Here is a 72,089-nt window from a genome sequence, read left to right on the forward strand (position 1 = left end):
GTGTTCGTCTTGATGGGTTTAAGCTGCTTGCTGGCTGTCAACAAGAGTCATCCACTCTAGCTAGAAGTGAAGTCTGACCACACAAACTGGCTCCCCATCACTCACTGCCAGTACCTCCAACAGTGAGTGATCAGGGGGTCATAGGAGGAGGGGGCTTATTGAGCATACCACCCCAGCTGACCCACACACTGAGGGTGGATGCCCATGTTCAGAAGGAGCCTTGTTCACTCTTGCCTTTCCCAGGTAATGACCAAGCTTGGAATCTTTGACAGCACTAGATGCCTGCTCACCTCTTGCCTTAGACCACAGCCCAGGAACACAGAGATGTGAGTTTCAATGTCTTTTTACGTTCTGACAACTGTAGTGCACACATGAGTGTGTGTTTGTGTGTGTGTGTGTGTGTGTGTGTGTGTGTGTATGTGTGTGTGTTTGTACATTTGTGCGTGCACACACCCACGTGTGCATATTAACATACATACAGATTAGCACATGTGTAGTGCTCAGTAATTGTTATAATCGAATTTCTCCTTGCTACTCTAATTGGGCATTAATACAATTTCTATCCTTTGATCTGGACTCCTGGTGTGACTGACTCCTGTGGCACCATGTGCTGTAAAACCCCCATGACTATAAGGGCACAGACTCTATCCATCTCTCCAAAGAAAATTACTGAGTGCTTATTTACTGTCATCCAAACAGGCCCATGCACTTCCATCCTCAGGACGTGCCCCAGGAAAGAAGATGAGTCCCCAGCAGGCCTGCCATCCATCACTCCCAGCTTCCCACCCCAGATCCAGCTGGTGAGCAAGCAGGCGTGGGCTGATGGGAGCTGCCGCAGGTCCCTTGCTAATGACCTAGTTAGCGGCTTAATGGAGAAATGGGGGGCTTGAATTAGGAGGAGGAGCCCTTGCCTGGTACATTTAGATGTTCCCTGGATTTATGGGCCTAAAGTTACTAACCTTTGTAAAATACTCATTGTTCTTATTACAGAAAACAGTCTATTTTTAAAAGCTGCAGCATCCTCCTTGAATACAAAACAGCTCTTGCCTTTTTCTCTTGACTGATTTGTTTTTAAGGGAATGTGTCTTTTTCTTGTTTCCAGTTGTTTGGGTGGGAACTAAAAAGCTTCTGGGGCACTCCTGTGGAGCACTGTATAGTTCATGAAGTTAAACTTTGGATATAACCAGTATTTAGCATTGATTGCAAATTGCCAAGATGTATTATTTGAGTGAGGGGCAGCTTTGAGCACCATGTGGAATGTTGACGATGACAGCCACCCCCAGCCTAGAAGACTGATGATTTCTCCTTGTACCCCTGTACACCCTGTGGTTAGCATTTTACCCCACCAGTGCATTAGTGTAATCTGGTGATCCTGGATCAATGGCTTTTGCAGGTCACTACTCACTGGCTGGCATTGCCAAGCCCTGTCTTACCATCTCGTTATTGATTCTGAACATCACTACTGAACAGCCTCCCTGCCTAGTCACCAGTTGAAGCTGTGGTGATCCATCCTGGTGATAGAACTTCACAGACCCAGAGTGGTAGCCAGAGTCAATTAATGTAAGACTAGTATGTCTAAAGCTGTAGAGGAAATCCAAATGGTTTAGGGAGCATAACCAAGAGAGATGGAAGATAGTTCTCTGATTCTTTAACCCAGGTTGTGTTTGTCAGATCTATGCTTTGAATAGAATGGCCAGGGCCCAGACCTGAGTAGCTGCCAGTAACTTGAGCCCCGTAGAGAGCATGGGTCCTAGCATCTCTCAAAGAGCACACACTAGCTCAGTATTTAACCTAGGGGCCAACCCAACCCCTGCCTTGTTCTTAGACCCAAAGCGGGTGGTAGAGCCTGCTCATCCTGTGCACCCAAGGTGTGATTGCTGTCTCTTGGCTTCTCTTGGTCATCAGGATGTTGGTTGTCAGGCCAGCTTGATTATTAGTAATGTCCAACTTTAAGGTTTTATTTTCAGTCTAGGAGGGGCAGCCTAGCAGAGTTTACTAGCTAGGCAGGCTGAAGTCAGTAAGCGTGGTTCTGTGCTCAAACACATTTTTAAAAGCACAAGTAATGGAGACTGAACTAAGGTGCTGTACTCCTACCAAAAATAAAATAAAATAAAATAAAATAAAATAAAATGTAAAAGAGTAGCAATAATGAGTGTTGAATGGGATGTGGAACAATTAGAACCATCACACCATGGGCGAGGAATGTGGTTTTGTTGGTAGAGGGCTTGCTTAGAATGTGTAAGGCCCTGGGTTTGGCCTCTAGCACCGCAGGAACCATGCATATCTCTAATATGAGCATTTTTGAGGTAGAGAAAATTCAAGTTCAAGGACAGTCTAGTTTGGAATACTGCCTCAAAAAAAAAAAAAACCCAAAACAACAAACCCAATATACATACATCATTGCTAAGAACACAGAGGAAAACTTTTCTGGTTTTTCTTAATGTGTACACACACACACACACACACACACACACACACACACACACACACACACACCAGCTAACCTACCAGTTCTACTTCTAAGTGTTCATGAACTAAAATATAATGACCTGTTTTCAAGACAAATGCACCTTGAGTTAATTAGGCCCAGTTCCATATTAATTGGAAAGACTACTCTGCTGCTGGCATCCTGACCACCTAGTAAACTCTCCTGAGCTTCCCCTCCCTCCTCCTACACTGAAAATAAAATCTTAGAGTTGAAAATTACCAATAGCTGGCTTGATGACCTGCAGATGTGTCAAAGGTTGTGCGTTTGAAATAAACAGGATAGGAAACAGTAAACTCGCACGTAGTTCTCACAGAGAAATAGGCAAATGTTAAGTGGCAGAGGGAATGATAAGGCCCAGATGGCCTGTTAGATTGTACCCTCCTGATTACTTAGCCAGCAAGAAAAGGGAGGAAGGGACCTTTGTTTAGCTTATAAAAACTTCTCTGTGCACCATGGGAGCACCAGCCGCTCTGGGCTGACTGAACTTTAAGGTTGGTAGTTGCTGCTACTTTCAATGAGTTCATCCTTTCCTAAGCCTGGGAATACCCTGCTGGTCTTCATGACTCCACTATGCAGCTGAGTCTTGGAAGGGGTAGGGAAATAGAGAATCCAGCCAGAAACTGTCTGCCTAGTCTTTGATTAAGAAGCCAATAAAGCTATAATTTTTTCATCGGCCTTTGTGTATAGTTATTTTTAAATTTCACTTATAATTTTGGCAATCGTTTGTCAACATTGAAATAGAATGCAAACTTTCTCAATTAAAATGAACTTGGAGCTCTTAAATCAGCATTAATTTATAAGACCCAGACTTAAGCATCAATGTGCCTTTGGAGTCTTTAGATGAGGTTCTTTGTGGTTAAAGGGAGGACTTTCTAGAAAGAAGCTGTTTGTGACCACAGAGGTCTCCTTATTTTAGAAACCCCACAGATTGGAGCATCAGGAAGTCACTTTGACTTGTGACCAGAGTCATGACAGTGGGATAGCCTCACATACAAACTTCTTAGTTAATCAGGGCTGAAGATATCCCACACACAAAACCTACTTCATCTCCAGTACCATTCCGTCTTGTGGTCGGTAGGTGTGAGAAAGCACCTAGGATGTGCTCTGCTCTTAGCACACACCCCCTATTTCACAGGGCACATTCCTGAGACCGTTTAGTGTTAAAAGGGTTGAAGGCAATGTGAGGCTGTAAAACATATTCTTTTTCTCTAAAATGGTACCTGGCAGCTTCACCCTCACAGGGGTGATTTAACTGGCTTCCTGGCTCTAGCTTGTTTCGACACCACTGAGTTGTTAAATACACTGTAATTGTGTGTTGGGTGACGCATTCTAGGATGTAATTTTCTTATCACAGGCTCAAGGCTGGCCTTCTAGGTGCTCATTAGCCTAGAAAGCTTCTTTTGTGTGGAGTGTGACAGTCTCTGGGAGGTGCTTGTGCTGGGCATGAACTGAGGACAGTGTGTGCACACATACCGTGTGACTGGGGGCAGCAATCACAGATGCTACTTTCTGCACCTGCCTCAGCCTCTAGGCATGGGTGCACCCTAGCTGACCTGAAGCTGGAAGCTTTAGCAGCACACATCATGTGCAAGGAACAGATGCAGCCAGGAGGATGGCTCATCCTTTTCATCCTCTGCCCCATGGTGACATTCCAGCCAAGGGACAAATACCTTCAAAAGGAGGCACATGCTATATCTCAGAGGCCAGAGCTTCTCTCATTTAGAGAAAACCTCAGATGGCTATTAGTGCTCTGAGGGAGTGTGACAAATCCTCTTCAGAGAGACTTCAGTTTCCAACACAGGATGTTCTGTTTATCACACCTTTGGTGTTGGCAGGGCAAGGTTATCAAAGGTTGGTGTTATCAAGGGCTCTGATCCAAACATCCCGAACATGGATGTATTCCTAACAACATGTCTGCTTACTGCTTTCTGCGAGTCCTGGCTGAGGGCCTAGCCAGGTTATAGACCTACATGGATAGCTGAATCACTTAGGAGACCCTCTTTGAAATCATCAGGTGGCTTGGTACCCACTGAAAAGGCTCAGGAATGAGGTGAACTGTAAGAGTATCAAAAGCCTCATATGCATCAAGGGGTGTGGCTCCCAAGGTACTTGTCAATGGCTATGCCTTCAGACATTTCTGTTGCTTATCAAGGCCTCTTCATTTCTATTCAGATCAAGGAAGCACAGTTAAACCAAGAAAAGGATGTGTCTTCAAATGGTGTCTCAAAAAGAGCCTAGAGGGAGATGCTTATCTCCAGTGGTGGTCCCAGGCAAGAGGACCAAATTAAATATGTGTTTTGGTGTACTTAGAGAGCAGGAGCCATTTAACTTCTCTGTGCAGTGGTGGTAAAAAAAAAACCAACAAATATGGGGCACCCCCTCCCTGGGGTTCTGTCTGGCAGTGTGAATAAATTCAATGTTGTGGTGCTTTCAATTCCTGATAGGGTTTATAACTAGGATAAAATTCTGACACAAAATAAATTTTGATCCAAGTTTGGTTTTATTTGGAAGTTGTAAAGGAGAGTACCTCAAAATGCTGGAATTATGGCACAACATATTCTGTAGGTTTCCCTGCTTTATAGTTGACTGCCTCACTGCCCAAGTAGTAAGTGGAGAGCACCTGAGTGTTTGGCCTTTTCCAGGAGACACTGTGTGGCTTCACTGTGTTGAGGCTCTGGACGGTGGTGACACTTGGTAGGATGCACATAATTTTTCACAGATTTGCTTATGACTTCATTGTCACAACTAGTTGACAGGTTTCAAGAACCCTACCATTATGTTTGGCTTGGGAGCCATTGGGGGTGGGATGCAGCCTGAACCATCTCCTAATGACAGAAGGTGAGCAACCTATTTGTTGCTACAAGAAATGCTTGAAGGTTCTATTCATTAAGTTTTGTCAACTTGACACAACCTAGAGTCACTTGAGGGGAGTGACCTCAACTGAAGAATTGCCTAGATAGGAGTGAACTACGGCCATGTCTGTGAGAGGTTGACTTGAGTGATTATTGATGTGTGGTGGCATCCCTAGCCAGGTAAGCCTGGGCTATAGCAGAAAGATAGCTAAGCACAAACCAGTGATCAAGCCAGTAGATAGCAATTTCTCCTTGGTCACTACTTCAGTCTCTGCTTTCAAGTTCCTACCCAGAATCTTGCCCTGACTTCCTTCAGTGATTGACTGAAAGCTGCAAGGTGGAAGAAGCCCTTTCTTCCTGTAAGTTGCTTTTTGTTATGGTGTTTGCCACAACAAGAACAAACTAACTAGAAGAAGGGTCAAAGTCAAATTCAACAGCATCACAGAATGTCTTGGATTTGTGGCTCTGAGATCATTACTCTACCAGGAATAAGCTGTATTCCCCCACCTTAAAAACCCAGTGATTGTGGTCCAGATTTTAAATAGCCCTTAAAGATTCGTATGCCAAGAATGTGTTAAAAGCATGGTCCTGAAACTGTGGCACTGTTTGAGGAGATGAAACCTAGTGGAAAGAGGTTTGGATGCCAGAGCATGGCTCTGAAGAGGACGCCAGGCCCTGGCTCCCCACCCCTTCCCTCTTTGCTCCTTGGCTACCTGGGGACAGCCACCTCCTCCTCCACATGCTTCTGCCATGATGTTCTTCCTCACCAAAGGCCTAAAGTGGCCTAGTCCTGTGATCATGCACTAAAGCTTGTGGCTGTAGCCAACATAAGCTTAATAATTTTGTTACAGGGCTAGAAGCCCAACTCACACAGTCGTAAACTCAAATAAACTCACAGTCAAAACTCAGAAACATGCCGAAAATGAGTGTTCCTTATCCAAAAAGTTTGACACCCAAACTATTCTTATTCCTGATTCATTTTGAGATTCTGCATATAATTTATGTAATGAGACTTTTTGAGGTCAACATAGCACTCACTTGGTTTTTATCTACCATTTATACACATGGTGGGAGTAATTCTATACCACATTTTTTTGTATATTTATATTTTGAGTGTGACCTGTCTCATAAGATTTGATGTGGCTTTTTCCATCATGGCATTATAGCAACGCTAAAGTACTTTTAAATTTTGGAACATTTTGAAGTTTGCATTTTTCATGATAGGGATGGTCAACCTGTGAGGAAACACTTCCCTTTCTTTTTACTTCAACTAAAATACCCTGAAAAGGGCCACTCAAGGGAAAGGGGGTTATTCGGGCTCACAATTCCAGGAGGATAGAATCCATCATGCAGGGAAGATGTGCAGCAGGCAGAGAAGGCATGGTGACAGGAGTATTCTTGCTGGCTGGTCATGTCACATTCATATCCAGGAAGCAGAGGAAAGAAAGAAGAATGGGACAAGAAAACCTCAAATCCTATCCCCACTGACACACTTTTTTCCAGCAAGGCTCCACCTCCTAAGGCCTCCACAACCTTCCTGCCAACTGGAAGCCAAGAGTCTAAGTATGTGATCCTGTGGGGGAAGGGACATTTTACTTCCAAAGTACAGCACGTAGACATTTGTGAAGGCCCTTAAAATAGAAGTATATCATTTCTCTTTTACTGAAAATATTCTAAGTGTTCACATGACACTTGGATGCACATGTGCATAATAAAGTGGGTGCTACAGATAAGCAAGTAAATACAGCAACTCTTACAGCCTGTGTGTGTGTGTGTATGTGTGTGTGACTGTGTATGTGTGTGTGTGTGTTAAAGTGTTGCATATGTACAAATGCACACTGGGTGACATGGGATCACAGTTATATCATGATCTCTTTATCTGCTGCCTGTCAAAAACAACCAAGCTCTTTCTGAATCTCAGCTACTGTGAATAATGCATCAGGGAGTGTACGGGAGGGCAACTGTCTCCATGAGGGGCTCAAAACATATCGAGGATCTCACTTATATATGATTTACATGTATAAACCAGAGGAGCCGAATGCAGAATGGTGGAAAGTGGGTAGGAAAGAGATGAAGGTCATAGGTCAGGGTTACAGCTGTGCCAGATGCAGGTGTGCCAGAGGAGAGGCTGAAGTATGAGAAGCGGTTACCAGGAAACCTGCCCCAAGAGTGATCTCTCCTTCTCCCCCCCCCCTCTCTCTCTCTCTCTCTCTCACACACACACACACACACACACACACACACACTTTATATATTTGTTTATTTGTAAAACAAGGCATTTCTTCCACCTGCGGCCAAACCGAAGAACAAGGAAGAATAAGGAAGGCGAGGCTGACTTGAGCCTCTCACTGTCCAGTGCAGAGACAGCTCTGAGATTCTCATCAGCTGTCCATCAGGAATGGTGCAGATGGTGCATTCATGGTGATTCCAGACTGGGTAAGGCTTTATTCACTGAAGACAATGAGATGTCACTTTCAATATTTCATCAGAAAGATACTGTGGAGTGTGAAACCAAGAGTCAGCACTGGTAAAGTTGGCTAGGCTACAGTCAGGCCCTACCAGGCCACTTTAGTCTCCTCGTGTTTTGCTAATTCTCTGTTTGTGGCTTGTGAAATTTTGCACAGATTTATCATTAATTCCTACTCATCTCAAATGTCATCAAGGAAGCTTGCTTCTAGGTTGGTTGAGCCATGCTCTTACGAAATAGGCAATTCCTTGCAGGCAATTCTGACAGGTAGGTGGCCTTCCCGCCTATGTTTGGCCTCCTGGGGTGGTAGACAAGTCCTTTAGTGACAGAAACAGTTCTGGGGATTACTAGAAAATTCTTCCTTAAATTTAGAGGACATTCTCTTCCCTGTCATTTCCACTGGAAGTCACAGGCTCTGAAGGGTAAGGCCTCCACTCCCCTCTGAGCTGTGTGGGACTGAGAAACAGGGTTAGAGCTTCCTTGGCTATCTTTCTGGAGCTCCTTATCCTGAGGCCTTCAGTGGTTCCTCCCTGGCCATTGGGCGGATTGTGCCTATCTGGGAAGGCCTGGGGATAGACTTGCATGTGGACACTCTGGACCAGGATTTTAATGGCTGTTTCCCCAATAATAACAAACTGCATCAGGTTTGGCTCATAATTGGTGGACTAAAGCCTTTTCTATGATGAAGAAGTTCTATTAAGCAATTAACTTCAGACTCTCTGACAGCTCAGAAGTTGCTAGGACTCTCTGATCAGCAAAGTCTAAAATGTTCAGTGTGAGTAATAATACTACACACGGAGTGCTCTAGTCCAGTGTTCAGGCTGGGCCCCTCCCCAAGATAGACATATCCTCAGATCTAATTTATAGTTTCCCTGCTTCTTGACTTCTCACAGCTACAGGGGGACAAGAAAGAGTGTGGATTTTCATACAAGACCACAGGGTTCCAAATCTCTGCTCCAATACCCTAGAGTGTAGCCCAGGCCTGTCACTCCTTAAAGACATAGTAAGGTGACCTTGGTGGTACATGGTGGGCCTTGAAGGAACCAGCTGGGAAATGAGTCCCAGCCAGATGGGACAGTGACTGATGGTGCTGACTGACCAGACAGTGTGGCTTCATTCTTTCGAGGGACAACTGTTGGAGCTAGGCTTGCAGACCATTCAGTATGTCTCAGCCTCACTACTACATTAGCTCTTTATCTCCCCTCCTGAACTCTGTATGTCTCCCTGAATTCATCCCAGACATGGTTGTTCCCTAAAGCTTTATGCAATGTCTTGAGTGTAGCTGATGCATGTGTGTCTGCCCAGCAGTCTGGGATCGGCTCCTTAGAGCACCGAATAGTATCATGCCCAAATCAGGGCATCCTTGTTCAGTACCCATCAGAACGGTAACATAGAAAGAGGAAAAGGTTGAAGATTTGAGGGAGGAGAGAGAGATGTGGATTTAAGACACAGGCAGATTTCACTTTCTTCCTGCAAAGACAGAACTTGGTGAGGCCAAGGCCAGAGGCTGAAAGCCAGATCCTCTTCCCTGGTCATTCTCTGTATGAGTGTAGAAACAAATTCTTCCTATTCCTGGTTCTGTGAGGTATAGGTGTGAGTCACCATTATTTACGATTTACCAGTAACACAAATGGGTTGCAGCACCAGCTTATGTCAATTCTTCCCCCTTGCACATAAAGGAAGATGAAGTTATTTTTTAAGAGAACTGTGTACAAACAAAGTCCTTCCTCCCTCACCGTGGAGGAGTTTATCTTGTCTCTGGTGTTTTTCTGTAAGTAAAACAGTTTGCATAAATACAACAGTGTAACCAGTTGTGATGTTTCTCAGAAGCCTGCCTGGGCTGAAGGCAGTTCATTAAAGCACTTTTGATTGAAAAGCATCTGTTCAAACACCAAGGCAAAGCCAAAGTGTCAGCAGAGAAATTCCAAGATCAGCTTCCCCATACCTGAGGCGTCTATCTGTGCAGGCTTCCCATCCGGGCATGGGCTCTGTCTTCTGTTTATATCAGTGCCTGGACTGTGAGGGACCTGCTTCCTCCATTCTTGCCCACAGCATCATACTACCATCCCACCCAGGGATGGCCCAAGGTCCTATGATAAATCCAACTGTTGTCTCCTGGACTTTGACATAAGGCTTGGGATGTTCCCTTATGGTTAGCTCTGCTCTGTACTAAGGCCTGAGGTCAAGCACTGGATGCATCAACTGCTGCTTTTCACTGTGGTTGCTGTTGTTTTAACTAACTAACCAACCAACTAACTAACTAACTAACTAACTAACTAACTAACTAACTAACTAACTAATTAACTAGAGACAAAATGTTGCCCTCTAAATCAGGTTGGCACCTAGTCTACACTGGTCTTTAGTTCACAGCAATCCTTCTGCCTCTACCTCCAGAGATCTCTGCTTTTTGGCTCATTTATTGGTCTCTCCTAAAGTAGCATCTTTTCAGCCAAGTGTAGTGGCCGATATCTGCAATCCCAGCACATGAATGGCTAAGGCAGGAAGGCCATTGTGAATTTGAATGTGTGTGACAGGAGCCTTGAGCATGGTGGGTGGAGCCACAACTCAAGGAAGAGAAGCACAAAATCAATACAATTTTAGGATGACAGAAAGCAACTGAAAGCAAAATTGGAAGGTCTGACAGGAGAGGTAGATAGAAGCATAAGATCTTTCCTTGATGACAAACATGGCACCTAGGGGCGTCTAAGCCCCTGAGGCAGGTGTGTGAGAGGTGGACACAGAGATGCAGAAAGGTAGAAAGGCTAGGAAGAACTGGAAGGACAAGTCTAGGAAGTACCCTGGAGCAGATCCTTCTGACTGCACATGGTCCCCGGATGATTACCATGCATCCCCCTCTTGCCACCATCTGGTCTCCCATTTCTGGTAGATAGCATGTGATTTATTTCTCAGGTTCTGCTCAGAATGTTTCAAACTGACAATGAGGCATCCCCGCTTAGAGTTTGCAGGGAAATACCCAGACATGGCTTCTGTAGATCCAGTCCTGGAACAAACAAGAAGACCTTCTGCTATCCTGAATTCCAGTGCAGTGGGTAATCTGATACAGAGCTCAGGCTATCTCGATAAGCGGAATGGTAACTTCAAACAGCAGTGCGCTTGACCATCCTAATGGGAACAGAGGAGCCTAGTGGATGGTGGATGGAGCACTGTAAGTGTGGGCCCGGACCCTGGGGAGACTTTCTAGGAGCTTGGCTGTTAACTTTTCCTCAAAGGTCTGGCAGAGTTTGGCACTGAGTCTGGTTCCAGGGTTTTCTTTGTTGAGAGACTATTTTTTATTGATGCTCCATTTTTGTTTCCTGTTACAGATCTATGTGCATTGTTTATATCCCTTGATTTAAGATGGTTTGTTCATATCTAAAAATGTGTCCATTTCTTCTGAAATTTCCAGAGTTTTACAATTCATTTTTTCCAAGTATCAGCTGAAAAAAAAACACCCAATAATGATGTGGATTTCATTGATATTTGTTGTATTCTTTTTCATCTCTAATTTACTGAGTCTTCTCTCTCTTTCTCAGCTCTGTCTCATTGATTCTTCATATCATCCTTTTGTAATCTCTGGGACACTATTTTCTACCCAAGTACTTACTGCCTCATTCTCTCAGCTTCACTGGGTTTGGGCTAAGACTTGCTTTGTATGAGGGCAACCCTTAGCGAAGTGATTTATTTGAGAGTTCTCTGAGTCAAGGATGTAAGCTGCCATTGCTATAGAGTGTCTAGCATGCATTTGCCATATTCCAAAGGGGCTGATAAGTTCTCTTGTTATTTCAATTAGTTTTACTCCATGGTAACCATATAAGGCACAGTAAATTATTCACATTATTTGATAACTTGCTTAGATTTGTCTTACAACCTAAAATTTTTAGAAATAGTTGTATGAGCTGCTGGGAAGAATATGTATTCTACAGCCATAACATGTAATATTCTGTAAATATCTCTAAGTTCATTCGATTTATGGTGCAGATTAACTCTGAAATTTCCTCACTGATCTTTTAATCTTGACAACCAACCTCTAGTGACATGGAATGTTGAAATTACCATTATTGTATCAGGGCCCATCTGACCCTTCATATCTCTCTCTCTCTCTCTCTCTCTCTCTCTCTCTCTCTCTCTCTCTCTCTCTCTCTCTCTCTCTCTGTCTGTGTGTGTGTGTATGTGTGTGTTGCTCATGTTTGAAGTCATATTACTCCCTTTATTAATATGTAGTGGCCTTCTTTATCCATCCAGACTATTGTTGGTTTGAATTCTCCTGACCAGTTATCAGAATAGCTATGTGAGTTGTTTTAGGATTGTTGGGAGAATTGGCCTCTGTATTTTTACTCAGTCTGTATCTTTGACAGTAAGGTGTGTTTCCTAGAGATGGCAGACACTGTTTTTTAGTTCAGTCAGCAACTTTGCATTTTTAATGGAAGCCTTAAGGCTACTTTCACTTAAGGCTATTGTTGGTAAGAACTTTTCTAATTGCTCTATCCTAACTTGAACTGAGCATCTCTCTGAAGACTTCAAGTGGAACCTGAAGTCCTATGGATGGCTTCTGAGCTCAAGACTTGACTCTAGGAATTATAAAACAGAAAATTTAAACTGACCCATTGCTCTTGCTCCAAAGCTGCTGTGAGGTCTGAAGAGTTCCAGAAGCCCAGAGTGGGGAAAACACATTTAGAGAACAAAGCCCCAGTCCTTTTTACTGCAGGGCTGTAGTCTAGACGGTTTAGACACAGTCTTCTATACCAACTGGCTGATTACTGGTGAGCTGCATTTGACTTGTGTCCTCTGACATCAGAATGCCCAAAGCATTTCTGTGAGCCTGCCATCACTACTTCCCTCAGGGGCTCTACATGCTCCAGTGACCAGAAACACAGAAAGAGTGCTGTACACCAAAAACCTGAAGATCATGTTCTTATTAGAGTGGGTTAATTGCTTCTCTGGTAGAAAGATAATATTCAGTTGTTACCGAGCAAGTAGCTATAATTGCAGTGCCTCTTTCTATGATCCCAGGAAATCCAAGAAAATATTAAAGAGCAATTTATCAAAGAACCTTCTCTCACTCTGTGCATACGTTAGTTGCATTTATCCCATGAATGTCTCAAAAATACTGTAACTTTTTTTTAAAAATGGAGCAATAGAAGATGGAGAAATGGCTCAGTGTTGCAAGCACCTATTGCTTCTCAGCACCCATCTACACCCAGAGGTTCACCACTATCTATAATTCTAGTCTTAGGGGAAGCTTGTGCCTCTTCTGCCCTCTGAGGGCATCTCCAGTAGATGTGGTACATACATCTTCACAACAAATAAATAAATAATAAACAAACAAATAAGCAAGACAGACAGACAGACATAAAATAGAGAGACACACAGACTCACAGTTAGAGAGACTAGTCCTTCATCCAAGCCTAGAATCTGTACTTGATGATCTCTCCTAGAGTATAGCAGTTATAAACATGAAGTTTGTGGAGAACTATCTTCTTCTGTATGGGATGGCACTGTGTGGTTACACAAATAAGGAGCTGAGCTGCGCAGTTCATACCTCTTGGGGTAATGCCAGAGCTGCTGCTTAGAGTCAGCCATGCCTCAAAGCATCTATACTTCTGAGGCTGCAGAAAAGCCATGGAACAGGGAATTATGTACAAACAACTACTAAGTCTACAGAAAAACTTGAGAAAAGTATATAATAATACACAGTTCACACATATTTTCTAGTCTTAATATTTGATTATTTTACTAGATGAGACCTGCATTCTCTTCTCCTGTTTTTGTCCCATCAACCTAATCCATAACAAGCAAGGAATCTACACTGGGCTTTATAGCCAGTCTTCTTTTGAGTTTTAGAGGAACAGTCTTCCTAAGGAATTTAGAATGGCATCAAGATCATTCTGTGACCTGGAGAGGCATCAAACTAGAAATTCTCATGCCTCAGCCTCCCAAGTAGCTGAGAATACAGGACTGTACCACCAGGCTAGCCTACATTTCTTCTCTCTTTATCCATGTACACACACACACACACACACACACACACACACACACACACACACACACATTTTTGTTGAATATAGTTTATATTTGGCATTTTCTAAATAATTTTAAAGTAACATTTTGATATACTGCACCACTTTAGCTTTTGAGAACATAGTTTTATCTTAAGAAAAAGGTCATCCTCATCCCAACCTCAGTGCCCTTTACCACACTCCATGCAGAAGTGTGTGGGGCTGTCAGCTGGGATCCATCCACAGGAATGTAGCAGGATATAGTGGCCTAGAAGCTGGATGGTGGCCAGGAGCTGAGGTGCATGATCTCATGAGATCTAAGTATATTTTTGAAAAGCAAGCATTGAACTTGTTTGTAGTTCAAAGGCCTGTGCTTCATTCTTAATTGTATCCTGCGGTAGACAATGTGCTTTAGTCTAACTTGTTCATTTCTCTCTTGCCGCATTGCTTTTTAAAAATTCGAACCCCTGTTTCAGATCAGAGTTTAACTGCCATGTGTTGTGTGATTTCCTTTGGAACATCTCAAACCCTAGAGTATTCCCATGATGTTCCATGGTTCACCTTGGTGGAGGTGGTGGCACTGGGTTTTGAAGATCTCTCTACATTGGTCATCCTGGAGACTTCTCAGTAACCTAGGTTGTCTGATCTTTTTCTCAGAAGTAGATTGAGGGTACACAAGTGTATGGGGTGGTGATGTTATGTTGTTCCTGGAAATAACAGGCTGGTGATGTCACGTTTTCCTGGAAATAACATCACCATTCATTTTGCACCACTGTTGGCCTTGTGTGTTCTATCACTGGATTTGGGGGAGGGTTTTCTTCATAACTGAAAATTTTTCAGTAACCTGGGAGCGGCCCCTGCTGCAGCTGTATGCACCGATCTTACTCTCCATTCGGACTCTTGTCCTTGTCAATCATCACCCTGAGTCTTTCTAACTCGTTCTCTCCAATAGCAGTGCTGTCTACTATGTGGCCACTTCCCTTCCTCCTTTGCTGCTGGGGTGTAACCAGTTGCCCGTTGGTTTATTCATGTCTAACTAGATGTAGTCAGGATTACCTCATTGATGCTCCAATTGTCCCTGTCACTGGCCAGTTCTCAGCGCTTCCTCTTCAGTCCTACATGTGGAGCTCCCCTCCTTCTAGGACACGCTCCGCTTCTTCTGTGAAGAGAGTCACCAAGATGACATTAGCCACTGGCAGGATGGGAACCTTCCCATGTGCTCCTGTGACCAGAAGGGAAGGCAAGCACTCTTCCTGTGTCTGAGGACCAATTGCAACTGTGCCCTCTCCCTATGCTTCCATGCAGATTTTTTATCAGATGTTTTCGTTTTCTTCAAGTACCAAGAGTTCTATGGAAGACTAACCATTCATCTCTAACAAACAAACTTTAAATAAAAAAGAAACTGATGACTAGATTGCTGAGAAATGCCTTCCTCCAGCCAAGATTTATGGACATTTTTTTCTGTAGCTTTTTACTATTACACTGTCATGTCCTTTGGGTTTTACTGTATCCGAATTTGAAGGTTATGCTAGCAAGCCTCTAGGCTTCATGTAGTATTTGATAACATTTCTTATGCACACTTAAGGGTGTTACGTGTGTGTGTGTGTGCGCGCGTGTGCACAATTTTTCAGCTTATCCAATGGCTCTTCCACTGATCTATAGCATCTGCAAAATACCCTTTCTTTCCCTGTGAACAGAGCTATTGGGGGTCACAGACAACGATACAGTGTGTCACAGCAGTACCTCTAGTCCCCCAGCCCAGCTCCTCTCCTGGGTTTCACTGTGCCCCACTCAGCTGCCATTAAGGCAATCCTCATCATTTTGAGAAAATTTATTTTTATATTATGCAAGTCTATATGCATGTCTCTGAATGTATGCCACGTTTGCTCAGGTGCCTTCAGAGGCCAGAGGAGGACACTGAGTCCCCCCGGGGCAGGAGTTACAGGTAGGTGGGAGCCACCAGATATAGGTGCTCTGTACCAAACATCTGAATCCTATACAAACCTGCAAATGTAGTGTACCCGAGTACCTGTCTGAGCCATCTCCCCAGCCTCCCCACCCCCAGTCTGTTCTAACCAGAGTCACAGATGGCTGCTCTAGCTGTTAATTTTTAGGCTTTCCTTGCTATGATAACATGTTCAACTTTTCTGTGTAAACTTTCAAAATGGGCACTGGAGGATAAACAAATAAAAATAACTAAAGGCGGTATCCCCGTCCACATACACACCAGCATGTGGCTTCAGTTGCACGGGCCCACTCTGTGACCCTAAGTGTGACTATCAACATCTTCCCCCAGGCAAAACATAGGATCATTCTTTCTGTTGTCTTTCATTATTGTGCTGTCACTGTCCACCCATCTCCCATTGCAGATTCTTAGCAGCAATCTCGAGAATCTCACCTGTTTTTCTCCATGTGGGTGGTAGAGGCTTCCGTTGTTTACTTCATAGTATCTTTCTGAATGAAGGGTCTTAGTCTAGGTATCCCCTGGGCCCTGCTATGGGAGTGAACTAAGACCCTGGATTTGTCTCCTTGGGTCTTCTTTTCCCCAGGTCTCCTAGTGAGGTTTTTGTTCTTTTTTTAAAACTTACAGTTAAGGCTGTTCCCTTTGTAAGGGAATTGCTTTGTGTCTGGCACACCACAATATATAGTCTAGGAGTCCTTGATGGTTTCTTGTCCTTGAGGATGAGCCCTTGGTGCCCTTGGGTTCACCCCAGTTCTCAAGGATTGATCCAGTGAGTGCCCTTCACTGAGGACAACACCAGGACTGAGGAAGCTGTAGTTAGTCAAAAGCTATCACAGACCTGGGAAGAAATCTAGATACTTTTCTCTCTGGTTCCATATGAAGAACTTGTTAGTACATTTCCTGAGTTTGACCCCCTCACTGTGTGGTTGGAATAAATTCCCCATAGCTAAAATAGGTTTTGAATAGGACTTTTGAGTGTGTCAGTGATTTTCATGTTGACTTCCACGATCTCGCTCTCCTGTTTTATGTCTTGTTCTGTTTTTACCAAGTGTGACTGACTGCTCCAGGGCATGTTTCTCAAGTGAACATGATTTAGAAGATTTTCTTTCTCTGTTTTAGTTTTTCTTTTAAAGCTTTACTCTCTGAAGGGTTTAGAGAAGTTTTACAGGTTACTGTGACTTGGGCCTGGCAACTTTCACTGTGTTTGAAAGAATGAGTCTGCTTAATTCTTTTTCCTTTTGCTCTGAAGTTGGTTTTTGGTAAATTACAATTTTCCAAAAATTTCCCTTCTTCATTTAAAAACTTCAAATGTTTTCATACCAAGTTGTGCCAACATGCTTATCTAGTTGGTTTGCTGGTTTATTTTATTTATTTAGGATTTTACTTATTAATTTTATTTCACTCCTTTGTTTTCTTCCTCATTGATTTCTGTTTTGTTTTATCTCTATTTCCTTCTTATGGCAAATTTTACGCTCTTCTTTCTAGCCTCTTGAGCTGGCAATTTATATTTTATTTTTATTCATATCAGAGAAGGTGAATTTGCTTTTATCACAGGCTTCAGTGCATCAAACTAATTTTTATTTCTGTATATTTCAATATACCATTACAGGGAGCCCACTAGAGATGACCACTCAGACACAGTTGAAAGTCTTTATTCCAGCCAGTCGGGACTGTACTCAGGAACTGAGAACCTAAACGCAATCCCAAGCATTTAGAGCAAGTGATAGCTGGGTAATTCTCCGTGAGATTTTTCCATCCAGGAGATTAACTTTTAGTTAAATCTAAAATACCATCAGAAAGAATACAAGCTGGAGGAAACTCTGTTCTATGTTGCATGGTCACGATATCATACTTCAATCCCTACTTTTCAGAATTTCTGCAATTTTTGGACTATGCTCCCCGTCCATGAAGAGCTGTTTTGTAGACATACTTTAGCATCTGGAAGAAAGCATTTGCCCATCAGGTGGATCATAAACTACTACTTTGATTGCTCTGTGGTCAGTAAATGTTCATGTTATTTAACCTCTAAATAAATATTTGCTACTTCCTTTGGAACCTAACACAGGACTGATTACTTTAGTTAATGTGGATGTGTGGGACTTTTTGCACACGTGTGCACTTACCTGAGAGGCCAGAAGAGGGTATCTGATTACTTGGGGCTGGAATTATGGGCAGTTTTGAGCCAGCCAACATGGGTGCTGGGAACTGCACTAACTTGGGTTCCCCAGAGCAGGAGGTGCTCTTAACTTCTGAACCATCTCTCCAGCCCCACATGACTGGTTTTAATGATGGTCCTAACTGCTACTAAGGTGAAGCTTGTGTTGAGTGTTATGAACTCTTCCTTATGAGTTTTTTTTTAAGTTTTACTTGTTCTTTATCCATCTGATTTGTCAGAGTAAGAATGATATATTGAAATTTCCTAGGATGATTAGTTTATTCTCGCCTATCTGTCCCCTGTGCTTGTTACTCTGTGGTGGGCACATCCCTACTCAGTCTTAATTTTTCGTTTCTTTTTAATATAAATTTCAATCAGTATGTATTTATCGTACATAGTTTCGGGATTCATAAAAGTGTTTGTATTGTATAACAGTCTTTCCTTCCTTCCTTCCTTCCTTCCTTCCTTCCTTCCTTCCTTCCTTTCTTCCTTCCTTCCTTTCTCTCTTTCTTTCTCTCTTTTCACAGAAACTTCACTCTATCACCTAGGCTGTCATGGAACCCAGCATCCCCCTGCCTCTGTCTCCCAAGTTCTGAGATTACGTGTACCAATCCAGGCAGTGACTTCCAGGGTCTTGTCCTTTGGGGTCACTTCTTACCCTCTACTTTGTTTGAGGCAAAGGCTCTTTGCTCTTCTCCACTGTGTGGAGACAGGGTGTTGGGGTTAGAGAGGTTCACTGCTATACTCGGTTTCATTGGCTTTCAGGCCCTAGAACTTGCTGAGCCAGCATTTTATCAACTGTGCTATTGCCCCAGCCCTTACCTCTGTTATTTCTAATTCTTGTCAGAACATGTAACATTTGCATATTATTGCTCTTGCTGCACAGTGTTTTGAGGCTGTAGATATCTGCTCTCTGTGCCCACTTCCTGTTTTCATGTTTGAGTGGAGTTGGTCCTGCAACTGCCGAGTCTTCTGAAGGCAAGAGTCCTCTGCTGTCTTCCTATTGATGTGTCTACTGTTGCTGAGTTATTTTTACTTGTAAGACTCCTGTCATGTTTGAAGACTCTCTCTAGTATCCTGTCTCCACCATGACTTGATAATTCTTTTATAGAATCTCATGTATTAACTGATGCACCCCAGAGCTCCACAGCCCAGGTTAGTATTTTGGGACACAGCAGCCCCCCTTCCCCGCAGACTTTTTTCTGATCTGAAAAGCATTTTTCAAATCATACCTTTATTTTTAATTTAAATTTTAATGTAAATTGACATGCTTTTCCCACCAATCTTCTGAAGGAGGCTTTTACACACAGGGTTTTACTTTCTAAAAGATTTGGAAGAAACTTGGACCAGAGGTCGGAGAATGGGCATGGAGGGCAGGTATTTTAAATTTCATACATGAGCAGTAAGTTTATATAATCCCCATCATCTCCTTCCCAATCATACTTCTCCAGAGCCCCCTCCCTGACTCTCAGATCCATGATGTTTTCTCTAATGATAATGGTTACATGCACGTGTGTGTGTGTGTGTGTGTGTGTGTGTGTGTGTGTCAGGAGTCCTGGAGGACACTGGATGGTCCTCTCTCATCTTCCATCTATTACTGTAGCTCAGGGAACATCACTAAAGTTGAGACTGAAAGGTTGTAAGAGCCAGAGGACCAGGACATGTGCTGTAAGGTAGTGTTTACCATACACCACAGAGAATTTGCATCCATACAACCTCAACAGTATGGCTGCCTAGATAAGACCAGCACAAGGACAGCAGCTGTTGACATGTCAACTCCAGGACTCCTGACAGGTATCCAGTATCAAGTTGTGAGCCCTGAACACATATGCATATGAACAACACTAAATAGACTCCTCAGATCATTTTTACACACACATGCCTCACAAGCCCCTACCCTTAGAAGAGGACTGTATCTTTAACTATTACTTCTGGGATAGAGGGGTGGCTCAGCTGGTAGAGTGCTGAACTAGAAGGTGTGAAACTCTGGGTTTGACCTTAGACCAGATATTGTGCATGGTACACATCTGCACTCCCAACATTTAGGAGAGGGAGGCAGAGGAATCATATGTTCAAGACAATTTTTAATTACATCATGAATCTCAGGCCAGCCTAGGTATATGATACTCTGTGTCAAAATGAAGATATGTATATATTAGTGAATCTCTCTCGTTCTCTCTCTATATATAATTTATATATGTATAGTTATATATACTGTATTTTAATATTAGTATATTATATTATATTATATAATTATGTATTATATTATGTTTTATCATGTTATATATTATGTTTTACTTCCATCATACTTTAAGTTATCTTCTTTGTTATTTATTTCTTCCCTGTTTTCAAGACTCAGCCCCTTTCATTAGCTTCTCATCCCAAACTTAGCAGTAGAGTCTCTAACTCTGGAAGACTTCATTACCCATTTCATCCCTGTGTCTAATGGCTCTCCTTTGTTTGCTTAATTTTGCTGTAAGCTTTTGAAGTTATGACTCACTAAGTTTTTTCTCACCATGAAGCGGTTAAGATAAATCTATTGTACTGGCTAACGTGTGACCTTTGAGCTCTGGTTTAGGACAAAGGATCTATAGTTCAGTCATGACACTGACACTGAGTATGTGGTACAAGTGCCAGTTCAGGTGTGTTTGTGGCAGGCACTAGTTTATCTCAGCTTTCCTCTATCAACTTAATTCCATCCTCATCCAGGGACTGCAGGTCCAAACCAGGAGTAAGCAGAACCAGGTGGCCTTGCACAGCCTCCTGCTTGTGTGTACAATTGAGATCTCTAAGGTTCACTATGATAGGCCAACACTATCAGTTCTCTTCTATGCCCCCTCCAACTGCTGCAACTGCTCACAGAAACAGTGGGCTCCGTGGATATCCCTGATGAACTGGAGGAAAGTGTGTTTGAAAGGGCCTTGGGAGTGTGGGAAAGAATGAGGAGCCAGGCTCTCAATCTGGGCTTTCTTTTTTTCTTAGGGACTATGACCTCAAGGCCAGACACTTTGTCACCTCAGAGTCCACACCAGGTCCAGTGCTACTTGGAGCCAAACTTAAAGCAGCTGCTTCCTTAACATGGGATCTTCTGAGAAACCTCAGCTCTTCACGCTCTGTTCAACCTCCTCTTCTCCCTCTAAGTTACCCCAAGGCCCATCGGATGCTCTTCCCTGCTTTGAGATAAATGAGACACTGTCTACAGTAACCCAAGGGTTCTTGCAGTGTAATGGTGCCCTTGGCATGCCCCAGGCCAATGCAAGAAGGAACAGCAGACGGCAGAGCAGGTCATTCATCCTGTGTAGTAATGAAAAAGCAAATCATCCATTACATAGTTTTTTAAAGTGTCATTCCTACTTGCAAATTTTCTGTGGACATATGTCAACCAAGTGTGCCTCTGGCACAAAGAATGCAAGTGACTAGAAACATTTTAATTCAAGCTACTGTATGCATCCTGGTTGACATTTTTATGATGGGTCTTGGAGCCTCCATATGCTGCAGGTAAGGGCTGTGTGGTTTCCTTTCATTCCAAGCAATGGAAGAAGAGGGGAAGCAAAGGTGTTAAGAGGTATTCTAGTTAGGGTTAGTATTGTTGTAACAAAATATCATCTTCAAAAGCAACTTGGAGAGGAAGGAGTTTATGTTGTTCACATTTTCCTATAATAGTTCATCATAAGAAGTGGAGGGGGGAATTTAAGCAGGACTAGAACCAGGAAGCAGATGCTGATGCAGAGGACAGGAAAGAGTGCTACATATTGGCTTGCTCTCTCTGACTTATTCAGCCTGCTTTCTTATAGAACCCAGGATGATCATTTTAGCGTTCTAGTGATGGTATACCCACAATGAGCTTGGCTTTTCTCCATCAATTAATAATTAAGAAAATGTCCCACTGGCTTTCCTATAGCCTGATCTTACAGAAGAATTCATCTTTTCTGCTTTTGCCACATATTATTTTTTGATTATTTGGGAATTACGCATCATGTACCCTAATCACACTTCCTAGACCTACCAAGTCTGCTCCCCAACCCTGTGACCCAAAGGACAAAGAAGAAAGAAGGGAGGAAAAAAATCTATTTTGTGCTGTCCATATACTTACTGGAGCATGGCCAACCCCCCAGTGCAGTCCCCTAAAGAAGCCGAGTCCCTCTCTACCTGCACCCACACCCAGAAGCCATTAACTGTGGAGAGCTCCACTTCAGTATCCTTATCAAAAATTTTAAGAGTTCTTTTGATGGCTTGCTTTTTACGCTGTTACTTTTTTGGGAGGTTGGAGGTAGGGGTTGTCACAGAAACCTTCTAGGTTTGTCTCTCTCAACTGTGAACCTGCAGTCATCAATACCTCTGCAAGAATAGCTTCCTTGCCCTTTACAATCAGCAGGAACATACATCCTGAGCTTATACATGGTTCCTGGCAACAGCACAGACCACAAATAACTACATGACCTAAGGCATTAGCATATGCCAAGGACCTCCACTTAGTCTATGGTGACAGTACAGCCATTGACCTCAACATGGTCCTCTTTCAAAACACAGGCCATGGATCAGTATGGCATCCAAGAGAGAAGTATGGACCATGGAAGTCTTTCAAAGAGGTCCAATCCACTATATGGACCGTTCTTAATCTCAACATCCTGTTGCTATTCAGAGCCAGGGTCATTTTGTGGCTGGAAACTTGTTCAGGGGCTACGTCCATGCAAGCTCCAGCTACCGCACATCATCCTGCTGACCCTACTGGGTAACAACCGGTTCCTCCATTAACCACAGCCTTCTCTCACACTGGTCACAGCTATTATGTCTCCAGTTCCATTGCATTACTCTGCTCCTCCATCTCTTCTACCTCTCCATCACATATCAGTTCCTTGTAATGGCACTGGAAGCAGCAGTGTGTTATATAGTACATCCTTCTGTACAAATCTGCAAATGTTCACCTCAATGAGACATTTGTCTAGTTCAAGGCCTCTGGCTCCTGCCACATTATTAACACTGGACACTTGTCCATGATAAGACTTCATTCAGATATTCTGCTGTTGCCCAGAGTCATGGAGATCCTTCAGTTCTATTTCTACAGGATTGGCCCCTTCATGCACTCCAGCAATGTATAGATAGACTAGATCTTGGAGTAGACCAATCCAAAGTGCTGGACGTGGGTGGTAGCTGAGTTGATCAGTATAAGCCACAACCAGAGCTGTTAGTGTTACCAGTAGGCAAGCCAGCCTCTACCCACACCCTGAGACACCTTCTTAATTGAGGCTTCCTCCTCAAATGACTTCTGCGTGTTTCAAGTTGACATAGAACTATGTAGCACAGGGAGCATATATTAAGTACCTACTATTTCCTTGGTCGGTGAGCTAAGCAATTTTTATTTCATCATGTCAAGTATTCCCAAGGAGCAAGGGGGGCAGCTTATTTCAGTTTTCCATACCCACAAAGAAGTAACTCCTCATCTCTGCATGACTCTTGATTTACAGAGCCAGGACTATTTGAAGAACCCGTCAAAGCCATGGCTGATTTTACCTATGCACAGAAATGGTACATTTACTGTTCTCCAATGGTAGACAAGATAGGAATACAGAAATACAACTGGCCATGCCCCTGGCCCATCTAACCTCAAAAGACTGGGAGAGGGCAGAAACTAGAAAACTGTGTCCTGAGGCCTCTTATGATCTTCTGGGACAGGAGAGCTGACAGGATACTTTTCTTCTTGTAAGCCAAGGGAGCAGGCTTCTGTGTTCTCTGGGAGGCCAAGAACAGAATGAAGGAGGGATGGGTAGATGGCTTTGATGGGTATATGGCTTTGATAAGATAGGGCAGACTGGAGCTGTATGGTTTAGAGCAGGTCATCAGGTTGCAGATAAGGCACAGTGGTTGAGACTTTCCTTGTAATCTTAGACAAGTTATGATTGCCCTGGAAGTCATCCTTCTGACCTGGAAAGGGGACTATCCTAAAAACAAGGGTGTTGATAGAAGTGGACAGATAGGTTCTTAGAACAACAACAATGCAGAATGAAAAATAACTCTCTACTCTTAGTGCCACAAATTCCCAGAGCAAACTGCAGCATCCCTGAGCCTTCAGATATATCTGTTTGGCCAAGCAACTAAAGGTCCTCTTCTGGACCATCTATCAATCTGAAGACTTCTGCCCATATTTACTGCCAGGCTCCATGACAGAGCCCTCATGATCCAAGCTCAGTGAATACTTCCGGGGAATATTGCCGCTAAAATGTAGGACTATTTTTATTTCTTACCTCAGTGTGGGTAGGTAGCTCTCAATATATGTTCTATTACTAGGAGTAGACAGAAACTCATCACATTCATCAGATTTTAAAAAGCAAAGACACAATGTTTTAGATGACCTATAAGACGTGTCCTAACAGCATAATTGCACTCATAAACTCACAGGGTGTTCTCAGATGCAAACAAACCAATACATCAAAGAAGACTTATTTATGGGGCTAAATAGGCCATCATGCTAGATACAAATATGAAGAAGAATATAACAAATGAGCTGTGTGTGTTGGTCTAATTACTCTAGGACTGTACACCTCTTAAACTGGCTCTGTGGGGTTTGGTCAAGTTGTCAAAAAACGATGTGACTCAAAGTCAGGGTTTCTTAAGGAGAGATGTCTGGAGCTTCAGCAATTCAAGCCTGGGCTGCTATGACTCCCCCATGTCCTCCCAAAAATTAGATTTATGGACTCAACTAGACCTGAGGGTTCAGACCCTTCAGATCTAAGCAGCAAGCTATGATGGAGCTGAAAGCTTGGTCTAGTATAAAAATCACTGCCCCAGGAGAGCATCTGGGATGGATTACAGGACAGTTCCAGGTGTCATACCCAGAAAGGTAGGCTGGGAAGGAGGATCCTCCACGGTGCTTCAATACTTAGCTGAGTTATCACACACTAAATGACCTCTTTATACTCCTGAAATGTTTAAAACCCATCTGCTTGTTTGGCCTGTGGAAGGATTTTGTTGTTTATAGTTAATATCAATATACAGAAGCAATGTAGTCAGGGAAAATGATTTCCATATTTCAATCACATAACAAATGAGATGCTGCAACAGGAAGCTGTGTTCCCGGAGGTGCAGCTCTGTGCATAGCAAACAGTAATCTATTTTGCTAGTAAGCATTTGTCAAGGCTTTGGAAGGCCTTGCTGTTAAAAGTCATGGCTGTTTTTTTTTACTAAAAGACACTCTGTAGTCATCCTAAGCCTGAGGGAATGCTACAGTACAGCCAGAACCTCTGCCTTGGACTCATCATGGTATCACCTTCCCCATCCAACTTATAGAAGAACTCAAAGCTCTTCCTGTGGCTTCATTGTGTGGTCCTGTTCTTGGACCACTGTTGTGCTACATGTGGCTTTTCTCCCAAGGCTCATGGGTTGGGATTTTGGTTTCCATTAAAACAATGTAAGAGGTTGTAAGACCTTTAAGATGTGGGACTTAGAGGAGTTAATGAGGTATCATGTGTCACTGTGTGCATGTGGAAGGATCATTTCTATCATCATAGCAAGTGGATTAGTTCTTGCAGGAATGAAGTAATCACTGGAAGCATCAGGGAACAGAAGCTCATCAGATGGGGCAATTCATCTTGAACTTTCAGCCCCCAGAACTGTAATGAAGTCAGACTTGTTTTTTTTTTCTGTTGATGAAATATCTAGCCCCAGGTGTTTTGTTATAGTACCACTAAATACACTAAGACATGTGTAGTAGTGTAGTTTGTGCAAGAATCCTATCTAGGACAGTTTAGCAAGAATTTCCCTACTATGAAAGCTCCCTCTTTGTTACTTCACATCCACTCTGCATGGCCTTGATCTTTGCTATAAATTTTGTTATTTTGTTATATTTAATTTAGATTTAACATTTAAAATAAATTTGGCTAAAGTCTGTCTCCTTTATTAGTACATTGCTAAATCAAACATGATTTTTACAACCTTTACCAGTGGTCTATCCCAACTCCTATCTAACATTCGGCACTGCCTATATCTATCACATTTGTCAAGCTGAGAACAGTAGCCTTTATTGGCATCATAGATGATGGAGGCCTCAGCATTATTCCCTATGCAGACAACTTTCTAGCAAAATTTTAATGCCAGGAGAATTAATGAAAGAAAATTGTTCTTTTTTCCACCTGTATCTCTATTTCTGGGTGCAGTCATGAATTCACATATCATCACATAAGTCAGTGTGGTGATAAGCACACCCCAAACCCTAGATGCTTGATACCCCATTTTTTCTTATCTAACAAACAACACTGGGGGAGTCCATCAGCCTTGTGTTATGGTTTGGAAGTAAAGAGTTCTTCAGGCACATGTGTTTTAACACCACAGAATGGTGCTGCTGAGTGAGGAACTGAGGAGCCATTAGGAGTTTGGGCACATCTGAACAAAGTAGGTCACTGGAGAAATGGGACTTAAGGAGTGTATCCAGCCTTATTTCTAGGCCCACATCCTCTCAATTTCCTTTTCCAGTGACACGTGAAATGAAGAGTCCTGAACACACACTCTTGTGACCAATAAGCAGTATACCACTATGAGTGACAACATCACCAGAAACCATGATCTGAAATTCACCCTGGTCTCCTTAAGTTACTTATTGTTTGGCACTCTGTCACAGTGGTGAGCAAAGTAACTATTATGCCGTGTCACCCTCTTCCTACAGCCTCTGCTATCTCCTTGTAGACTGCATCCATCTGTAGGTGAATAGAGAGTGTCACACAGGATCCCTTCCTGTGTATGCCAATGCTGCTGACACACTCACTCTTTCACCAAGCTCTAATGTACAGGAAAGTCCCAAGGGCCAGCACCCAGCCCTGAGCTCAGGAATAGCAGGGGCATTGCCACTGTGGGGTGCTTTCGTTTTGCTGAAGCTCACAGGACACACTGTGGAATAGAGCAAATGACCTGTCTGTGTTAGCCCCATGAACAAAGGCTCAGGACACAAAGCAGCTTGATTATACCACATCAGCTTTAAAAGGTCAGCAACTTCTGGGAACAGAAGCAATTACTGCCCAAGTTGCACACACATGGTCTTCACGAGCCCTCACATGTACATTTAGATGGTAACTCTCTGGGTTTCATGCATTCCTTGGAATACGCTTATATCTTGAATACTAGTCCTCCAGAGCTAGTGTTTAAGATCTTTCTTCAGGACCTGTATATGTTCTCAGGAAAACTAATATTCTGTTTTGTTTTCCAGTCCAGGACTTCTTAACCTCACTAATTCTTTTGGCATGCCTGGTGGTTATAAGGAATCAATTCCAGAACTTTCTCTGGTCATCGCTCGAGCATTATTCATGGAAACTTGCTTTCTTTTTAAAAAAGATTTATTTATTTATTTATTTTATGCATGTGAGTATATTGTTGTTGTCTTCAGACACACCAAAAGAGGGCATCAGATCTCATTACATATGATTATAAGCCACCATGTGGTTGCTGGGAATAGAACTCAGGACCTCTGGAAGACCAGCCAGTGCTCTTAACCATTGAGTCATCTCTCCAGCCCCTAGAAAATGACCTTTTATATGTTTATGTTTCTAGACCCAACCACCCCATATTACTGGCTTCCACTCTCTCACAGCCTCTTAACCTGATGTGCTCTTGTCCAGTGTCCTTGCCCAGAGCATGTGGCTTGGATCACTGGACTTTCTTGACATCTACACACTGAATGAACACTGTTTTCTAGTAAAGAAGCTGACAATTACCTTGTACAGTGCTTTGCATCTGTGTATGTGAAGAAGTTTCACATACAGAGCTATTAAAAAAACTCAAGTATAAATAGATCAAGGCAAACTGTGAAGATGCCTGGGAAATACAGATGCCCATTGAGAAGCATACTTGAGTGTTAGCATAAGTATCGTCTTTGTGTCTTGAAAACCTGAGTTACAGATTAACTACAGAAAATGCAATGGTTTTATAGGTTGAGTCAATGTTAGCACATTCATCATCTATCTACACATTATGGACCAGCCTCCTTGAGGAAGCCACCTTCAGTGACACACCTCCTCCATCAGTGTTTATGATGTCTCTTAGGAAGACATCCCACCCCTTCTAAGTTGCTCGATACTGCGGAGTCGTGCCTTACTGCCTCTACATCAGGTTTCATGAGAATCATTTACATTTTGAAATCTCTTCCCTGAAGTTGTGAATGGTTATTAGACTCAGAAGACAGAAGCCTGTCCTGTCATATCTATGAGCTACCTGAAGGCAGTCATGTCAGGAGCTTCTGTCTTCTGTTTGATGCAGGGTTGGCTTTTCTGTCCCCACTTAAGAGGCTTTGGGGGAAGGCCAAAGCTGCACATTGTGTTGCAGACACTAAGATAATAACCTACAATAGCATACAAGTTCCTTTGTGCTTGTCTGTATCTATTCTGCCTCTGGCCTCTTCCCCACCCCAGCCTTGGCTCTCCTTAGTCCTCAGATTTTATGTTTTTGATAGGGAATGTCCCCTCTACAAATTCTCATTTGATAAAGGCTTGATCTCTAAAGCTGATTGGATTATGAACAAGCAGACCTCATCAGTGAGTTAGTTCACTGATGAGTTCATAGCTGGATAGTCTACTAGGAGAGAAGGCCTGCATGAAGAAAGTAGATCACTTGTCTAAACATCTTTTCTATTGCTGTGATATTAAGATATCATGACCATAAGAATTTAACTAAGCTTTAAATTCTAGAGTATTTAGAGACCATGATGATGGAGCAAAGGCATGCTTGAACAAAAACTGATAGTTCACACCTTTATCTCCAAGAAGGAAACCGAGAGTCCTAACTGTGAATAGTGTGGAACATTGAAACCTCAAAGCCTTCCTGCCGTGATACGCTTCCTCCAACAATGCCACATCTCCTAATTCTTCCTAAATAGGTCCACCATCTGGAGACCCACGCATTCAAATATCTTTGCTCCACCTTGCTATTCTTTGCTAAAGACATGCATGTATTGGTTCAGCTTATATAACGTTGTTGATCTCAAGCTGTGATAACTGGCATTGAGATAAACTTGTCCAAGTACTGCTCATGAGGTTCCTGCGGCAGCTTGCTGTTTCGGTGGCCTCACCTCAGGCCAGTTGTCGAGCCTGGCAGTTTCTTCAGGATTGAACTACAGCTGCCTGGTGTCTGCCTGCTGAAAGGACTAGAATGTAGTACCAGGGAATCAGACATCAGCCTCTCTCGAAAACAACAACCAGACAAGCCTCAAATCCACTTTTAAGAAAGAGCTGCCCCTAGGGAGTGCAGCCAGGGGGAGATATTCCCTGTACTGAGCCCCAGTCCAAGCCAGGAAACTGGGTGGAACTGTCTGTGGTCCTGAACTTCAGCCATGCCAACAAAGCTGCAGGTGGGTATCTGTAGATGATTCTCAGCACAAATCAGCCCAAATCCTTCTGTTCATGGTGATGTCCATGTTCCTGAACTTCTATAGACTGGCTTTTGGGCGACAGGGAGCTGTCTGTGGTGCTGAACTGTCTACTGTGCTGAACTCTGACAATACTGTGAGCTGAAGGTGAACTCAATGTGGTGCTGGCATCAACTGCTGATTCTTGGTCAAATGTAGTTTTTCAGGGAGTTCACAGAACAGCCCCTTTACAAAGAGTCTAAATAGCATGAACACAACCCCAGTGTGATTTCTGTCTTATAATAAAGAGAGGAGAAATCAAGAAAGGAGAATCTTCATTAAAACTGACTGGAATTAAAGGATCCTGTGACTTTTCTACAGTTTGGAATTGGGGAGGCCAGAGGTACCATGTCTGAGAAGTAGGGTGATTCTGAAGATGACACTGAGTAAAGGACCTTTTGATTTCATGACTGCATTTTTCATGAAGATTCTAATGCCTTCCCTCAACATAAGTAAAATCTGAGGCACACTGCAGGAATCTCAGTGTCCCCCAGATTTTTGGAAAGACCACATTGCTACTAATGTGCTTGAAAGCTGAAGATACAGGATCTTCTGGGAACCCGGGCAGACTTAGACTTCATAACTTTTGACACCAACCACTGCCCTGCCCGGGACTAACCAAACTAGCCAAACCTGTTGGAAGTGTAGGAATAAAGCCAATGCATGCCAGCCCATAAATGGATGAAGGAAACTTCCCTCCTTCTGTGAAAGGTGTCCATATAGAATATTGCAGGTATGCTGATGTCAAGGCAGCATATGTGAAGTGAGTGGGCTGAGCCTCGTTTACTCTGTGGCTCATAATCTGAAAGAGTTCAGACTAGAATTGCTGGAAACTTGAAGAGTATGCTTATGCCAGAAGTTGTCTAACATCATCAAGTTTGATTATTTTCCTGGGATCTTTTACTGAACTTTTATGCCTGATGCTTTACCAGTCTGAGAGTATTGGTGAGTACTGTAGCCTCTGATGTCACAGTGTATGATTCTTGCTGTGTCCCTTGCTATCCAAATGGCCAAAGTCCTTAGTACCTCATTATGCTAATGTGCAAGGAACATTAAAAAAAAACCTTTCTGACTTTACTTGTTGTCCTCCTTCCATAAATCCTATATTTAGTTTCATATATGTTTATAGTGTTGAAGCCTCATAGACTCAAGTGATGGGAGTACTCTCTAGACCAAGGACAGAATGCTTTTTCTACTGTAGGCATGCATTTGTAGCAGGAGTCCCCCTGACACTAATGAGAACTAACTGTTAAGTAGTTGGGCATCTTCACTCTAGAGTAACTTTTCTTTAACTCTAAAGTAACCTCTCATCACACTTTGGGCTAAAAGGAAGACAGTGGATATTGTCCCTGGCCAAATTAGATGATAAGAGATATATCTCACCACCTGGGCCTAAAGGGCAACATAAAAAAAAGATCCACAAATGAAGTGGCATTTTCTTCTTCTTCATGAAAAGGTTTGTCCTCCCTGGGGGACAAGAAATGTCACAGCTTCTTGGAAAATGTAATGGTTGAATAGTTCAGAAAAAGTTTACATAAAATATGTATATTGATATCCACAATTTCATGTGAATTTTCAAGGGAAACCCTTTGTCTTAAATTCAGTTCTTCTATCCGGAGACTAGGAGAGGGATTCATAGTAAACTGCTTGCCATTCATGCATGGAAGCTTGAGTTCAACCCCCAGCACATGTAACAAAGCCGGGTATTATGGTACATACTTGTCATCCCAGTGCTTGGAAGGCAGAGATGAGTTAGTTAATCCTTCAAATTTGCTGTTCGAGTTGGTGAGTTCCAGGCCAATAAAAGATCTTGTCGTAAAAGAAATGGTTATGTTTGTGTACATTGTTAAGGGGGTGAATCACTTGCACAAGTGTAAGGACTGGACTTTGGATTCCCAGCACCTACATAAAAGCCAGAGGGGCATGGTGTTCTCCCTGTAATCCTAAAAATAAATAGACAGAGAAAGTGAATTCCTGGATCCAACTAGCTTGCTAGGTTCATTGAATCAGCAAGCTCCTGGTTTGGCAAGAGATCTTGCTTTAGTAAATAAAATAGAGAATGTTTGAGAAAGACATTGATAGTAAATTCAGGTGCACACATGAAAACACACACATTTTGTGGAGTGGGTGATAGGTAGATAATGCATAGAAAATGCAGCTAGAATAGTCTCATGCCACTTACTTGTGTATAACTAGTATGCCTTCCAGTCTGCACTATAATACTTATACCTTGCAAATGATATACGTACATTGTAAGCCGGATTATTTAGAGACAAGGTCATAGTTTACAGAAGTGGCTGTGATGTACTGGGTTCTCTTTCCATGTGACATCACTGCTGCTTTCTCCAAAGAGCTCCCACGGCCTTGAATAATGCAGCTGCTAGCTGTCTTTACTTCCAGCTCTTCTGTCCACAGTGCCGAGTCAACAGCCATCTAACGAGCAATGTTTGTGTGGGTGTTCAAGATGCGTCAAATGGAAAGACAGCTTTGTCAAAGCAGTCTTGGGCACAGCACGAGCAGCTGGAAGGTTATGAGCAAGAGTGTGAATTGAATTTCCTTTACTACCTCAGCGCCTAGAAGTTTCTGGAAGGCTTCAGAGAGCAGGGTGAGTTCAAATTCTCTGCCAAGTGCTATGCTGCCCTAAGAACATGGAAATGAGTATAAAAAAAAAAAGAACTTCCACAGCTATCATGAAGTAGGTCATGTAACAACAGCCCTGCATTGTCTAGTCATTCTTGTTAGTAATACACACAGACCCATTTTGGAAGAACATACAGCGTTCTAAGAAAGAAACCACCAGAGAATACTGAGTCAGGAATTTCTGGTTTTATATGCAAAATGTACCAGGCAGATTGTAGCATAGGTCCGTGTGAGACATGCCTGAAATTGTTGGAAATAAATTGTTGGTGACTGCCAAAGCCAGGAAGAGCCTGAGAGATGCAGGGGTTAAGTAGAATATGGAAATAGAAATGCCATTTTAATACAGAGAAAGGACATGGAATAAAGGCTCCAACTATATAAAAAATGTGGTATTGATAACATCTTAATTCCATTTCATGTTTCTGTGATCAAATAACCTGGATAAAGGCAACTTGGGGGATATAGGCTTAATTTTAGCTCACAGTTCCAGAACACAGATTGTTATTGAAAGGAATTCAAAGCAGGCTAGTTACCTGACATTCACATTCAAGAGCAGAGAGACAAATGAACTCACACTTAGGCCTCAGCTAAATTTGTCTATTCTCATGCAGTACAAGACCCCCAAATTGTAAATGTGCTGTCCTCTTTCAGACTGGGTCTTTCCACATGAATTAAAACAAATCAAGACACACACACATACACACGTGCATGCAGGCATGCGCATTCTCGAGCACCTACATGACAAACCCATCTACAAAGTCCCTCACCGAGACTCTGTTCCCAGGTGATTTTAGGTTGAAAATTAACCTAGCCATCACAGTTAATAGTTCCTTACAGCCTTTCCTAATCTAAAACTAAGGTATCCTATGACACAAAATGCTCATAATGGTGGAAACCTAACATTTATAACATGGGTACTGGGCTGGAGAGTTGGCGCAGCTGTTTAGAGCACTGCCTGCTATTCTAGAGGTCCTGAGTTCAATTCTCAGCAACCACATGGTGGCTCATAACCATCTGCAATGGGATCTGATGCCCTACTCTGGTGTGTCTGAAGACAGCTACAGTGTACTTCTATATATAAAATAAATAAATCTTTTAAAAAGTGTTTACTTAAAGAGAAAGAACATGGGTACTCTGTAATACTTTCAAATTTTTCTTTAAACATAAAATTATTCTTTAAATCAATTCAGAACAGAAATAAGAAAGGAGCGGGGTCTCCTGAGATCATGGCTTCTATGCATCATGTTTTCACATCATCTCAAGAAGGACAGGGAATAGATGGCTGGCTGTTGTGAGATATTCTTTAGTAGAGTCAAGATAGATTCACCTATCTTGTTTCTGCTTGATCAAGCTGTGGTTTGGATTTATTTGGCCCTACCCAGTTCCTCACATGATAGTGGTAAGAAGAGAGGAAACTGTAAAAAGGCATTTTGAGTCATGAAGAGCCTCCCTCATAAAGAGTTGAGGCAGATCCTAACATTCTGGCTGCTTCCACACATGGCTGCTTCTGTTTTCACATCCCTTCCATGATAACACAGTCCATGGTTCTCACCAACAACACAGTCTGTCTTCAAATTGCAAGCTGCCATGTACTTCTTTCTTTTTGTGATGTATCTATCCTTCACACAGAACAGAGACACTGCCCACTGTCATCTTGGGTGTCTTGCAGAAAAAGGAATTCCTACCTGACATGAATTGGCATGTTGCTGGAAGAGAAGCCATTGAGAAATCACTGAGAAAGCTTACCAGTTCCCTGTTCTGAACACATCTGACAGCTGTCCTGGATGTGGGGAAAGTGAGAGGGAAAACTTATCACTGGGTAGCTTCATCTTCACATCAGATCCCGAGGAAGGATTAGCGAACCCCTCATCTCAAATTGACAAGCCTTCATCACTTTCAGGTGTTGAGAATTGAGCTGTGCACTCCAAAGTCACCTGTTAGGCTTCTAGCAGGCATTACAGAGCAGACTGGAGTTGACTTGTCAACACAGGTCTGATATAAATCAGCTTTCTGAGCTATTCACCCATACTCATGTTGTGACTTCCCCTCCCTGAATCTCCATTCACAGGAATCTCCCTGCCACAACACCTTGCAAGGGAGTTGCAATATGGGTGGACAGAGGTTGTCTGTGGTGCAGTCCTCAAAGATGGGTGCCCTGCACTTGGCTTGGGACAGCTGTAGAAACCCTGCGTTGTTAATTATTTTAAGCCTCATTTCATTTATCTCATTTGTAAAATATCGCTTTATGGCATCTGTATGAGAATTAATTTAAGTAAAGAACTCAGCACAGATGTGGGCTTATATTATGGGTTCAATCCATCTTCGATGGCTTTGTATTAAAAAGAAAATGAAGCATGGTAGAGTCTTCCAGGGAGGGAAGTCACTGGAAATACAATGTTTTCCTTGGCACTTAGCAGCGACCAGCTGTCTGCATGGTTTTGAGCACAATAATACATGTGTCCAGTGTCTGCCCCAAGGGCACACAAGCTGCCCACTGCCTCATGGAGCAGAATGGGTGGGTGGAAGTTAAATTCTGGATGAACTGCTGACCTCTGTGTTATTCAGTGTGAAGACCTAAGAACTCCCAGAAGATGATGGTGTCTTTGTGCATGTGCATGTGGATGAGCTGGTGAACTGAAGGTTCATTTAAACATTCATTTTTAAAAGTTTTTACTTTATGTGCCATGCTAGAGTTTGAACCCAGATCCTCATGCCTCCTAGACAAGTAGTCCAGCACCAACCTGGGTCCCATCCAAACTTTTCCTTCCACTGGAATGGCATTTGGTCATGTTCAGAAGCTTCCCTCCAGCCAGCAGCATCACAAGGGATCGTTGTTCCTAGTGAGGGCTCTGCAGCCTTTCCCCAAGGGTTGTTAGCAAAACATTTTGTTTTCTCTATATCTTTCCCTCAGGGACCCCAGCCTGTCGGCATCACATACTGGAGTGTCCTACTTAGGCTCTCCTCTATGCAGTCTCTTCTGTCCTGGTCTACAGTCCTGTCTCCGCCTGTGCATTAGGTTGCTGACTTCTCTTTCTGTCAGTCATTGGTACTGCTATGTCCAGGACTAAGAGGAACAGGATTGACCAGCCATACAGATGTATCCGTATCTTGCAGGGTAGCAGGGTCTAATGGAGGACACAGAGGAGACAGCCATCCACCCTTGGGTTGAGTGAAGTGGGCATGGCATACCGTTGGAGCAGCAAGTCTGTAGAGGGTTAATTTTAGAAGAGGGACCAAAGACAGTGATCTGGCTCCATACCTATCCCTTGAGCTAAGGCAGCTGCCATCTCCACAATGGGATGGGTAAAAAATGATGTCGAATAGGGAGAAAAATCAGTAAGGCAGAGACAGGGCTGCCACAGGTGGGAAATGCAATAACTCTGACGTTTTGATGAACCGTCTTGGTGCACAAGAGATACAGTATTTTTATGGTGCTGCGGGTACATTGTAATTGATCAAAAAAGCCCTTTCTACATGGAAAGCACTCGGGTCCATCGCCGATCCAGCCCATAAATCACATTGATCGTGTTTCTCAGTTCACGTGTCTGGCTCCGGAAAGCAATGAAAAAGTTTTTGATGGATTTGCTGAGTTTTCCTTAGTCTCTAAAGGAAGTGTTACATTGAAGTCTAGGGCAGAATGCACACCTCTTTCCCTGGGAGGTTTGAGGCCAGTGCCTAAGGGGCCTTTTCAGAACACTTAAGTGTGCATGCAAAGCACAACTCTCACCTCACAGGGAACACCTGAATTCATTTTGAGCCAAATAAGACTAACCATGGCTGGGAGTGTCAATGCAGGTGGCCTTGACTAAGCCCTGGGGTAAGAGTCTGTTAGCTTTAGAACAAACACGGCTGTGCATCAATGCATCTACCAAACACAGTGAATGGGACAGCAAAGCAGGGACATTTCTTCTATAGGTCCCAGATGCTACTTGACAATACGCTTAGCATTGGGTTAAAGGTGATAGTTCCCTAAAAATATATTCCAACGCTTTTACCCAACAGTGAAAGATAGTCGATCCGACTCGAGCTTGGTCCATGAGTGGTTAAGCATACTAAAGAAAGCTAGAGATAATTTGGCTCTAAGTCTCATAACATTTTAACTCCACACAGGCATGGAACTCTAATCAATCATTCAGCCTTCTAGACTCTTTTAAAAACAGGTGAGAATATTTTCTCTCTGGGAATTTCCCTTTATACAGGCTCAAAGGCAGGACTGTGAGAAACCCCAAGCTGGGGGACTCTGAGCTGCACAGGCTTTGACTGCACTGGTGACCATAATGACCTCTGGATCAGTGGCGATCTTATGTTCCCCCTAGCCTGCTGACCTACAGACAGTGCAGCACCCACAAATCCTCCTCATGATCTAGTCTCACATTTTTTCCTAGCTTCTGGTCTAGCAGCTGCACTTCCTGAAACTGGGAACACAGTGTTCCACAGAGCTACCCATGGACAAAGCACACGAGTATCTCTGTGGCTTCAAGCTTTGTCACCTCTTCTGGCCTAGATCTGGACACCCCCAAAATCTAGACTGACATTTAATTTCTAGTGTAACACTACCAAAACATGGGGCTTTAGGGGATGATTGGGTTGGAAAGAATGCCCTCATGGGGACAAGGCAACGAGATATCATCTTCAAAGTAGGAAGCAAGTGTGTCAAATATTAACTCTGCACCTGCCTTGGTTTGAGATTTCACAGCCTCCAGAAGACAAAGCCACATGTTTTTGTTATTTTTAAATTACTTCCTCTGGAGTGTGTGTTGCTGCAGCAGCAGAATGGGCTGAGACAGCAACGTAGTGAGGGTCTCATGGGCTGAAGGTCTCCATCCATCCCATCTCACAAAGAAGTGAGAAGGAAGGACACTACCCCACACATCAGTGTCTCTTCCTAGCTCCAATTCCACAGGTCACTGAGCAAGTGCACCTTTGGGCAGCTTGTATCACTGGGCATTTCAGAAGGACCTTCTTAGCATCTGTATCACTAATGAGGCTTACGTTTTACATCTTCTCACCCATTCTCAGCATGTAACTTCAAGTCCCTTTGTCAACCCTCTGCCTCCCAAGCTCTAACTCCCAGTTGCTGTGACCATGCCACTTGCAGCAAAATGTCTTCATAGCCATGCTGCTGTACACACTGCTAAGCTTCAGCTGCTCCTCTGAACTGGGGCGCAGAGGGCATCAGAGCAAGTTTGCATCAACCATACCCTTCTGATGGGGGAGGGGAGCTACTTTGTGAAAGCAGGAAGCAAATGTGAAGAATTCATCCCACAAACAGAGTGAGTGTACAGCCTTAGTGTCTGAAATAATTTGTAGGGAGCACTGACCAGGAAGGGGGAAGAGTGAGACAGCTAAACCATGGATAAGGGTGAAAAAAGAACAAACTAAATTTCTAAGCCTTTATCGACACTGGAGCCTGAAATGCAATTGTTTAGCATCCAGCAAAAAATGAAAGCTTTACTAGGGTGCTGAAAAACAGATGGAATCCAGGGTAAATCCCTCCACTTCTGTTTCATTCCACATGATCTGGAAATCTGGGACAAAAGGAAGCTGTGCAAGGATGGTTACATTTCTCTGTGGGACATGGGCAGTGAGAGTTGGGGACCTAGACAAAGTCAAAGCCCACAGGTGCTCTGCCATGATATCTGAAAACAGTGGAGTTTTGTCTTCTGAGTCAAAACTTGGTGCCCATAACATGCTGAGTAGCCCCTTGACAGTGCCTGCATCCTGCTTTCATACACAAGAAAAGGGAGCAACTAAAAGAGGGATACCATGGAAGGAAGGGGAAACATAACTCAGAGGCAGCCAATTATGCACCACATTTCCATGATTTTACACTGTGAAATCCTAGGTGAGAAATTTAATCACACATCACTAGTGGAAAGATGACCACACTGACGCACCAGAGAATGGTGCAGCTCACAGTCTAGACCTAAGCTGAGCTCCGTAGCCACCAGTCCATGGGGTGACTAAACACAGAAGAACAAGGGGATAGATATTGTGATATTTTGCTCTGCTGGGCTCTGGTACCTGTGAGGCTCAAGTGTAACAAGGAGGATGATGTCTATGTCCCATACCAGCAGTTGCTAAGGAAACAAGAAAAATGAACCATTTCCTTGGGGAAGTTGCATTCTGGTGGAAAGAAGAGGTGGGATAGATACATGGATTTAGGGAGACTACCCAGGACTGCAATGCAGTTAACTCTTAACCTTTAACCCTTAACTCAGTCCAGCAGTGTTTTGGTCCTGCTGGGCTGCCTGGACAGCAAGGTCAGATTCAATAGTATAAAGCAGGATATGAGGTGCTGCTCACAGGCCAAGAACCACTGCACTCATATGCAAAATGGTGTTTTCTTGCCACAAGTTGGGACAGATCCCAAGCTATGCATGAGGAAGACCAAACAAACAAACAAACAAACAAAGCGTAACGTAGTAAAGGCAGGTCAGGGTTCATGAGCCCCAGGGACCTGGAAGCAAGAAGATTTAATACAGCCTGCAAAGAGGTCAAATCCTTTATATTTATATTCACAAAATCCTTGTTCATTCATAATAGCTCCATGAATAGTCCTCCATGGATAGAAAGAATACAAATGTTCCCCAGCAGGCGAGAAAGTAGAGACTGAGGCTCACCCTTACAATGGTTGCAAGGGGCAACCATTCACCCACTGCATGAGTGCATTGCAAACATGAATTTCTACCCGAAAAAAACCTCAAGCACAAAAGGTTACACAGGCAAGAGTTCCATTTACAGGCCATTTAACAGAGGGACTAGAGCAAGAGAAGGCAAGCTTCCAGAGACACAGAATAAGTGCACTAAGCAACAACTTTGCTTGTAAAATACCAGGCAACAGTGTGATTTCATTAAATGCCACTAAATGATGTTATGGTGGTTTGACTGTGCTTGGCCCAGGCAGTGGCACGATTGGAGGTATGGCCTTGTTAGAGTAGGTGTGGCCTTGTTGGAGGAAGTGTGTCACTGTGGGAACAGACTTCAAGACCCTTGTCCTAGCTGCCTGGAAGATGAAGATGTAGAACTCTCAGCTCCTCCTGCACCATGCCTGCCTGGATGCTGCCATGTTCCTGCCTTGATGATACTGGACTGAACCTCTGAACCTGTAAGCCAGCCCTGATTAAATGTCGTACTTATAAGAGTTGCCTTGGTCATGGTTCCTGTCTGTTCACAGCAGCAAAACTCTAAATAAGACATGATATTCATGAAAATGTGGATGTCATAATATGAAGACTTCAGAAACTCTGATAAACAAAACCAAGTACAAGAAATACACCATAAAACTCCCTTTAAAATACCATCCTTTTCATCTGTCAAACAGGCAAAAGAAAAACCGCGGCTCATAGAAGGGAGTTAAGGTGGAGGTATGAGGAAGCTGGCCTTGTGTCTTAGGGTCAGACTTTTTGAAAAATTCATTTCCTGAACTGCTGTGGGTGCCCTGCCCAATCAGGTGAACCAAGGGGAAATCCCTGGGCTCTGAGTCTGATTGATGGAGGTGCAGGCTGACCCAAAAGGGTCTGATTAGAAAGGCAAATTGGTGGACTTCACAAGAAGACCCTGGGGCATCTGTGTCCTGAAATAAAAGGCACAGATCTTGAAGCCTCATTGGAATGCACAGGGTACACTCTCTTCCACGAATTGCCATAGGCCAGAGTGGGCCTCAGATGTGCCTGCAGGCTGGGTCTTTTGAGCACCAGCTTCCCAAAACCACTGCATTTGAAGGACAGAGATGGAATTCACTCTGTTCAGCACTTACTCGGGACACCAAGCTACTAGGTCTAGGGATCTCATCTCAACCATTATTCAGGAAACTGAAGGACCTGAGATACAAGTGGGCTCATTTTAACAGGTGAGAAAACTCATTCAGGGACCTGAGGTAACCTGCTCCATGGTATGAATCAAATAGGAAAGGCTTATGCTTGGTTGGTCTGTCTCTCCCTAAATTTTGATGCTTTCTGCACCAAAGAATGTGAGAGAAAGGAATTCTAGGACCATCCTATAGGTGGTTCAGCTTTGGGATTCATCTTATTTAAACCACACAGGACAAGCCTATAATCCTCTACTGTAAGGTGTAGAGAGTATCTGGCATAAGGTGTTCATACTCCTTGGCATCTTCACAACCACTAAAGGTCTTGGCTGCAGCCAGGTTTTACAGACCACCTGAAAGGATAAAATATATAGTTTAACCCCTCCAAGGATGCCAAGCTAAAGGAGCCTTAACCCCATGCCTAAGAACCCCTAAATAACTCAAATTTCAGCCCTGTTCTCTGCCAGTAAGCAGATATAAGGTCATACTCCTTGCTGTTCCGGAGCCTGCTTTCTGTATGAAACTGGGTAAAAGGGTGTAGGGCAGGCCCTTGGATACTCGAGCCAGGCCTAGTAAGTTAACAGGAGATAAGCTGACTTAACCGCTTATCTTGCTTCTGCAAATTGCACCATAGAAAGCCCCTGCCCTAGTGACTCCTGACTGCCATTGTCACCCCCACCCAGGAGGCCTCGAAAATACAGACCTCTGAGACTATAGGGAACTGATTGGTCTACGGAGCGCGGGTTTAGATGGTCTACAATGATTGGCCTAGAAAGCACAAGTTTAGATAATTTAAAATAATTGGTTGTGATTTGCAGGCTTGCCATGATTGGTTTAGAATTTGTGGGCCTTGTGAACCCTATAAAAGCTGTCCTTATCCTGAACTGGGGGTTCCACAGTCCTCTACCCCTGCGTGGTGTATGACTCTGGGCCCCAGCAAGCTTGGAATAAAAATCCTCTTGCAGTTTGAATCAAGACCGCTTCTTGTGAGTGATTTGGGGTGTCGCCTTTCCTAAGACGATGGAGCGTGAGAGTCCTCATTTTAAGGATCTAACACACCTTAGATGGTACCAGGTCAGGGAAGACAGAAAACATCTGACAGCATGTACTTACATGCCTTTCCTAATTCATGGAGCTGTTGTCAAAAAGTAGCAGGGGCAGATGTAGGTATTTAGTAAAGGTGACCCAGAAAAGTATCACTGATTCTGCAAAAGAGTCAACAGCATAGAAAACTCTTCATCCCCCATCTGCTCACTCACTCATTCACAAAGCCAATCTACGGAGAACCTGCCACAAATAGGACAGGTGTCCAAGAAACCTGTGTAGAATCAAGGGCCAAGACCAAGGAGCAGGGTATCTTGACCACTCACCATGAAGCAGGGATGTAGGTCAGCATAAGTTCTTCCAGAGATGGATGACTCTGGGATAACTCATGAGTTTAGTGGTCAAGACACTTTGCATGTATGTAAAGGGACATGCATAACCGTGTGATGATGGAAAGAATCACAGTGAAGGCCAAGTCTGGAAGGAAGTGAGAGGAGAGAATGAAGTAAATTTATTGCTGGCTCTGGACTGTGTTCCTTCAGGTCATTTCTCTCTTCCCATTTGCTGTGGTGCCGTTGTGGCAGGCATCAGAGTTTTAGGATACCTGCTGTGGCCATAGGTTTCTAATGTTAGGGTGCCCTGATTCAGATCTGAGCTGAGGGTGTTGTGGCTGCTTAGGTGCAGGGTGAGGTGTTGTCATTGTTAGCTTCAGCTGTCAACCGATGCAAATCTAGAGTCACTGAGAAGAAACCTCAACTAAAGAAGTGGCTCATTTGGATATGGCCTCTGGCTGTGTTTCGAATGCAGTTTCTCAACTGGCAGTTGATGTAGAAGGGCCTAGCTCACTGTGGGTGGTGCCACCCTGAGACAAGTAAGCCTGGGCTGTGTAAGAAAGCTGGCCAAACAAGTCAGAGGAAGTAAGTCAGTAACTAGTGTTCCACCATGGTCTCCGCTTCAGTTTCTGTCTTGAGTTCTTGCCTTGGCTTCCCTTGATGATAGAATATAACATGTAAACTGAATAGCGCACCCCACCCCTTCATTTGTTTTTGGTCAGTGTTTTGCCAGATCAACATGAACCAAACTACGCAGGAATCTACTTGAATCATCTGCAGATAGCTGTGGGTTTTTAGAGAAATATAAGGAGGAGAGACCCTCACATGCCCATTGATTCAGTAGTCATGGATATAGTTATAGTTTTAAGCTAAGAAAAAAGAGAAAACCTTACAAATACCTACTTTCTAATGACTGTGATCCTCTAATGACTAGAACTACAGTGCTACACCAATTACCTTGTCACAGGCCACATAGACACATGGAATATTGGATCATAGAAACTACCAGGCTTTGTAAACTAGCTAGCCCCATGAATCATGAGGACCAATAGCTACATGGTCATATAAGCCCTTTGGCCTACCAAGTCACCTGACCACAAGACTCCAAGGCAACCTGGACTACCTGATTACATAAATATGGTGGTTTGAATAGGTATAGTTCCCATAGACTCATGTGTGTAAATGCTTGACCCATAGGTAGTGGCGATATTAGGAGGTATGGCCTTATTAGAGAAAGTGTGTCACTGTAGGGTGGACTATGGAATCTATTATGATCAGGCTATGCCCAGTGTGGCACATTGTCTCTTTTTGCTTTCTGCAGAACAAGATGTAGAGCTCTCAGCTCCTCCAGCATCACATCTGCCTGCACACTACCATGCTTCCCACTGTGGTGATAATGGACTAAACCTCTGAAACTTTAGGCCAGACCTGATTAAATGCTTTTCCTTTATAAGAGTTGTTGTGGTCATGATGTCTCTTTCCAGAAATTGAACTCCAAGACAACAAGCTACTTGGTCATTTGAGCCACATAGCTACACTTGACTACATAAGCCACTCACCTATATGGGTCACCCAACCCATACTATCTTCATTGCCAAAGGTCCCTGACCCCTAAGATCCCTAGGCCATATGAACCTCCTAAGCTACCTGACTGCATGATTCACATGTTCATACAAGCCATCTGACTACATAAGCCACCTAACCATTTGGATCATTTGGCTGTGTCAGCTACCTCACCACCTGGCCTCTGATGTATAGAATATGTATGTATACTCTGATATATAGTGTGTAGTGACTGGGTTGCATTGGAGGCTGGAGTACTTCATCTTGATCAGTTCTCTTCCAGGAACCAGCACTCTGGCTGTCCCTTGTATGTATCATACCCTTAGTTCTTCCTGCCTGTACCGAGAGCCAGGTGCCCTTGTGAAGGGCTGTGGACCGAGCAGATGAGCCATGGTGACAAGTATAAGATACTATCAGTCTGTATGTGTTGGGAGCCAAACTTGTCCTGGACTTTTCCATAGGCCACAATATACGGAGAAGAAGCTTCATTCCTTGTCTACAATCAGAAGCATGCTGGTCAATGTAATGGCCCAGGGCTAGGGCCTTTCAGAAAATTTCAGATCCTGCTAATTCAAAGCTCCTTTTTTCTGCCTAGAAGGGCTGTGATTACCAGGCTCAGACCACTGAGAGTTAGCTCTGTGATACACTTGAGATATCCTCTTTCCTTTGTGCTACATTGCTTGATTAGCTTTGGGCCAACTCTGCCCTGTTTGTCCCCTGCTAATAGTGTGTAAGATGCTGTACTTCTTCATAAGCTTGCTTGGCATCGGGCATCAGCTCATGCAACTTCTGATTCCAACTTTCCTATCTTTATTTTCTTATCTCTAGTCCTTCTGCTCATGAGCCTGTCACTGAACAATAGTCTTCTGGGCCAAGTCATGTCAGCACATCCTTTTGGCAGGGCCAGAAGACAGAAGCATGCTTCAGTTGTGTGGAGAAAAAGTGGGAGCCAGTGAGAGAGGCACCCAAACTAGGATGCAGAGAATTCTATTGGAAGAATAAGGGGCATTCTTATTTGTGGATCACCTGCTATCATGCCCCTTTGCTGACCCCATCTATGCAGCTTTCTCTACATAAACTATCTACTATAAACTCCTAAGACCAGTGAGTGGGGACTTGGGAAACATTACTTGGGTCCAAATAAAAGTAGGTTGGAATTACTTGCCACAGAGTTTGCTGTTACAAGGAATCTCTGGCCCAAGGCTGGACACCACTATCCCTACTCTGGCATGGAGGAATGACCAGCTTTGGAGGTGCACAGCACTTCTGCACTCCTATCTCCTGTATTAATAGCCTTTTTATTCTGAGGCTTTGAAGAAGCAGAATAAAGTTCCCTGAGCTTTAGGCTGAAATGCTTGAAGTCTTCCTGGGGGACTGAACAACATCAGAGCAAAGAATAAAAGCTCAAAGTTGAGCTTCAAAGGATGAGAGGAGCAAGACCCTGGTGCTGACCCAAATACTGCTGTGTGGCACCTCTGAGGCTGACTCCAGCTGACAATTATACTTGTCACAAGGCCCTTATACTGAGCACCAGGGTTTAGGGAGGAGACCTCTTTGCTTGGGTTCCTACAAAGTTTTGGTTCTTTTATAAGTCTCTAGTCTTCTACAATGGGCATGGGCATGTTTCCTGGGTTATAGGGTCTGAAGGGTTAAACACCCTTAGCTCAGGTGTAGAAAAACTGGGCTCCCCAAAACATGCTCTCAGCTCCAGTGTCTCAAGAGGTCTTGGCTTCTGCCCAGCCACCACGACAGGATAGAGAATAATCAGGATTATTTCCTACCTTCAGATATAGAGAGCTACTGTGTAACGTGAAATCTCACTTTAAAAGCTTGCTCAGTAGACAAATGTTCTTCCATTTTAGTTGACTAAAGGATTAAAAGAAACTATTACAGGTTCATTTTATCCACCTGTGCCTGGAAACTGAAGTACAACCCAGACCCTGACACAAACTCAAACAAGCAGCTAGTTAGACTGTAAAGCCAGAATACTTTCCAATAGGTAGATAGCTCTATACCTTGGAGCTCATGGGTAAACAGCTGTTTTATGACTCACAAATCCTACTTTAAATCAATTTTGGAGAACTCTTGGGGGCCCTGTGGGTGCTCAGGATGAGGGCATACATGTTCCTGACTCATGGAGAGTTGAGAAAGTGCTAGCTAGAAACACTCGCCAAATTCCAGATCCTAAATGTGAATCAAAGCCCAGGGCTAGGGAAGTAGATAACAAGGGGGACATGGACTGTGGTCACTAGGGAATGCTTACAATGCTTCCGTCTGCCAGAGGAGAGGCTGTTAGCATTTTTTCATTTAGAAGGTATAGCTGGTAAAGCCAGGTGTCACATACCTGTCACTTATGGTAGAAACAGTTTAGTCTATCCCACTGCATTCCTTATATTACTAAATCATTGTTCTCCGTGTTCTTTACAAAACACATTTTTTTTTTTTTTTTTTTTTTTGCCAATTCAGAGAAACTGCACAAACACAGAAAAGCATCTGTGGATGACTCGTTTGCAACTCCTGGCTCACACAGTTCCAGTTGCCTAGAGGACTCAGGATTTTACCCAGTGAGCTGCCTCAGCTCGACAGAAGCTTCCAAACAGTGAGAACTTGGTGTTAGCAGGCAGCCTTAAGTCCTTGGATGTGTTCTGCCAGAGATGATCGCTGACTTCCAGGCTCTGGTGCCCTGGAACTTCTAGCTGTGATTATCAGCCTGGACTCTAAAAGTGTGGGTTCCTTTCCCAAGAAAGCAGTAGCCTCTGCCTCGTCTCTTGAAGGATTTCTGAGGCTGAGGGAAAACATGGTGGTAAATAATGCATCACTTGCTGTGTCCTGTGTCCTTGTGACTGGCCAGGCTGGAAAGCCTTAGGCAGTGCCCAAAGTGAACTGCTGTAGACTCCTCTGTAATCTGCAGCTACTCAGGTGGAAGTCCTGCAGGAGACTTGTAAACACTTCTGGCTGTAACAAACACATAGAGACTTCAAGAGGGGTCTGAAATGCCTAAGAAGAGGAAAGTGAGCCTTCCTCCAGCAGCTGGCCCCAGAGAGGCTACCAAGGCTCTTTGTGCTTTCTGGATCTCCTGAGAATTGAAATGTCATCTGTGTGCTTGAGATCCATAACTCTGCATCACAGTGGAAGTTAGAGATTCACTTTCCTAACTTCCAGAGACAAGAGAGTAACTTCACTCAGATACTATAAATCATAGGTGAGAGCAGTTGGACCAGAGCCACTCCTGAATTGCTTTGACAGCCTTTCGAGATCAATGACAGGGGAACATGGAGGAAGCTACCCACTGACAGATCTGTAGGGAAGCCATTAACTACCAGAATCTGGGGTGATTCCAGCTTTTGAGAACAAAGGAGAAGGAGGCATCTACCCACCAATGCAATATAACCAGTATATTTTATATTCTGCAGTACTTGGGCTTAATAAGAGACCTCTTAACTGAGTAAGTTCATTTGGGCTCACAGTTAATAGAATATATTTGCAAGAAAACAAAACATCTGATTTTCTCCCACCTTTCTTTGTTCTAAATAGTTTGTTCAAAATGCCCCTCCAGGAAGCTTGAGTAGCTCTATAAGGGATTAATGGAGGGGTCCTCTTATCTGGATCTTAAAACATTGAGCAGGATCTTCCCATGGTCCAGGCTTGGCCGAGTATCTAAATGAGTCTGTCCACAGTAAATCTCAACTTAGGGTCAAGGATGGCATAGCATACTTCATTCTGGATTTCTGAGGAAGTAGCTGGGTTCTGTGTGGGCAGCATGTGGGGTGAGCATCACCCAGTGTGGAACCCAGGGATTATGGGTGACATGTAAGCCTACTAAGTAAGCCACAGGGTGAGGGAAGCTCACAAAGATGATGGTGGGTAGACAGAATCAGTACTAAAATATGAGATCTTTGAACTGAGTTTTGAGACAGAAACATGAACTCATAGCTTATAAGTTAAAAAAAAATGGAAGAAATGTAATTGGCCTGTTCTGGTCCCAGGTGTGACCATTCTTAAGCCAATGGTTCATTACACCACACAATAAAAGCGTGCTGGCTGGCCACATTCTGTGGGATCCATGCCATAGACTGGAAGCCCAGACATCATCCATAAACTATGATTCAGTCTCTGGACTTGGACCTTTTATAAGGATGAGAGTACTTTTGGTATTATGATGACTTCCAGGACAGCTGTAACAATGCCTCAGAGAAGATGCTCAGTGATACTTTTCCTAGTGATTCAGCCACATAAAGCCCAATTGTTCAACTGCATTGTGCAAAACTATAGCCTAAGCCATGACAGCACAAGGAATGAGTATCCATGATAGAGACCTGGGCCAGCATCTCTCCCAGGTCAGGGAATTATCTGTTTGCAGCTAGTCAAATTTCTCATGAACCCCAGCCAATGAATGGTCGAAATCTCGAGGTTCCCTCCTTCTTTCTCCCATACCTTTTCTCTTCAGTGAAAGCAATGGCCAGTCTCCACATTTGTCTTGTTTACAGTTGACATCCAGCAGTCTCCTCTTCCTAACCTGACCAAACGAGAAGTCGCTTCTGGCTGAAGTGTGTCTTCATTGTCTTAGAACACTTTTTACATGCCTTATTGTTCTAGGCCAGTCTCTAGGGGCTTGTAACATCCCAACTCCCAAGGAGCCCTAATTTTTACACCTCACCTGCCCCCAGCTTCAAGAGTACAAACTGTGCATGGGAGCCATACATCTGTCTTCCTGCTCTGCCTGACTTCCCCTGGGGTTCTGTCCTTGAGCCAGATACTAAAGCCCAACTATACTGGAAATAAATAGAGTGCTTTAGAAACTTGCCCATATCCTGGCCTCCCATTAGGAGCTGACTTATTTGACTCGGAGCAGGGCTTGGCTCAGGCTTCTTGGTATGTCTTCATAGCCTCATAGGTACTTGATGTGAAGACAGGGCTGAAACCCCTTCTTAAGTCAGGCCTGTAGGCTTTCTCCTCTCTTTTAGAGTAAGCTTCTGTGCCCCAGGGCTCCTGGGCTTGCCTTTTGATAAACCTGAAGCTGTCTGGAGCCTGAAAGTCTTCAGAGGGGCCTTACTCAGGATGATATAGCGCCAAAGAGGGTTTTTTTTTTGTTGTTGTTGTTGTTTTGTCTTTCTTTCTTTTTTTTTTATCTAGCAGTCACTCAAAGAGCTCCCTTTGCTTTCCCTGTTTCACCTTTAAACATGGACACTTTCCACTACTGTGGATGGATCCCCAGGAATTATTATTGTAGAAAATTGAAACCCATCATCTCCTCATGACTGCCATAGAGTTTTTCCAGAGGCAGGCCATACCTCTCGATGCTGGGGATTAGCTTGGCCTGAGCTCCCCAACAGAGGCAGTGTTCTTGGGTGAAGACACAAGTAGATAAGACAGGATATTGAGAAGTCTAAGGGAAGACCCATTTAGAGAGTCATCTGATCTCTACATGTACCTAGGTTACCTGACTTCAAATTTCAGTGCCTTGGAATGGAATATCCAAAGAGTAGTCACCAAACCCAGAATCTGGCTGTAGAGCTTATAGGACCCACCCCCCACATCAACTTACCCCATGCCCAACAGCACATGCAGTCCTAAAGACTTTTCCTATTATATCTTCTTCAAGGGGCTCAATTTTACCTATTAATCAGGTTGAACACTTAATGTCCACGGCAGATACCTGGGGTGGCAATTCTCTGAAGTGTGCCCAGAGATGGCTGATACAAAATTTCCTATCAAATAAGTACAGTGGAATCTTGGGGAAAGTTAGATAACTCCAAGAAATAAAATGGCAAAATTTCTTCGAGATGTGCCTATCACATATACCTTGATATCCAAGACTCCAGTCTTCAAAGGCTCTGCACTAACCGTGCCTGGAACACAAAAAAACACACCACCAGATCTGCCATCAACAGAAATGCTGAGAATGACATCTTGCTTGAGGTTGACCAGGGCATTAAGTAGTCTATTTTAGCCCCTTTAAACCCCAGGGCAAGGACATATGGCAAGCACAATTTCTCTATTGGGTCTTCTGTGACTCCCAGTGAGTCCACTCTATATGAAAGTTGTCCACATAGTGACTCCGTCTCTCCTGCCATGGGTCACTTCGGTCTCTCCTGCCATTGGCTCTAACTATGTCTGAAAAGCATTCACCATGGTCTATGGTCAGAGCCCAACACAGCTGTCTTCTATAGAAGGTGGCAAAGTAGACAGAACAGGAGTAAGAACTGGGAGGTGTCTGTGGGGATAATCAGAGCAAGGGCGATGGGCAGGTGACTGTGCATTTCAGTAATGGCCCTCACTAATCTCTCTACAGAGGTAGAAAGAGTCTCAGAATATCTGCAACTTATTTGTAAGCTACCAATTGTCTTTCGGCCCTAAATTTATGATGGGTCCCTTGCACCACTGAGGAAAGAATGAGGATAAGAAAACAGAACACAAGAGCATAGGGGCCTTTCTTGATGCTCTCCATGATCTCTAGGTGACGGCCTGTCCGTGCCCCATTCTCAAATACCTTGTCTTTAGGAAGGCCATAGAACCCAGCATAGATTCCAATCCAGCCATCCAGCCTGATCACTGTGTCTTCCAGCCATGCTTTCTCTGATTAATGAACTGGGTTTTCTGGAAAGCCTCCTTTTCAGAAACACATTCCAAGCTTCACCACCAGGGATTGAGATTCAGGGTGTGCTGGCCTTGCCTCCAAACCTGAGATCACAGCCCCATGATGTTTCTTAAACCGTCAGTGTAGCAAGGTCTCTTGGGGACTCACATCTTACCTGCTGTTGAGCTGTAAGGGTTTTGATGCCTTTCAAATCTGTGTGTGTGTGTGTGTGTGTGTGTGTGTGTGTGTGTGTGTGTGTGTGTGTGTGTTTGTTTGTGTGTGTGTGTGATTTTGTGTCAAGTTGAAAGCTGTAAGTCAAATAAGTAATTTTGAGAACATGCAGAAACTTTGGTTTATGTTTGTACAGAATAAAGGCTCCTCACTGAGAGTTGAGCTGTAGGCTGGTTCTACATAATCCAATAATTTTTTCCCTAGCAAATTGGTTCTTGATGTTAAACTACTGAAAGCATAGTATCAATCACCCTCCCTCTTGCTGTTTCTCTGCTGCCTGATCCTTTTGCTCCTCCAATAGCTGCAATTAATTTTCCATGCTTCAGTCCTTGCCAGCGGAGCCCGAGCTTCCCCCTCAAGGGGGCAGAGAAGCTCACGGCCTGACGTTCAAGAGTCAAGCCAGAGGTCTGTGGCAGGGTTCTCACTGCATCCAGGAGCACGTCAATCTCCCAAAGACCTTGAGTCCTTTCAAGTCAGCTGCATTTTCTATGCTCCCTTTCTGTGTGTTGTACAGTCTTTGTCTTGGGCTGACTTTGAAAAAAAAAATGGTCTTACTGGGAAACATAAGGAAATCGTGTTGCTTATGTGAAGCTGTGTAGGAACAAAGAAAACTCTCCCAGCACTCTATGGAAGCTTTGCCTGATGTGCAGCAGATACATTGGGAGGAGCCGTTGGGTCTAGGAACCGAAAGCACCTGCTCTTTGTGTTGTGAGTACTCACTAGGGCCTGGAAAGCCACCCATAATCACACACGTTCATATGGCTACTGAGAAATAGCCAGCCAAAGAAAGATGAATGAAGCTTTTGAACAGCTCCACATGAGATGGAAGCATGTTTGCTGCCAAAAGAATTTTGAGCCATAATGAAGAAAAATTAAAGTGCTGCTTCTTTTGATTTGGGGATTGCGGATAGGAGACTTTAGTGCTCTATTCTTTCCTTCTGGTTTTCTTTGTTTGCTTGCTTGTTTGTTTAGTTTTGAGGGTTTTTTTTTTTTTTTTTTTTTTTTGGCTTTTATTTGTGGGTTTGTTTTTAGGTGCCACTAGAGACCCAGAAGAGACCTGCCACCATTGGCTTCTGGTGTTGCTAGGTAGAAAAATTATCTTCTCTAGGGTGTGAACTCAACATCACCCAGACATAGAGATGCAATATGGAGTCCAGAATAGAGACTAGCAGCCTCAACAAATAAAGATCAGGATTGGTGTTCAGGATGGTGCCCCCTTCAGGGGTTCTAGCATAATAGGTAAGGAGAAAGAGATACCTCTGCTCAAGCTGAAGGAGAAACAGGTACCTGTTACTTCCCAACTCACAATTCTACCACTACATCCCTTGAGCCCCTTGAATTCCATCAATCTCCAACCAGGTACTGACCAGTGTTCATGGCATCATCTGCATATTTGATAAGTCCTATATGCAAGTGGGCTCCTTTTCTTCTTCCTCTCCTAGGCTTGTAGACAGACAGAAATGAGGTTCTGGATACATTTAAAAATGACTGACTTCCTTCTTCCCATGCTTCCTTCCTTCCCTCCCTCCTTCCCCCTTCTTCCTCCTTTATTATTTTTTCTCCTCTTTTTCTTTCCCCTGCCTCCCCTTCTCATTCCCCTACCCTCTCTCCTTCCTTATTCCTCTCCCCCGCCCCTTCTCTAAGCCACTTTTTGAGACAGAGTCTTGGTGGACTGTAGAAGGGAACAGTTCAGCAGCAATTTCAAACCTCCCAGGAGAGTGTTGCCCTGGCCTGGAATTCTGGAACATCTAACTTCTTACAATAACCTAAACAACCAATGCCTTCAAAGAAAGGAAACTCATCTCATTTTCAAACATAAAAAGAAAAAAGAGTCTCCAGCCTTCTGAGCACACAGGAACACCATCTTTGGGTTAACTCCCCACTCTTGGAGTCATGCCCCCACATGAGTGTGTGTATGTGTGTGTCTGTCCCTGTGTTTGTGTGTGTGTGTGTACTTACACATATGTATTGCTTTTCTTGCCTTTTTAGTATTTAAATCAATGGGAATAAATAATCTTTTTCTAAAACCTTGGACAACATCATCCTGCTAATATCATCCATCTGCCTGACTCAGTGGACTGAGTGTCAACTTTCCTTGTAGTGAGCAAAAGGCCAACTTTGAGAGGGCTGTCCATCTTGTATGGATACATAAGGGTGCAGAAATTTCTCCCAGTGTCTACAATGACATAAAGCCTTTATACCTGGACTTCTGACCCTCTGTGTGAGAAAGGAGGATGGAAAGGAGGCTCCACTTCCTCTTCTCTTGGCAAAAAAAGGCAGATACAGAGAAGAAAGAACATCTTTGTGGGTGCAAGATAAAGTTTTTAATTTGGTCCAGGTTCTCTCTGCAGAAACCAAAACAGGCAAATGTTTACTTGGCTCCAGTGCTATCAGACATCCATGGTTTAAGAACCATGCAACAAAAATGTCACTTTCTGTGAATACAGCCATTCCTCAGCTACAAAGCAGCTTTTGAGAAGACTCTGAAATGCTAAGAATGCTTTACTTAATCAGCATCAGGGATGGGAAGTAATAATCTTGGGCCAGGATCCTCATAAGTAAAAACTAGGTTTAGATGGAGCTACAATGCTGTTTACTGCCTGTAGTCTCTCCCTTGGTTTTCACACAGGTTATCATGACGTAGCTGAAATTGGTTTAGGGCTATTTTAAGTCAACCTAATCTGTATGCTGACTTCCACAGCATGTTGCCAACTGTGTCAGCAAGATAATCTTTCCCTACATTTTTCAGGTGAGGGTGCTAAATGTAGTTCATTTCCTAGAGGGTCTTGACCTTCAATACCTTCAGCAATATGAGTCTCTGGTGCCTTGAGTTCATTTATTGCAGTCCCAAGAACACTTGGGTTTTCTGTGCCTTGGGTGTTGGTCTACAAGCATGCCAACCAACCTGTCACCAGGAGATCCAAGACAAGTTTTTTGTCTCTGTCTGTGTCTTTTTCTGTCTCTCTGTCTGTCTCTGTCTCTGTCTCTGTCTCTGTCTCTGTCTCTCTCTCTCTCTCTCTCTCTCTCTCTCTCTCTGTGTGTGTGTGTGTGTGTGTGTGCACACGAGCGCTCTCGAGCTCGCTTGCACATATGTATGTACTCAGTCACAAGGAAGTAACCAGTGGCCCAGCAAGAACAGCAAGTAATGTAGATATGGTGGATTCCCATAAATGCCATTAGGCACTGAAGGTGTGTGTCTAATGTAGCACACAGAGACCAGATAGTCTAGTTGACACAAAGTCTGATTGACACAAAGACACTACTCACAGAGTATAAGAGGTAATTTTATTCTGGAGCAAAAGTAGTGAAGGACCACAGCCTTGGAACACTGATTTAGATTACTCTATGTGCATGCCTTTCAAAGAACAAGTTTATAGTACTTGGAATTCATAGAAACAGAACAAAAAAAAGTCATAAATCAAGGCTATTTTAAAACACATTGGTGAGTACATCAGAGAAGCAGGTTAAAGCTAGGCAGCCAGACCTCAGATTCTATCTGATAGCATTCTTAGCCCTTTGATCAGTGGAGAATGGGTTTTTGTTAAGTAAATACATTGCAATGGTTTTTATCTGTTTGTTGTGATGTTAGGTTCAGCTTTATCTGCTACTTACAGGATGTTAGATCTGACACAAAGGTGGACCAGGAATGGCTATTTGGTAAGCTGAAGATCTCCTAAGATAAATTGTAATTAGGTTCTGAAACTTCAGCCTCCCAGCCTCTTAAATTCATTCAGGTTTTAAGCAGTCCCTCAGCCCTTGCACACAGCTTTTTTCCAGGAATTTTTATTCACAATAAAAAAGGAGCCACTACTGGGCTGCCATTCTCTCCCAATCCCACTGCCCAGGTTCATTCACTATTTCTTTTATTTTTTTTTCTGAAATAAGATTTCACACAGCCAAGTTCGGACTCAACCTTACTACATATCAAGGGACTACTTTGAACTCCTGATAGTGCCGTTTCTACCTTTCCAGTGCTAGAATTAAGGACATGCGCAACCACACCCAACAATCTTTTATCTTAAATTGACATTTTACTCTGGAGCAGTGGTTCTCAACCTTCCTAATACTGCAACACTTTAAGTTCTTATGGCCCCAAATCATAAAATTATTCTGTTATTACTCTTTCCCTATAATTTTGCTATTGCTATCAATCATAATGTAAGTGTCTGGTATGGGATCTCAGAGTAGTCAAGACTCACAGGCTGGAAGCATTGATGTAGAATACTGTTTGATTAGCACACAGCAATAGAGAATGTGCACAGCTTTCCAGCAGGCCCTTTGCCCAGCTCCCAGCTCTCACACACTCTCGCCCTCTGTAAAGACTATTCCTGGTGGTCAAGTTGGCTGCATCTGGAGTGAACTACAATTCAGAATTGGAGGGCACACCTGTGATCCAGATTTTGAGGCTTAAAGACACAACTTCTGGCCTGGATTTTGGCATGGAAATCATGAGGCATAGTGGCTATGAAAAGCTTAGGCCCAGGGAAGGCACTATACACTTTTAATCCCAAAAGACTGAGGTAAGGAGATTTCTGAGTTCAAGGTCAGCCTGGGACAAAGGAAGTCCCAGATCCAGGTATGGTGGAACACATCTTTAATCTGGGCCATACTTTCTGCTGAAGGCCTACATAAGGACATTGGAAGAAGGAAGATTCACTCTTCTCTTTAAAAGATTTGTTCACTATATGTATGTGAGTACACTGTAGCTGTCTTCAGACACACAAGAAGAGGGCATTTGATCCCATTAAAGATGGTTGTGAGCTACCATTTGATACTGGGAATTGAACTCAGGACCTCTAGAAGAACAGTCTGTGCTCTTAACCACTGAGCCATCTCTCCAGCCCCAGAAGATTCACCCTTTTCAACTGCTTGCACTTACTTACCAGCACATCTGTTGAACTTCAAACTGTAAGGCATCACAATAAATTTCTTCAATATAGAGAGACATTTCATGAGTTCTGTGACCTTAGAGAACCCCGACTAATACAACCTTATAGTTTAATAATTTTCTTTTCCGTGTTTATTTTTTTTAAGAGAATTAAAAGTTGGACAGACTTTCTGGTAGGTAGACAAACAGGAGAAGGACTATGGGCAAGTAATGAAAGTGGTAAACTCCAAAGATGGTGGCTTCTGGCTTCTTTCTCCCATTTCTGACCTGTGACAGAAAGAAGTTTGACAGCTTAAACCAAAGACCTGCCAGTAATTTCCTTGTGATGGACTAGCAGGATTAGTTCCACACAGAATCAGGGTATGTTACATTAACAGTTGGGGCCATGAAACAATACTGTTTTTCTTCAAACTGACCAACCCTAAATTGGTGGGGGGGGGGGGTGGAAGACTGTTCAGAGACTTAAAAACCAAAACAACAACCCTTGAGAAACTGGATTTTTCAGTTCCTGAGTCACCTCTCCTCTTTGCAGAGGGTCTTTTTCTCTGCATTTCTGCTGCATGTGTGCATTCCTCGCCCCAGTAAACACCTTTCTTCAACTGCTTGTTCTGTTTGCTGCATCCAGGATTGTTCCTCTGCTGCCTGCTTTCTTTATTGTTTAATGGGCAGAGGAAATGAATCTGATCAAGACACCTAGACAGTTACAATTTTATGTGTTTTCCTTCAATAACCTGCTCAGTGTACAATTAAAGTCACCGAGATTGTCTTAAAGGCCCTTCTTTAGGAGCATACCTTTCCTGGGGGAGAGGAGGAACAGTGGTAAAAGTATGCTGAGGAAGAAGAACCTCTACTGTGAGGCTCTGGGGACAGTCTGCAGAAACCAGAGCCCAGCGAGGACAATAAAAAGGGGACCCTTAGAAGCAGAGGGCACTCTTGCTGCAGCCCCAAAACTAATCCCCACTAGGGGTATGTCCAAAGCAAGAGGTCCTCAGACTGAAATCAAGAGTCTTCCACTCAGAATCATGGTTGAAGAGACCATCTACAGGTCATTTTTGACATCTGAGAGAGTGGCGGATACCTGTCCAAAGACAGCCAATGTCAGAACAGCAGTCCGAGAGCAGAAGGTGGGTTAAGAAACCATTTGCAGGTCATCTATAATTTCATCAGCCATGAGGTTTGGGCCACACAGCAGCATGGACCCAAATCCCCCAAGGATGGTTACAGTCCATGCCTCAGAGATTCAGTCCTGACAGCTTGTCCTGCCTGTGCTGTGTAACCTTACATCAGCTTAATACAAACTAGAGTTATCTGAAAGGAGGGAACCTCAATTGAGAAAATGTGTCTATGGGATCCACCTGCAAGACATTTTCTTATTAGTGATTAATGTGAGAGAGCTCAACCCATTGTGGGTGGTGCCCTCCCTGGACTGGTCGTTCTGGGTTTTATAAGAAAGCAGAGTAAACAAGCCATGAAGAGCAAGCCCATAAGCAGCACTCCTCCATGGCCTGTATCAGATCCTACTTTCAGACTCATGCCCAGTTTGAGTCCCTTTCCTGACTTCCTTCAATGATGAATAGATGTTTGTAAGTGTAAGCCAAATAAACCCTTTTGTCCCCAAATTGCTTTTTTTTTTTTTTTTTTTTTTTGTCACAGTGTTTTGTCATAGCAGCAGATACCCTAAGTAGGACATTGCCCCAGCCTGGAAGAGTTCAGCATTGCTCCAGCTTGCTTTCTGGAAATTCCAACTTTGGCATCATTTCCTGTTTTGATGTTTCAAAGTCTCTCTCTCCTGTCAAATGCTTGATAAATTGTATGAAAAAAATAGCAATGTAAAGCTAAACCCTATATCATTTGTCTCCTTCCCAGCTCTCTGGACTCTGTAAGCTCTCTGGGCCTTGGGCAAGTGGGAGCAATTGTGTCAACTGCCAGCCCCAAGGTCCTCATGCCCAGTGGCTGGCATGGATCCCGTAGATCACTGCTGCTGGGATAGTGCTTACCCTGACATTCAGAGAATTGTGGGTTCCTGAGGTAGATAACAATGAGAGATGAAGCTCTGAGCTGGCCACAGGCTGTGGGATTGTCATTTCCCATCAGCACAAAATGTACGGTTATTACTTTAGTGATAATGGCCTGAGAATCATTGGAGTGCATCTTCCTTAGCTTGATTTCAAGTCTGTTATTTAGACAGATGTTTAAATTCAAGTCTGGCTTATATTTTCATCATGAAATCTCAGAATAGGTACGGTTGCATCGCCCTGTGCCTGGGCCCTTTCCTTCATCTCCCCATTTTCCTCCTGTTCTCTCCTCCTTGGGTGGAGCTGTCTCAGAATGGGATAATGCCTATGGAAAGAAATAGCAGTTCCTGGATAAGCTCAGCTCTCCGGCAAGGCAGAGTTGAGATAGACAGGAGTGATGATCTGCTCCATCTGCCTCAACCATGAAAAGCTTCACAGTCTCACTGCCTCTAAGTCCCCTGTGCCCAGATAGTGATGCCCTGGGCTAGAGTGACAAGATCTTATCCAGCACAGCCAAATAAAATCCACACTCTTAATACACTGAATCATCTGGTAAGCTGTCCTCAGAGAGGGCCAGGACACTGACATCCCTTAGTCTTAGGGTTACACTCATACCAACACATCTGGATCTGTTTTTCCTGATGCATAAGAACTAGAAATGCCCCTGGACTCTAACAAGGTTGCTAGCCATAGCCATAGCTTTTGAATCAAAGGTATATATTATTGCTAGGTTGATTTACTGAGTACCAATGCACTCTGACTTTGATACCTACATGAGAGAGGATTCAGTTCCTCCTAAAAGGCCATGGGACCACATCTTAAATTTTCTGCAAGGTTTCCATTACCAAAGAAGAATGGAGTATATTGCTCACATGGTAGGAGTGTCAAACTACACCCATTTCTTCCAACCCTTGAACACAGACACATATAGAGCTGAGGTCCTAGGGAAGAAAATAGCCATTGTGGGATCAGTTCTCCCTTGGATTTAATGTGTTAGGCTTACCTCTAAAAACCTTAGCCACCTTTTCTGTGCAAATGAGCATGCTGCCTCTTCCTTGTGCAGCTCAAGAGAAGGGAAGGAAATAGCTCAAGAGTATAAATTCCTCTCACTCTCTTCTCATTGTCTGTGGCTTTAGTCACATCAGAATCCAGAGCTCCCAAGAGCTGAAGAAGATCAATTTCATCAGGACCTAAAGTAAGACCATGGCAGCTTCTAACATTTCTTCCAGCCCTGCCATGAACTGGATTCAGAGATGGCCATATGGGACATCAAGCAGAGAGTCACTTCATTGCCATTTTGAGCTCCTAGGGACTCTGGTATGTAGAAAAACAACCAAGTAGAAAAGAGGGTGGATGGGTGGATGAACTCTGACCCAGCATGATGAATATTTAAATATGAACTCTTCCTGCATTTGCCATGAAACTGGAAACTCCTGTACCTCTGAGGCATCTATTCTCTTCCCTGTAAAGGCCAGTTCCTGGAGTTAGAAGCTTTTATCTAATGTGGCCTCAGAGCCTGTGCAGATGCTATTCTCTCTTCTTAGAATGTCCTCTTCTACCCTATGACTCTACTTATGGTAGTTTAAATAAGAATGACTTTTACCATAGGCTGAAACATGATATAGATAATATGATTAAATACTTTCCCATTTGGTGGAACTGTTTGGGAAGGATTAAGAGGTGTAGCCTTGTTGGAGGAGATGTGTCACTGGAGGTGAACCTTGAGATTAAAAAAAAACAGGATAGTTTCATTTAGTTCTTTCACTGTCTTATGGTCAATAAGATGTAAGCTCTCAGCTACTGTTTCAATATCATGCCTACTTAGCTGCTGTCATGCTCCCTGTCCTGATAGTCATGGACTCGCCCTATGATACTGTAAACACCAATAAAGTCTTTTGTCTATAGTTTTTATGGTCATGGTGGTTTGTAATTACAATATGTAAGTAAGTCAAATGCCACCTTTATCTATTGAAGTCTGTCAACGGCTCTCTAGAGCTTGTAGACCCATGCCTGAAGACTGCCTGTTTTCCAGGGGTGATTCTATCAGTATTATCTTGAGGACTATGTCCCCGGCACAGTTGCCTTCCTCCTCCTCCTCCTCCTCCTCTAAACTAGTGGCTGGTCCAGAACAGGAAAAATGTTGTTTCAATTCTAGATATGCTTTCTAATTTCTGAGCCAGCCCACAATAGGTGCTTATAGAAAGAATTACATCTACAGCACAAAGAAGATAGTATCTGAAGCCTGTTACAAAGCAAAGAATAAGAAATTATTTCTAGTTGATATGTTGTTGGAAAGGCTTGATGGCTGTTTCACAAAAGGTCTGTGTCCTTATATGTTTCCCCTATAGGAGCCACAGACAGTGTCTCTTTCCAGCTTCTTCACTATCAGTAAGAGCCCAGGGTAGGATCGGGGGAGGTATGCCTACCACTATTCTGTTCAAGCAATGGGATATAATTAACTCTGCATTTTTCCTTGGGAAAACAGAAACTAGGTCAAGTGAAAATGAATGACCAGGAAAGGGCAAGGTGGTCCACTAGGACCCTCTTCCAGACCATGTGGGGCATCTATCGGTTGATTTCTCCCCAAATGAATGAGAGGTTGGCAATGTCATTAATGCCATTTTCCCTTAACAATGTTGAAGAACTTTTTGTCGAATCATAAACAGCAGATGAGATTGTGAAGCACTATATTTAATGAGTAGTAAAATGATCTACAAAGGACCTGTTTGAGAAGTGAAGAGGTACATGGAAACTCTGGGGAGTTCCTACCCTCATTCAACTGCCCATTTACCTGTTTTCAGTTCTCCCCCCCCTCTTTCTCTTACACACACACACATACACACACACACACACACACACACACAAACACACACACACACACACACACACACACACACACACACACACACAGAGTCCATATCCTATGAGGAAGCCCTTCCTAACACTGACAGGTCCATGACCCACATTCCCACTTGATGGATGAGGCTGTCTAGGCCCAGGCTTCCCCAGACTAGCAAAGAGAAGGAACTTTCTTGTCCAGACAACAAGCTCCTGGCTTGGCTCCTTAAGCTGATGGATGGGTGCTGTTCAAACTGGAAGGATTATGTGCTTCAAATCTTGGCTCTCTGGCTCCTGAGGTTCGACAGGACCATTTGTATATCAGAAGCAATTTGAAAGCCTGGATTCCTCTTGTCAGAAGGAAGGTAGTGGGGATTCTGGGAGTTTCTGAGCCTTGATCTTTGAATGTTCCTTTTTAATTTAACTTAAGGGTGATGAATTGAGATGTTGACTGAGTCCCATTGATTTGGAAATCTGAGGAGTTTTACAGGTCAGAGTAAACAGATCATCAGTAGACCTGCATATTTTCAGACTTTATGTGACTAGGGTGCTTTCATCCTGCCATAGGGAGCTCACAGAGGTCATTTGTGAAGAGGACTGTACATCTGACATACCTGGTCCTCAGCAAATAGCCCTTAGGTACAGACTTTTCTGTGTCTCAGTGTCTGTTGTGAACCTCCAGTTAGCATCCAGAGCCACTAAGGAGGAAAGAACTCGGTGACATCTCATCAGAAACTTCATTTTCAGTGGGGGAATACTTGGATAGAGAGCACCATCAGGAGGGTCAGCATGACCTCTGGATCCAGACTCTTCCCAGGCTCCATTCACCTGCAGTTTCCCAAACTATGCCAGTGTTTCTGGCCTCCCAGACCTTCAGCACAAAGGAAGAAGAACATTTGTTTTGGAACCTTCTGCCATCCCCTACCAAGGATCAGAAATAGGAAAACATTTTTGAATGCTTTGAATGAAGTGCAAAGGCAAGTGTCAAGTGTGAGAAATGCTTCTTAAAGCTGGTGAAGGGCACAAGTAAGGAGCATGCTCACATCTGAGAGCAAAACATACACGGCCTTGGTAGGACAAGGGCTGTGCTTAGTGTGGAAGAGTGGCACCTAGCACCACCCAGAAGCAGGGGACAGCAGACCTTCACTGGCTGGACACTGATACACACGGGTATCAGGAGAATGAGAAAGGTGGGGTCCGCTGTGTACATGCAGTAGCTGTTCCCCCGTCCACTGCCTGATTGTTCATCTACATTATCTGGGAAGAACATCAGTGTAAACGTGTTAGCAGACTTTCTTCTAACAGCGTGTCTTTCTCCTGACAGCCTTATGGTGTTTACTATTCATGTATGGAGCCATTCTTGAGCCATCGGGGCCCCTCACTGAAACATGTAGAAGAGGACAGGCAACACGTAATTCCCAAAAAGAAAAGAAAGAGAGAAAGGATGGGCCATGCTCAGATCGACCCCCAGCCAAAAGGGAAACACCCATCATTCATAGCACAGCCTTATAAACCGAAAGTATGAGCTCTTGGTGGCTTCCAATACCTTTCTCTCAAAGATACAAACACTCAAACGTTTAATTATACTTAAAGCATGTGTGAAGAGATAAGCTCACAGATGATGAGAGGGAGCTGGTGGTTTCTGGGGCAAAAGCCCCAGTGTATATCCTAGGGACTACTGAGACAGGCTTTATGTCCTTTGTTAACAGCCTAGAACATCTGTAAGGCCACAGTGAGTCCTCTGAGCTGAGGTTGGGGCAACTCCCAGCTTTATCTCTCTTCTCTAATTCTATATTTCAGCTTTTGTGGGCTCTTATTATCGTTATTATCATCATCATTATTATTGTTATTATTATTGCTGTTGTCATAATTAACTAATTAATTAATTAGAGTCTTACTAGGTAGCTTTGACTAGCCTGAGACTCGCTGGGTAGAACAGACTCATACAGTTCTGCCTGCCCCTGCTTCCGGCTCAGTCTAACTTGTGTGAGTCACCACTCCTGATAAATTACTTCTTAGACCCAGAGGAACAGAAAAGCCTCAGTCTACCAAGTGAATCTGAACTGTAAGCTCAGCCTTGCAAATGTGTTTCTTGTGAGCTAACTGTAACCCAGTCCTATGCTGAGCAAGGACCTGGGAGGCATGTGTAAACAAGAGGCCAGACCTCTTATCTCACAGCCTCATGCCTCTGAACCCCACCAAGCAACCATTAAGATAGCATTCTCCAAAACAGGGTAACAGCAATTGACCACTGAACCAGTAAGTAGCTGACTTGCATTCCTCTGCTGCTTTGTTTGGGGAAGAAGAGGCACACAGAACCTGCACACCCTATCCTTAGGGATGCCACAAATGGATGTCCCACTGTGAGTCTCCAGCCCACCTTTATAGACCTGGAAGCTCAATGTGTCTGCCACTCTCCAGACACTCTCTCAGAGAAGTGATGTCCCAGTGGGGACACCAAGGTGACCGTGCCGCTCAGGTAAATCAAAGCCCCCCACCTTCTCCTCTAGGAACCTGAGATTGTAAATTTACTGCCAGGGCCTGTCTGACTGTTCTTGCTTTCTTCTGCCGCTTCTTTTCAACACATGATTTGTTGAGGAAAAATTACATGGTTGTAATGCTATTTCTTTGTGCTGACAAGAAGGAAAATGGCTTCATAGGCCAGGGGATGGGAGAGTACTTATTGTATACAGTACAACTCTTTGGGTCATTATTGAGCAGTTACCCGGAGAAGCCCCTGAATTGTGAGCTAATGCCACTGTAAATGGATTTGCAATGTGCTCAGCGCAGTCCGGGTGGATTGCTACCTGTGCTAGTGTGCTGTTATTCTGTAATTCTCACAAGGGCTCTGTTCATTATGTCAGGAAATTAGCTGCTTACTGCCTGTTTGGGGTTGTGGAACTGTTCACCATTTGCTTATAGGGAAACACGGGAGCATTCCAACCTGGGAATGAGCAGTCTGTCATCAAAGATGTTCTTCAAGTTGAGCAGGTGACATTTTTAGCTTGTTGATCCCCCTTTTAAGAGTTTTTTTTTTAAAAAAAATAAAAGCTAGCTTTTGTTTTGCTTTGTTTTTCTGTAGTTTAAAAAAGAATGGAGGGAACTGGGGAGATGACTCAGCGGGTCAAGCACTTGTCAAACAAGCAGGAAAACCTGAATTTGAATCCACATGAAAGCTGGATGTACCACAGTGTCTGGAATCCCAGTGCTCTTATGGTGGTGTGGGAAAGTGGAGCTAGGAGAATCCCTAGAGGGTCAAGGGCAGTGTAATGGCAAACAGAGATTCCACTTCAAATACGGTGTAAAGGAAAAGCTGACACCAAAGGCTGCCCTATAACTTCAACACATATGCAGTGCCATTACACACACACCCACACATACGCACACTCAGGAACTGTCGACACACATATGCAGGCACACACAAGCATACACTCAAGAACTGTGAACACAGACACATACAGGTACACACACAAAATAACTGTGAATATAGATACACACACACACACACACACACACACACACAGCACACAGTATGGGGAGCACCTTTGCTGAGATAGGCAGGGGACCAGTGTGTAGGAAATTAGGTATATGGGAGAGACAAGGTACACTGTAATGGTCATAATGGTCATAAACTGTGCTAAGGCATGTAGCATTTGCCACCAGGAAGTACTACTATGAAAAGCTCTGTCAACAGGTCACTGGCCCAGCTTTGCCACACCCTCTAGACCAAAATTTGCAATTGGCTCAGCAACCTGTCTCCACATCTTGGCTTTTTGTAGGTAGCCAAGGGAGTTATGCCCCCACTATGACACCAGACATAGGCACTGTGAATGATTGACAGACACTGTTCCTCAGTCAGTACATATTAAACAGGACAGCTGATCATAAGGGACCTGAGGGCCATTCTGTATCATTGCATGAACTCAGGATCAAGCAAAGTGCTAAAAGTGTAAGGTTTCATTAGGTCATCTAAGGGGGCCCAGCCAGAAAGAGGGAGGCACTGCGCAGCTATGAGTACTTCCTGTCCATCATTCCTGCCCATCCAATTTTAGAGAATGTTTCTCATAGAAGTCTGATGTTGGGAGAATGGGCTGATCAAGGACCAGAAGTAAAAACACAGATAATGATGTTGTAGTAAATATTAAAAAATAAGAATGGTTATCTCTTTATCGACCCTGAGGTATCATTCCTCAGGCCGGACCCTGATATGGAGCCTCACGCACCCGGTCCAAGCCACCACCTGGATCTCACTCTGTTCGCACAACTCCCTTCCCTTGGTGGTTTACTACCTGTTATCCGCCTCTGTCCAGGGTGTTTCTGTACCCCAAAACCCACAAACACAACTCTACAGCCCGATAGCTTTTCATACGAGTTTATATATTCAACTCTCAATCCACAAACCCTCTACACAACAAGATTGCATCAAATAGACAAAGATATAAACTGCCCTTCTATATGAGATACTAGACCTATAAAATCCTTAATGTTTATAGCTATTTAATGTCAATCAATATCACCTGAGTCTAGCTGGTCCTTGGGAACCTCCATCTAGCCACCCTCTCCTCATCCTCTGACCTCTGAGACCTCTCCTCTCTCTACCCCCTTGCTTCACCCAGTCACTGGCTTTCTTTATTTTACTAACTTAAATGGGAAGGTTCATATGACATCATCTCTTGAGTAGGTGACTGGGCAGCCCTTTTTGGGGAAGTTGACTTAACATTAGAATACAAACAGCTTCAGGACAATCTACATAATGACACAAAAGCATTGGTTTCTGGGATGGTGAAACCATTGCCCTAACTGCAGTCAACACAAGGCTCTGTCCTGCTGGTAAAGACTTCTGCTGGAGCTGAAGGACACAGCAAAACATCATGGGACACCCAATGTGCAAAGGGACAGGAGAGCTGGTCCTATGAAAGGAAAATCAAACAACTTCATTGAGGGGGAGTCTAAATGCATCCTGCTTTCCTTCCTTCCAAAGGAAGAGAAGTCTTCAAATCCTAGAGAAAAAAAGGTTTGCCTGTGGCAAAGAATGTTCTACAAATGTCCACTCTGCCAGAAATGTAAATTGCTTTAGGTGTGAATTGCAATTTATCAGTGTCAGTGTTCTCTGTATCCAAGACAACTGTCTCAAACACAGTGGAGAAAAGCAGACAACATGGCCACAAGACTGTGCTGTAGGAAAAACATGCTATGAAAATGAATATACTAATTACTATTATTATCCAGTCTTTCTGCCCCATTGCCAGCTAAGGAAACACATTGAGACATTGGAAGGTAGTGGGTGGGACTCTTGCAGATTTCTCGACATACTTAGGAATCAGCCCTAACACTCCAGAAAGCTCAAAGGATCGCAGCTAGAGAGCAATAAATCAGAGACAAGACAATTCAGAACAGGATGGCTTTTCTCACCCTAGATATGTGTTGCCCTCAACTTTAACTAGTCTATAGACTAAGGACAGATCATATCCCTTCAAGATTCTAGTCTCAAGATTGGCACTAGGTCCCTAACACATATCCCTGTCTGCTTCAGTGTTCAGCTTCAAGCTGTGTCCTGGCTTCCTGCATCAGGAATGTGCTGCAGAGACTAATGAAATGAAGAGAGCTCTGTGCAGAACTGCTTGACGAAGGAGTAGCAACATCTGTCTGAAAAGAAAAGCTCTCTGCCATGGCTATGTGCTTATCCAGGGAGTTTGGCAGCATGTTAAGCCTAGCTACCCAAATTTGAGAGACAAAAAACTGCCACCATATAATATAGTAGTCTTTCCCGAGACCAAGCCTGGGGCCTCTACTCCACGGGTTTCTGGCCTCTTGGCAAAGCAAATAGTCTGGTACAGCTGCGAAGTAGAAAAGTGAATGAATGAAGTCATCTCCTATGCTATGTCTAACATTGTGCTAACAGAGGCAGGAGTAGATTCCAAAAGGGTGCCTCTGCAAAGTGTCACATTTAGGTTTTGTTCAAAGTGACAAGAAATGATTTGGTCATCTTGAAACCAAACACATCTTTGGAAAATCCTCCTCTTTATCCTTCCAAAAACTCATCATTTTGCTTTGGTAGCACACAGCGATTTTAAAAATTGATCTCGTTCACCAAGGCAGAGTGGCTCATGCCTCTAAGTCCAGCATTTAGGAGCTGGAGGTGGGATGATGAGAAGTTGAAGGCCAGCCTCAGCTACCCTGTGAATTCAAGGCCAGCTGGAGATATATGGAACTGTCTCAAAATAAAACTTTGTTCCCTTGAAAAGTCATAAAACTTCTCTGCCTCCTGTAATTTCGCAAGGTTCTTATGTGTGACTGGGCAAGAACATGCAGCGTTTCCTCCATCTTGTATTCTTGTTGGGGCCAATTTAGGTCTAGTTTTAGAATTTGATCTTGACGGAGAATCCCAGGAAAAATTACCCAACTCTATCTTAGGACCCAAGGTCAAGATGCCTCCACCAGCTTTTCTTGGTTTCTGTTTTTATCTTATCTAAGAGCTTGTCTCTGTAAAGCTACCCCCCATCCCACCCTGCCTTCCCACCTCTGCCAAGCAAGATGCTAGGATGTGGTTTTTACCTTCAAAACCCCGATGCTCTGGACCCTGGGGACTACACTTAGGTCTGTGTGTGGTCTGTCTTGCTGGAACTAATACTTTAAATTTCCTATAAACTCTCTGAGTGATTGTCTCTGGTAGGTTCCTATATCACATACACTTGTACAGGTTTTGTACCCAGGGAATGATCTCTGTTGGTAGAACAGGTGTGCTTTTGTTCTGAGTGATATCTTTTGAAGAAAACTCTTCTTAGAGGATGTGGTGTCTCTAGTCCATTCACCAGATGTAAGGGTACTTGTGTCCATTCACCAGATGTAAGGGTACTTGTAAAGTCTTCATGGCTATGATTCAGTAAAAAAAAAAAAAAAAAAAAAAAAAAAGTTCTATTTATTAACTGGAGACAGCTAAATCCAAGTGTATCTTGTGAGACAATATACTTCCCTAAGCTTTTAAAACTGCTACTACTAGACACTGAAGTTGCCACAGGAAGTGGTGGGCTACCCCAGGTTGAATGCTAGCTAGAGTGTTTAGGAATGTCACTAAAACAAAATACCAGGTTTGACATCTGTTTTATGTTCTAGACATAGTTTAAACATAGTTATGTTCTAAGCATAGACATAGTTCTCTATGGTTATGATTGAACATCCCTTCTCCATAAAACCATGGCTCCTATGCCTTTAATATGGGAAGCAGGGTGTGGTTATTCTAGAGAACCTTTGTGATAACCTATGTTCATAGTGAAGGCAGTTGGCTTGCTAATGGTGACTCTGACAGCTTTCCAGAGTAAAGAGCTGATGTTGACTCAGAAAAATAGAATGAAGCTAGACCACATCCACGTGAGCTGCCAGCAGCTATGATCACACATACCATACAGAAAAGTGCTTCAACACCATTCAGAGGAGGAGAATAAAGGATGGGAGACAGAGTCCAGCCTGACTTCAAACCACACCATTTACCATTCTAGCTCTGAAACGGGGCTGAAGAAACCTCAACAAACAAATTGGAAACCTGTGGTATTCTAGACAGTGATTAGGATTGGGGAGGGGCAGCAGAGCTAGAGAACCTTCTGAGCCAGAAACTGGAACAGTATTGGCAGAGTGGTCCCCAGAGAGGCAGGCCCACTGTTTGCATGATGGAGCATCAAGGAACTCAAGGAAGGGATCCAAGTTCCCCAAATCCCAACAACAGAGGAGGAAATTCTCATCTCAGAGCCATGTGTGAAAGACAGTATCTGATCCTGACTCCAGAAACAAGGGGAGGAAAGACACCAGACTAGAGCCAGCTGTGGCACTGAGACCAACTGTTGTGCTAGTTAGAGAGGACCGGACCTAATGTCCCTGTACAGTTCCTACCCTGCTATTCCATGTGGAATCTCCATTGTGGACCCTGAGGCAGCTACAGAGAAAGGAGGGATTGAAGTGGAGGAGGCAGCAGGGCTCCACCAAGGCCAGACAAAGGCTACTTTGAAGCATGGTGTGCGGGGGGAGAAGGTACTGATAGCTCAGCCCAGGCCCAGCCTGCTCAGCAAGTTCCTGTATCTGTGAAACTCCATGTGACCTGTAAGCAACTTAGCTCGGCTCACTCTGAGGCTGAACTTTCTACAAGCATTCCCCTTCTGGCCCCAAATGATGAGACAGGGAATCCTGAGAGTCACCTGGAAGACATCTATTCTACACACCTGCATCAGTCTCCTCTGGGAATCACAGTCTGAGGCTGAACAAACCCAGAGGTTTCTCTCCCATCACTGTAGACTTACCTTTTTATGGCAAGAGACCTGACAGATATGACTCATAAGAGATTATGAGATAAGAAGATACACAGGAGATCACCATGTAGAGCCTAATAACAGGCCTAATTGTATCACGGGAGTCCATACTGAAAGGAAAGGGAGATGGCAACAAAAGAAATAGCTGGTGTGGATATACCTTGGTCCTTTTCTGTAGTGGACGCCATTGGTCCTTGATGCCTCTCCCTGCTTCCATCACATATCCATTACCTCTTCACTCTCAGCCATACCTCATCTGATTACTGACTGAGGTGCCACTGGCCTTTGTTCCTGCAGAGTGACAGCCTTCGGGGGTCCACTTCTTTCTTCTTTGCCTTCTCTGTGCTGGTTGCCATGGTTTCTGTTAGTTCCACTGTGAATTACAGCAGTGCTGAGGGAATGGCCCCAGAACATTTTCAGGACCTCGGCTCATGGCTCTTGTCACTATGCCAGCCAATCTCCTGCAGCCACTGAAGTGGGAATCAGCGCTTCCACCCAGCGATCCTCCTGAGTCTGTCTTCCACACTGGTTTCAAGACAGCCAGGCAGCAGTTTCCACTCTATTTGTAAGACGTACAGATGGATTACTAAGTGCTATGGCTTGGGTATGGGCCTCATCCAAACCCCATGACAAAATTTTATTGCCGGCTTGAAGTGTTAGAGGTTAGCTGGGCATAGTGGTTAGAATCTTCAAATCTGAGTAGGATTCAGGGCTTGGTGAGCACACTCGTGCAGACATCAAGTGAGGTGCTTTGTTATGAAAGAACAAGAGTAGCTTCTCACAGAGCTCCTTCACCTCACCTTCTCCTGTGGGGCGCACACCAAAAAAATCTCTCGCCATCTTGATAATGAACTTCTCAACTCTTCAAAAGCAGTGAAACAAAATCTCCACTTAAATTTTTTCAGCAACATCATATTTTTACAGTTATTAGGGAATTTCACACCATGCACCTCAACTACACTCGCTCCCCATTCTTCCCAGGTCCACTCTTGCACCCCAGGATCCCCAAACCCCTACTAAGTCCAATTTGTGTTGCACATATATTCATTGGAGTATGCTCAAACTCCTGGTAAGCATCCCCTTAGTGATCCAGGCTGCTTACTGGAGACCATATTGAAGTCCATGATCCAAGCTGACACCAGAAAACATGCTGAAGTCCCGGTTGATTATTAGTGACAGCCTCAGGCATCCTGTTGTGGTAACAGAAATAGACTGAGCAGGCATGGCAGCAACCCATCTGTGCTCCCATTCTGACCCCCATGTCCACACTGTCTGGTTGGAGGACTATTCACTGTGCAGGTGACATATTTCAACACAGAGCTCTACCCACTGAGGATCCTTCTGGGGAAAGGTGCTTCACTGAGGCCTCTCCCACACCCACTGAGTCTCTGTGATAGAGTCCCCCTCCTGACAATGCTAGGTAACCCCAACTGCCGCCAAGGGAACTATTCTGTTTTCACACTCTTTTGTTATAAAATGGGTTTTCTGTTCAGAGGTGGCATGGTAGTGGATACAGGAATTCATCGAGCCCACACGTGAGTGCTGCAGGAAGTGTTTGGCCATGGGGAGCAAAGCCATGTACAGAAGTAGGTAGGTCAGTCTAATGAGCCTGAGCCACCTGCTACACTGTTAAGCATGCACATCACAACCAGTAAAATTTCATCTGGGAATTGCACACAACCGGCCCCCTTCATGGCCTTGTCGCATGGCCTTTTTATTATCAATTTGGGGTGCACATAAAAAGCTTGGGGTGACTAAGGGAAGATGTATGTCATCTCTCCTTCTCAGCTGTTGATGGCCTTTTTGTGTTGGACACACTTTTGTGCTCGTGCACTCAGGACACAGGCACCTTTACATCCGGTGTCTCTTCCCTGTCACCAGTACTGCAGCACCAGGGCCTCCCAAGAGAACAGTAGCAAGCATCGGTGAATTAGCACAGCTTCATACCTCTGGTTGTCTCTGAGTTGATACCTAGTAAGCTCAGGTTCTCATAGCTTGGGAGGATCCTCTGTAAAATGTTATTTTGAATAGAACTATAAATTGTAAATTGATATGTTGGCTATATTTCTTTATCGTAGCTAGTTCCCAATAATGACACAGAAGAAAAACAAGACTTATTTTAAAGCTTCACCACAATACCTGGGCAGTCTATCTTAATACCGTAAAATAATCCAGCTACCTCCCAGCTAGATCCCAATAATGCTTGCAATTAAGCCATTATGTTTCTGCTGAATTCTATGGGCTCTTTCCTTCATCTCTGTGTCAATCTCATCTCAATCTCTCTCTCTCTCTCTCTCTCTCTCTCTCTCTCTCTCTCTCTCTCTCTCTCTCTCTCTCTCTCTTCCCCTCTCCCTTCCCCTCTCTCTTCCCCTCTCACTCTCCCTCTCCCTTTCCCCCTCCCCCTCCCCTCCCTTCCCCTTCCCACTTCCCCCCCTCCCCTCCCTCTCCCCTCTCCCTCCCTTTCCTCTGGCTGGCTGAAGTCTCCTCCTATTTTTTCTTCTGCCTACCACTGGGTGATCAGTATTTATTGACAAGGTAAAGAGGAATAGTAAGAATTGTTTACACAAAGTCCAGACAGGAGATTCTTGACGTAGGCATTACAGTGTGTTCTGACTGAAGCAAATCTGGCTGGCAGAGAAATCAGCATTTGAATAACACAAGGATATCCTTACACAATGAGCAAAAACATGCCTGCAGGCCCCCTCCCTGGCTGCCTTTCTACCTGTACTCAGGCTACTTGGCAGTAGTCTATCTCTCTCTAGTTAGTTCCTGAATGTCAATCAGAACTATCTATCCTCAGGAACAACATTTGTGGAACACAAAGACAGGGGAAATGGTAGAAGTCACCTTTGAAAGAGCCAGAATGTGTCTCACTCTATAACTGGATCTGACTTGGGAATATAAGCGCTGTAGATTTGACAGGTTAATAAAAAGTCATGGAAAATCCTGACAAAGTATTATGAGGCAAAGAACTTCCAAAAATGCCACCAAGTTTTTTTGTGTTGGCCATCTGTGCTGGGCATAGGTCTGGCCTTAAGAATGATTTGTATTCCCAGTGAAACTCCATTGAGGGAAACTAAGTTTCATTTGTGTGTGGTTATTCATTAGAGATAGCTTCTGGGATAGAGAATGCAGGGTGGGGCTTGTGTCCATTTTTCCTCCTAGCATGAGGACTCCATCTGGTTTAAGTTTGTATAGGCCCTGTGCATAGTGCCTCAGTCTCTGTAAGTCCACGTGTGAGTCAGTTTTTCTGTGTTTAGAAGGCTTTGCTTCCTTGGTGCCCTCCATCCTCTCCATTACAAGCATCCTGCCTTCTCTTCTGTAGAGTGCTGAGTTGTCAGGTAAAGAATTTCATGAAGACATCCAATTTAGGACTGAGTGCTCCAAGGTTTCATTGTTCAGCTGTGGGTCTCTGGGTTTGCTTCCATCTATGAAAGGAAGAAGCTTCACTGATGATGGGTAAGTGAGATAATGGTTTATGCATATAGCAGAATGTTATTAGAAGTCATTTTGCTGGCATGATCCTTTAACAGAACATGAGTATTTGACCTTTTACCTGGACACCTGGTCTATCTAGCCTCAGGCTCTTGGCTGTTTTAGCAGTGTCAGGGATGGGTTCCATCCCATAGAATGGGCCTTAAATTCCATCAGATAGTGGTTGGCTGCTCCCACAAGCCTGGTGTCACTATTGCCCTAGTGCATCTCACAGGCAGGTCACCATTTCAGATCAAAGAATCTGTAGCTGAGTTAGTATTAAACTTTCTCCTCCTTTAGTATGCAGAGTAATTGTGACTACCATGAACAATAGTCAGTTGGGGTCAAGTTTCTAGGTAGGCATCAACTCAACCTCTCCATGTTTCATGAGTCATGTAGGTGTTGTCTTTAGCAATAGGGTGTTACCATCTCTTTTTGGACAACAACCAATATCCTTTAAAATAGCCTAGATTCTCATAAGGTCCCTTTGTCAACAACTTGATTAGATGTAACATATTCCTGGAAATGGAGACTTCGTTTGATGATAAGACATGCCTAGTTGGGGCTCCATCTCCCCATTATTTGGCAATTCTATTTTCCTTCATATAGGTGTATACTGTAGGAGGTTTTTGCTGTATTGTCTCCATACAAACCCTCAAATGGCCTTAGCTGTAGTTGTTCTCCCTTCACTCCCATGTTTCTTCCCCTCTACAATTGATTCTCTTCTTTCAGTCTTTCTACCTCATCCATTTACAACTATCTATTCATCCTAGGGAGATCCAATTCTCCCTCCCCCAGTCCCTTACTATATACCTAACCCCTGTGGTGACATGGATTTTAACCTGCTTGTCAAAGACTTAACAGCTAATACTTACATATAAGTGAATTCGCACCATTATTTAGAGTTTCAAAAGTCCTGCAGTTACCTCAGTCAAGATGATTTTTTTTTCTAGCCCCATCCATTTACCTGAAAAATATTATGATTTCATTTGTTAACAACCGAGTAATATTCCATAGTGTAAATGTAGCACTTCTGTTTTATCCATTCATCTGTTGATGGCCATCTAGGCTGTTTC

This window comes from Micromys minutus (genome assembly GCF_963924665.1).
Source record: "Micromys minutus genome assembly, chromosome: 2".
NCBI lineage: Eukaryota > Metazoa > Chordata > Mammalia > Rodentia > Muridae > Micromys > Micromys minutus.